Raw genomic sequence first — 71,521 nt, 5'->3', positions numbered from 1 at the left:
GGAAGCTTCGATACTCCTATTAAATAACTGCCTGCTTCATCCTGCTGAGCCAGCTTATGGAAGCATTCATGAAAGCAATGTTGCTCCGTGTGGGTATTTTAAAGATGCTCCTTGTTTACCTTGCCCGGTCATTAGCCATCTGACGCGAGAAACGCGTACTAATAATGCCCCATAAGTCACCAAAATTTAACTGATTTTCTTATCAAGCGCGCACTCTTTAAAAATAACCCCAAATATGTGCGAAGGCTGTTATAAAAACAAAAACCGATCAAACGTGAAAAGCGCCAAGAAGTCAGAATGACGGCGCAGTGCTGAAGAAGCGCGTTCAGACGATGGTCAGGGCTCATTGAACCATAACAAAAGCGGAGTTTTCTCGACGTACTATATCTGTACGAGAGTTAAAATCATTCCTTATGAGCAGGCTGGCAAACAGGGTTTTGTTCGCATCTGGCTATTTCTTTTCCGATGCAATCCGCGCTGAGCGTCTGCTGCGCGAGCTAAAGTATTTCCCTAAAGTTGTATCCTCCTGCACGGTTTTGCAGGAGGATACAACTACAAGGTGCAGTACACGAAAAACACTCCAGCTAGCGCACACGCTAGCCATCGAGAAAGTTCTTTACTATATGTTATATCTGACTCTGATCCCCCGCGATAAAGGAAACTCTCCTTGGCACTACGCCCCATATACAAGGCAAAAACTATAAGTACAAAACACGCACACAGCTTGATCGGCGCCACCAGCAAGGGCACGCCTTTTCTCGCCTGCTTCTAATTCCGGCATCTCATCTTTGGGAAAAGCGTGGCCATGGTGATGCTGGCACCGGTCAAACTATATACCGTTGAAACCTTGTGTGCCTTGACGAAACTGTTAGAAAACACTTATGCAGACAAGCTACTTCTTGCTACTTTTAACCAAAACACAAAACATGCCGCGTTTGTGCCATGTTGTTTGCGACCTGGTTATGTTTATTCCATGCGCGACGTTCGTGCAGCTTTCGTGTCCGTGAGTATTTCGCTCTCAATTTGAAAGCGTCAAGGAATATGCGGTGGTAGCATGTTGCTCACACACTTTATGTAACTATCTCCTCTTCAAAAGAAGTTGCTTGGAAGACATCGACTTAGGTTTAATCAATAAACCTTATTTTGTCATCTCTCTGCGCTTCATTTAGCATTGGCACTCAGAAGTTAGTGCACATCGAGGCGACCTAACCCTCTCTGTCCTGCGGGATGTACTCTGCCTTCATCGAGGGCTGTTTCAATTCTAGATATGTCCCCTCTTCCGCGAAAAACTTCATCGCATTTCCGCCCATATAGTGTCCCGCAAAGAGGACCGGCATCTCGAACAAGACAAAGGGACCAGCGTGGGGACGCTCCGCCTTCTTCCCTTGCTTGCTTTAAGCGGAAGTGTGGAGCGCCGAGATGATTACACCAGGGTTTGAGCCAAGCCCGGGGACCGACAACGCAGCTCATCGTAGAAGTAGAGGATGAGAAGCTCATATATAGACCTCGTCTCCTTTATATTGTTGTCTTCTTCCTTTTGAGAACAAAGACGCGCGTCATCTGAGTTTTGCGCTGTCAACTGCCTGCGAAAAAGGCAGTGAGGCGTATTGGCGACCCGCCAAAACTTTTCAAGGTGACAGGCGGGAAAAGAGTTTTGGTATATTTTTCTTTCTTTCTTAATAATTTATTTATGAGGTTCCATATACCACAGAATAGACTTGCTTCGAACGTAAATGTAGCCTGAATTTGCAGAGCAGGACTTCTTGTTTGGAATGCTGCCCCGCCTATATTCGCTGACACCAATATTCGCTCGTTTAACGGCCATTTAGCTATTACCACGACGGTTTCCATCATATCATCAGCCGTCGGGCAATGTTCTTGCTGCCTCATTTCAACATTCCTGCAGAATTCATTTCTGTTCCCGTACCTATAGAACTGAACTTCAATATAATAATATCGTTATGCACGGTGTCTGACCCCTGCCTTGTCACCCTTAGTTTGACAAGCTTACGCGTTTGTCGAGTACTTATATTTAATTGGCATCGCAGACTTTCCGGACTGTTCCACTTGTGGCATACCCGTGAATGGAGCGTATATTAGGGGTGTTTCCAGTGCAAGCGCACCAAATACTAGCGTTAGTAGTTTCCTTGAAGCGTTTGGACAGAAGCCACTCTCGGAGGACTTACTGCTAGGCGCTTGGCTGTAGACTTGGATAGCAGTCCAAGCAATGCGGGCGTTTTCATGCTTTTTGAGCGACACGGGACTCGACTCGCGGTTGTGATGCCTCCAGTGTGTGTGTAAATATTATCATCTGTGTTCACGTCACATTGCCACCCATTGCGACCCTCTTTCTTTCCCTCTTCTTTTTCTCCAGTGCAGAGTAGCAGAAAAGATAATTATCTTTCCGACCGGCCTCTTTGTTATCTCTCTTATCTTATCTTTCCTTCGAAGTCGAGGAAATATTCTTAGGGCAACTTAATTTTCTAACAACAGCGCATCAGTGTGCAGAACCTTTTTCTGCGTTTCTTACGTGTGTAATTAACTTTGCAAGGCAATGTGACCGGTAGGTAAATGCAATGTTGTTTATGTTGTTAAGACAAGGAAGATATTTTTCCTACATGTTTTTTTGCTCACTTCCCTTGCTTCTCTTTAGATGACTATATGCACCTAATGGTACTTGCGTATTTTGGTCTTTCAAATGATGCGTTAGACATTAGAATACATGGATCACCACGTAGTATTCACCGACGGCCGCTAAATAATTTATAATTGAATTTCTCCTCTCATGCTATTTTGGCTTTCGTTTCATTAACCGAACAAGGGCTTGACGTGTAGTTTACTTTTAGGTCACGGGCGGCACGAAAAGCCTACAACATAAACTCGGATACGTAGTTTTAATTGACTACAACGCGTAAACCAGCTTGCTTCAAGGACTGCAATGAGAACAAACAACATATTGGTAGTTACGTTGGCACTTTTCTCGAGTCTTACAGGACCTGGTTTGGTCAACTACATGTCACAACAATCGTTCCGTGGGTGAAACTCAAACCGAAACGGGGACGAGAATTTCATTTTAAAAATTATTTATTGGTCGTCGGCGAATATAACGCGGTGATCGATGTATGTTTAGCTTCAATGCTGCTTTAAACTTTATTTATATACAGGAGTACCTCGACTGATGGTAGCCACTCGTGTGCAGGTTTTGTTCAACTTCTGCAGTTTGACAAGCCGCGCCAAACTGCTCCTAAATGTGCGCATTCATATTCCACTGACGCATAAGCATGCGAGTCCAGTGTGTGCACGGAAGTTTAAAAGGAATAGGGCGTTGATGATAATTACGATTCTCATTATGCTCGTGGTTAGACGCGCACACGCAACGTCATCTTTTGAGAATTATTTCTGGGGTTCTCTTTTCTCCGCCAGGCGTTCCACTGATGGCTCGAAGATCGCTTTCGCCACGGGCCCGGCAGCACGTTCCTCGTGCGTTCCACTCGTGCCCAGCTGCCTGAGTTCCGTGAGCTACGGTAGCTACAAACCGACCTCCAAAAGGTAAGGACTGCCCATTAACAGCCCTATTACCCGTTTAGGGCATCCTTTCATGCAGCACTTGAGCGCATCCTAACACCGGATGATGCGCTCCGAAGAATTGTCTCGTCGGACAGCCTCAAACCTCATACTGGTAGGCGGTCACGTGCTTACGCGGGTAGGGTCACTCAGCGGTCCGGGAGTTTTTTTCTCAACAATGTGGCGATGGCCAGGGCGTAGCACCTATCTGACTTCTACTGGCATCTTGTTCGACAATAATGGCAGCAATGATATGCTAGAGCGGCGCTTTCTCATCACTTGAAGTTAATGCTCAAGAGAAGCGCGTCAATTCGCTTGAGCCGCTGCTACGCGTGAGATTCAGTTCTTTCTATCTGGCGCACTAAACCGAAGACGCCTTTCAACGGCTGGAGCTCTTCCTCGAGTAGACGGGCTAAACGCCTTTTCTGATTTTGGTGGCTCAGCATAAAGATCGTACGCGCTTTGTAACGATAGCTACGATAGCTTGGCGGTTCCGCCACCTTGTGGATGCGCCGCCACGCTGTCACGTGGTTGGTTACGTGGTGCGGAGCAGCTGCCGGCGGCGCTGCGCCGTGACTGATCACGTGGTTCGTCACGTGGTTGGTCACGTGACCAAGTTCCACTCGGCCAGCTGTAGTTATCGCGTCACTCCAGGTTTAACCAGAGCTAAACCACCGCCAATTTTTTTCCACTTACGCCAAGGGGGGACCTTTCTGGCATCTCTCGATAAGCTGTGGAAGATGAGGAGCTCTTATCATATAAGTGAATTCTTGTCGTTGTGGTGTGCTGTCGTCCCCAAAAGATGGCTATATACGCCCCACCGTTATTGTTGTAAAGTGTTCAATTGCGATCAGAAGTAACGGAAACGTGGTGGTTTCATAAAGATGTGTGCAGGTAGCACCGTCTGCAGTTTAACGATTATGCTTTGCGTGAGTGAACGTTTCACTGCTGCATTAGTGCTGCCGTATAGCAGTAGCCTTGCATTTAGACCTCGATACTCTCTGTTCTGTTTGTGACTCGAGCGATATGAGCGCGATATTCAACGCGCTACCTTATTCAACTCCAAGTAACGACAGCCTCTTTTGACATAATCTGCTTCCACATTTGTCACGACTAGACAGCTGAAGTGGTAAATGTGGCACGCGCATTCTGCAACTAGCTAAATAACGAAGCAAGCTAATGAGAGAGCACGTGGGTAGGCATACGACCAGTCGAGCTGAATTCTTGTGGCTAAGAACTGTCGAAGGTCAACGTTTTTCTGTATGCTAGCAGAGCTATTTTACTCGTCCAAACGGGCGACCATTACATACAACGCATCTGTTATTTCGTAGAAAGGTTCTTGGGCACCCTGCAGCCGCCATCGAGACGCTATAGAAGCTACCTTCTGCCTGACCAAGCATCGGTGCCGCCTAGGCAGCTCCGCGGTGTGTTCAAAATACAACGCACCATCTTTAGTAACCGCTAAACAGATAATAAATACTCAGCGTTGTCACGACCCACCCTTATAAGTTTCACGGGAGATATTCCGTGTCTCGTCTAGTCTCGGTAAATAAGCCCACATTCTATTAAACTGCAAAAGGTTTGGTTGCCGACATAGTAGGTGCGTCATCGAGGAATGGTTCAGCACCGTAAACAAGGACGGAAAAAAAGAAAGAGCAGAAGAAAAGAAGTGCCACCTACCCCCCCCCCCCCCTTATATTTCTCTATTTCATTATAATTTTAAAATAGCTTCACTTATGGCTTACGCGTCTGGACTGCTATACTAAGTCATATTTTAAAGTTTTTGCCAGCTAGCCTCAGCGCACTACAGTTCAAACCTTGCTTGATGTTATTGAACTGTGCATCGGACGTGTATCTCTCTTGGATCCTCTTGTCTGTTTACAATGACGTAGAGCCATGAACTTCCTTCGGGGGGCAGCCGCTTCCTGTGAGCAGCTCATAAGAAAGCTGGTGCCTCGCCCGCTTAATGTTCTCGGCATCCAGGGCGGGGACTATGCCCGCGACGACTTGCATCGGCTGGAATCTAACTCCAGGACGGCCAAGGTGCGGAAGAAACAGGCTCCCACGTCGCTTTCGTCCGTAGCTCCGTGCAGTCACGTCCAGCTCCCGGATGTGCACGCAAGATTATTTCCCTGCTCCCTACACAGCACAGATGACGTCACGCCACAAGTATGTCACACGCGCACTGACGTTATCCCGCTGACTGACTGCTGGGACGCGTACAGTATAAAACTCGTCAAACCCGTCATGAATTCATTGTGAGACATCTAAGAAAATTATTCGACCCGGACAAGCACTGTTAGGACGGAATGTTATGCGAGTGTAGGTACCTAATTTTCTGGCATTTTGTGTAATGCTGTGCCTTGCAACGATGATACTGTGAAACAGAATATATGGAAAGCAGCGCGTACGAAATAGCCAATGACTGCATTTTAAATGTAAGCATGAAAGTTAATATTTTTCATAACCTCCACACTTCGTGCCGTCAGGTAATGGATCAAGCACGGCCTGTCGGCTGCTTTGATGCACAATTACTGCTATGTTTGCGAGAGCGTTCAGGATGCAGCGTGCGGTGCATCGGTTCACTTAGTATTTGTGCTGTGTCGAACGGTATGACCAACCTTATCTGGAATATCGGCCTCTGTATGTCTGAACGAATGATAGGGCTATCTGCACCGCTCCTAACTCAAAACCGCACATTTCTTTTCCCACCGCTTTCACGTAACCACATGATCAGGACATCGGCTAGGCGGTGCTTAAACTGAACCTAAATGCCCCTTACCGCGTCGACCCATGTGTATATCTTTCTCATCAGCGACAGAACTTACAAAAAGTTACAAAAGGTGCCACACGTCTCAACTTGTCCTATGGCGAAAAAATGACAGCAGTTGTTGTGAAGCCCTTGAAAAGTTCCGTTCATCAGAGCTCTGAAATAAATGGCTTGTGTCATAAAAATTTACTACAAAAAAAGAAGCGCCAGGCATTCAAGCATCGTATGCAGTTTACGTCGACTAAGCGCATAATACTAGAATTTCACACGTCGCCCTCATCTGCTTTTTTGGACCGTTTCATTTCGGTAGCCGCCGCTACGTGTTCTGGATTCATTGACGACTTACAGGCCAAAACAATAAGAAAAGCAGTGTTTTTAGTATGTAGCTCTCGCGTTAAATTATCCAATATTGAGAGGAGAACCTGTACTTTTATCTTGCAACTGGTTTGCATTAGAAGATAAAAATGTTTTAGGCTATTGTAAATTGCGAGGTTTAACTTCCTGAAGCGACACGTGGGATGTGAGGGACGCTGTGTAGAGGAGTCCGGATTAGGTTAGTCTGCCTGGGGTTCATTAACGAGCGCTTACAACGCACAGCAAACGGTCTATTTGCTTTTAGCCTCCACCGAAATGCGAGCCCGATGGCTGGGATTCAATTTCGCAACCTTGGGATCTGCCGCCCAAATCCAAAGGCACTGAATGCCGCGACAAGTGTTATATCAGTGAGAACAAAGTTTTCCCGTTAATACTGCCCTCATATGTGATACTTTGCCTCATTTAGACACTAGGAGGAGGAGGTGAGTCCAGATAACGATCTTTGTGGCTTTTACACGGTACCTACGAGCAAGGACCAATGCGATGAGTAATGGACGATTAAAACTTTCGGCAGCTGCAATTAACTTAAAAACTGAGCCTTAGCGCTTATGTATGCAGTACTCAGTTCAAGTACGCGTTTACTATTGCAGCCTGACCAAGCAGCCGCGGTCGTTCAGCCGGACTGCTTGCTAGGAAGTGGAACATTCCCACCAAAATGGCTTCAGGAGATCAACGACCAGGGACAGCATTCCATTCGTTTCACCCAGCCGGCGGCTTGCGCTGCAAGCGCGGCATCCACTAATAGCCGCAAGGACCCCATGGATCCAAGTGGCTGTGAAGACAGCGGTGAGCTATTGTCGAGTAGCGGAGTGGTAAATATAATTCACTGTTTTTTTTCCGGTACTCGTGGAGCAGGTCAACATCGTGGGATGGACACCTACTCGTGAAGAAGGGGCAATTTTTTTAAAATATTGCACATCATATAAGACATTCGAGTTCTGACAACCAGCTTACCCTTCACTCTAAGACACGTTCTAAGACCGCCAAGATGGGGTTACACCTCCCAGCTTTGTCTCTCTCTCCCACATTGCTGTGCTGCCCAAATAATTTGCTTTCCAGGTGGGCTTGAAACACGGGACATACGAACCAGGGAGCGATGGCTCTCGATATTGTGCCACGTGTACCCATACGGTTCAGGGGGGTGGGAGTGCACCCTCGCGCAATTTCGTTCTATGAACGATACAGCAATCCAACTTCCGGTTTTGCCACCCAGCTCGCCTCACAGCTTTTCAAACGGCAATTTCGACTCAAAGGCGTCTCAGAATCTAACCTAAAGAGTAATGCACACCTAGGACAGATGGTAAATTATTTACGCGCTGTTAATACAAGGTGCAACAAAAAAGGCGACAAACATTTATTTTGCTCAAGAGTATCGCGAGTGATACTCGCGATAATCAAAGCCATATTAATCAAATAAAATCGACTAATCAAAGCCCATATTCCCACAATTACCGTAACCGAACGGCCGTCTTTCCCCTGGTTCAAAAACACGTTAAAGCGGCTCAACAATAAAAAGAAACGACTCTATCGCATCGCCAAACAAAGTAGCACTTCACGCCCATGGGAAAAGTACCGCAGCGCTGATAAAACGTTTCAGTCTCTAGCTGCAAAAATCAAGCGATCCTTCTTTTCTACCTCACTTCCTGATATGCTGCGTACTAACCCCCGTCAATTCTGGAAGCTTATAAATCCATGCCCGTAGAAATCTATAACAATACTTCACCAAAACGACATTCCTATTCCTGATACTGAAGTTGCAACCACTCTAAACTCTGCGTTTTGTTCAGTTTTCTCCAAAGAACCCGCAGGCAATCTCCCTTGTTTTCCTAACCTTCAACATCCTGACATGCCAGACATCACTTTTGAACCTCGCGGCATTTGCAAATTAATCGAATCACTGAAGCTAACCTCATCGGCTGGAATTGACGACATCCATGCCAAAGTAGTGAAAAACACCAAAGGAATTACCGGTGTCATCATGTCGTACATTTTTGAACAGTCGCTTTCGTCCGGAGTGGTGCCGCTGGATTCGAAGAGGAAGGAAGGAAGGCCTCAGACATTGCTGGCACATACCCACTACGGGGGAGTGGCCAAGACACAGGCGGTTAATTGCTGGATACAGGAAAGTTTTGACGGGAAAAGGAATGGTAATAGGATGTAGCCCGATAGATTAGAAGACGGAAGGACAGAGGTCCTGTTAACTTGGAGATCGAAGACGGGACAATGGCTTAATGTGCATAATAGTATACAATGCCTGTAATATTTCAATGTCGTACTGACTGAGAGCGGGAAGAAGAAATTAGAATGGGAGGCGCTGCGTTTCTTGAAGAAATTTTTGCACAGCTGCGCGCACACTCCTAAAAATGATCGTCATCATCATGTCTTGACTACTGGCCAATTTTCATTATTAGCGCGTTTTTTCTAAGTTGATGGATCATATAATGTTTAGCCAAATCATGAATTTTCTTATTTGTAACGACTTTTTTCATTCCAGTCAGTATGAATTCCTCAAGATTTTATCTTGCGATACACAACTTGCACTTTTCATCAACGACATCAGCACCCACCTAGACTTCAACATACCTGTAGATTCACTGTTTTTAGACTTCGAGAAAGCTTCTTAAAAGGTTCCTCATAATCGACTTTTCTTGAACCTTTCACACCTAAATCTTCATGTCCTAGTATATACAGACACGCGCTTCGCAAAGTTCTAAGAACATTAAATGTGAGCGATGTTCCCCCTGCGGACCAACGACTGCCCAAGCAGGTTACCGCGACGTCTCCGGCTTCCATCCATTGAGCGCCATGCAGTAATCCAGCCGCCGTGGTGGCGGCGCTCGGCTGCTGGCCCGAAAGACGCGGGTTCGATCCCGGCCGCGGCGGCCGAATATCGATGGAGGCGTAATTCTAGAGGCCCGTGTATTGTGCGACGTCAGTGTACGTTAAAGAACCCCAGGTGGTCGAAATTTCCGGAGACCTTCACTACGGCGTCCTTCATAGCCTAAGTCGCTTTGGGTCGTTAAACTCCCATAAACCAAACCAAAACATGCAGTCCTCTTTCCCACAGGTCACCTGGCTACAGTTGAGAGCTCAGATAATTTCAGACTGTCTCCTGTCCTTATTCTATGTCATGAATTATTTTCCCTTTTTGATTGTCCGAAGTAGTCATTGATTTCTTGCCATTGGCAGCAGTACAATATACAACCATGCATCATGTAGTGTAAACACTTATTTTGCTGCATTTCTAGCCACTTGAAGCACTTGTTGCAATATGGATGTTTCGTACATGTTCCTTTCGTTGTAAATCGTTAAAAAGTTACTGATTATGCAGCAGACAAAAGGTCCTAACGGCATGATAGAACGGCGTGTAGAGCACGCTTTCAAATTTCGATATCGAAACTGAGGATCCTCTCTCAGTATTATGGGGAAGTCAACTCAGACTTCTTAAGCATTTTCTGCACTCTTAGACATTCAAAAACAAGTTTTCTGTCATTAACAAAATAAAAGTTGTAGCTCAAAGCCCGAAAAAAGGATGAAACAGCGCATGATCGGGAGCCGCGTATCACAGTCTCCCAGCCATTGAAACCGAAATTGGATGGATGGATGGATGGATGGATACGGCTGAACCCTTTACATCGGGCGGTGGCTCAAGCCACCTAGCCATGTCTTGTGAAATTTTACTCCTGTCTTGCTTTTAGCCACCAATCAGATAACCTTCGCTTGGTTACTTCTAACCTCTTAAAATCCACTTTCCCTTCACTATCCCTAAACCCCAATGCCTTGGGTAAGTCAGCCCCGCTGCCTTCCACTGTAGGGTGAAGCCCTTTACAGTAAAGTATCAAGTGGTCACCCGTTTCCTCCTCCTCTCCGCACGCAATGCACAAAGTGTCTATCTCCTGGTACCTGACTCTATACTTCTTAGTCCGCAAAACTCCAGTCCTGGCCTCAAACAACAAAGAACTTCCCCTACAATTATCATAGATATTTTCTTTGACAATTTCCTGTTTAAAGGTCCGGTATGTTTCTAGTGCCGATTTCGTCAGCATCCCTGTTTTCCACAAAGCTCTCTCTGTTCCTTTAACCTTTTTCTTAACCGATAATTGCTGATTTGCCCCCTTACTGCTGTCCAGATATTTGCTTGTCAATTTTCTAGTTCGCTTTCTCCATTTCGTGTCAACATTCTTTATATACAGGTATCTGAAAACTTTCCTAGCCCACCGCTTTTCCTCCATCCTTCTCAATCGTTCCTCAAATGCTATCTTACTGCTAGCCTCTCTGCTCTCGAAAGACGCCCATCCCATATCACCCTGTACCCCCTGATTTGGTGTATTGCCATGTGCTCCCAAAGCTAACCTCCCTACTCCCCGTTGCCTAATTTCCAGCCTTGCTTGAACATCTGGCCTCATACACAGGACCGCATTCCCGAAGGTCAGGCTAGGGACCATCACCCCTTTCCAGATCCCTCTTACCACCTCATACCTATTGTAATTCCACAGTGCCCTATTTTTCATGACAGCTGCATTCCTACTAGCTTTATTCATTACATATTTTTCATGCTCTGTCAGATACTCAACACTGTTATTTATCCACACCCCAAGATACTTGTACTCATTCACTACCTTTAGCACGAACTCCTGTATTCTATGCTCGCCGCCCTCTTCATTAAATGTCATGACTGCAGATTTTTCCTTACTATACTTGAAGCCTAATCTATCTCCCTCTGTACTGCATATGTCTAACAACTTCTGCAGGTCTTCCTTGTTGTCAGCAATTATCACTATATCGTCCGCATATATTAGTCCCGGTAATGTCTGTTTAATCAATTCCCCTTGCTTGAAAAAAGATAGGTTGAAACCTAGTCCGCTCCCCTCTAGCTTGGCCTCCAAACCTTGCAGGTACAACATGAACAACAAAGGGGACAGAGGACATCCTTGTCTAAGCCCCCGCTGTATCTCTACAGGCCCTGATACATTTTTTTCCCATTTTATGAGCACTCTGTTACCTCTATATATATCTTTTAAAAGATTAATTACGAGTGGGGGGTCATCTTTTAGCGCCGCCTAGCGGCCAGTCAGCGCAATTAGTGGCGATCTCGGGGCCTATTGAAATCGAGGAGACGCTTTAGGCATGTCCTTCAGGAGGCATGTGTACGGCTGCCCTCTCCAGCCGGTCCTGAGCGTAGACGCCGGTAGGCGAGACGCTGATGCGACGCCGAAGAAGCGCTGCCTTGTGGTTGCAGCTTAGAGGTCAGTATGCTGTACGTGCATTATTGTGTCCGCGCTCGACGTTCCGTATTTGAAGTAATGGCGAATAAGGGTTGCAAGTGCGAACGTTTCGGCGTGCGTCGTCTGTTCGCGCAGAGGTTTAGGACGCTTCATTGACTCGCTAAAAAGTTCTCCCGTTGTAACTCGGCCGCTGCATTGATCTGTAATGTATATTAGGGAACATATTTCCGAGAGGTTTCGCGCTAGCAGGCGCTGAATATACGGACTACCAGCAACTGAGTGGCTGCGATGGCAAAGAACTTGCATCATACAAATGCTCGGAGGACTTCAGGTACTTTTTCTACACCAGCCGCGGTGGTCTAGTGGTTAGAGCACTCGGCTACTGAGTCGGAGGACCCGCGGGCTCAATCCGCGACGCAGCGGCCGCGTTTCGATGGCGGCGGAGCGCGAAAGGGGTGCCCGTACGTGTGCTGTGCGATAGAACCCGTCTAAACTAATCCGAAGCCCTTCACTTCGGCGTCCCTCATTGCCCATGTATCGCCTCTAGACGTGACACCATACAATTTGCAATATTTTATGATTTTCTAGTCTACAAAGCTTTCGTGTGCACTGCATCGGAGCTGTAAGGGTTTCTTGCTACGCGATTAGCACCGGAGCTGTCGTTGCCTGCAAACAAGGTTGGCGGCGTTTTAGTTGCGCTATAATTGGCACATGCGGCAAGTTGAGCTCCTCCCAAAAATTTGTACTTAACAATGCTTCACAACCTCGGCAAAGGTGCACAATCTGTTTTACTGTCTGTTATGTTCTTGTCAGCTCAACTGATTTTGTCGAATATTCAATTGCTATGGCTTATGGAATAATTACTGCACTAGCTCGCATGCATGGCAACTGTCTCAAGCAATTGAATTTCAGTTCATCTGTAATGCAAAAATGCAACTGCATGACAAATTTGTTGCATTTTCAGCCCTACTGTATTCTTTCTGCCAGTACGAATTACACCGATCATGCGCGCCTCGACCTTGTGGCTAAAAACCTCTACTAATGTGTATCAGGGGCATGGATATAGGCAAATGACATAGCAGCTATTCCAGTACTGAGAGAGGTGCACCCATTTACTGAGGCTTTGGTACGTGCGGGACATTGCATGCCATTTACATATAACTTAATCGCAGCTCTGAATGTTAAAATTCCTGTGCTTGATTTCCCAGTGCTGGTTGCTGCTTTATGTACATGAAAAAGAAGTACTAAAATAAATGCATTGTTTTATGGCATCTTTTGAATGGCTTTATGGCTTCCCATCAAGGCAGAAGTGAGCCTGTAGCCATTTTGCTGTCGTGTACTTAGTGCTCGGAGCTGTTGATGCATATGTACAGAAGTGTGGAAATATAAAACTTGTGTATTGTATGCGAAGTGTTCAAGGTAAGGTAGGTAAGTAATATCTTCTATCTGAAGACGAGAACGGAAGTGAAAACTGAACGGTTAGCGCACCTAATTCACATCTCTCTTAACTACGCTAATCGACCATAATTTTTTTTTCTTACCCACTGCAGACCTCAAGATGATGCACGAACTGGGTGACGTGGACCACTTCTGTGGTCTAGAAGACCACATTCTACATCCGGGAGTTTTGCCCCTGGTTGCAACGTCCTCTGCGGGAGACCGCGTTATTGGTGCCGTTTTCGCGGCCTGGGTTGCCTTCGACTCTTCCCCGCCGTCCGTCTCTGCTGCCCATAAGATCCTCGCCGATGCTCACGCAGTGGTGACTGGGCACAAAAGTGACTACGTCGTGAACTTGGTCAACTGGTTCCTTTTGGTAGATGCTCTGGCTCTCAACCATGGTCTGGTGCAGACGTTACTGGAAGGTTGGGAAAGGCTTGGTGTCTCCAGCCAGCCGCAGTTGAAGAGACTCATCGGAAGTGCCCCTGCCACTGGAATAGACAACTTGTTCATAGCCCCAGAGGCCTCGCGTGCGTTGGTCTCCAGTTGTCCTCAAGTAAGCACCTAACCTTTCTGGCATGCTTGGGCGCTGTGCGGGACACTGATGTCGCGGACCAGCCAAAATGTGAACAAAAATGAAATCAGGTTTTGTCAGGATTGAGTTTTGGTTGCTGCTGAGATGGTGGTGCTAGCTGCAGTTCCCTGGTAAGTGACGAGAATACAGAGATATGGGATTAAAGTTCATAGTTCTTCAGCGCAACGGCACGTTTTTAGCCAAGGAAAAGAAGACAGAAGACAGAAAAGAAGAAGGACGAAAAAGGACGAACACAGCGCTGACTTACAACTGTTTATTCAGTCAGACACACAGCTTAAATACTCTCAGACCAGCGCAGGCGCACACAGTAAAAGAACCAAAAAAGGAAAAATAGGAAAACAATCTCATCATATCTTTATCGCAGAAACTTTGACAGGAACGCCTTTTCTGTATTATATAGAATCACTGAGGTATCGCTGACACACTCTGACCCAGCTTTTTTAATATAGTATGCCTCTATCGTTTCACGGGTTGTTTTTAATTTGCTTCTGCTTAGAATCCTCATTGCCGAAAACATCGGTGTGCAATCTTTGCAAGTTGCGCAGTGCTCAACAAGGTTAGCACCTTCCCTATTCCTTAAATCTCTCGTGCTCCCTGAGACGGTCGTTGACGCAGCGCCCCGTTTGCCCTATGTAGGACTTGCCACACGTCAAGGGAATTTCGTACACAACGCCTGTGGCGCATTCCGCAAAGCGGTTCCCGTGCCTCTTTTCACACCCAGGTTTCTTGTCATCACCTGTGATGCGTCAGGCCATCTGGCCTAGCTTCCGAGGGGCTGAAAAGACTAACGGCACATTGTGCCGGTTTGCCACCTTTTTGAGGCCATGGGATGTTTGTGCACGTAGGGCATCACTTCAGGTTTTACTTTAGCCTGCGGGGGTGTTATTGCCTCCTTCCGAGTTCCGGGCTTCAACTTCTTCAATAACGCTTCTGCAACAGCGACAACTAGCGAGTCAGGGAAGCCGGCGGCCTCAAGCCTAGCCAATTGGTTCTCAAAACTATCTTGCATATCATGCACACAGGATTTTAGGAGTGCAGACCCTAAGCAGAGTTTTGCAATCCCTCTCTTCACAATCTTTGAATGGGATGAACTATAAGGCAAAAGTTCTTTTGTGCTCTGGGCAAGTAAGACCAGCACACGTGCTTATTCATAAACCTTAATCTCACATCCAAGAACTGCAGGCTGTTTTCAACCGGGAGCTCATACGTGAAAGTGAGCCCCCTTCCATGCTTTTTGAAGTCATGCAGTACACTCATAAGTGTATCCTCATTGGGAATGGCACAATGCTTGTCTAAAACAATTAAAAAGTCATCCACATAACGAAACACTTTTCGAACACAGTCAATCTTAGATTGCTTAAAATGATAGTTCAAATGGCGATCAATGCATGCTAAAAAAATATCACATAAAACTGGGGCGACGCATGACCCAATGCATATCCCCTTCTTTTGCAGATAAAACTCCTTGTCAAAGGCGATAAACGTACTACACAAATAAAATTCTAAAAGCGCTAAAAAGTTATCTAACGTCATCCCCGATACATTTTGAAATTGAACGGTTCCGTTATCGTCAATACATTCCTTGACAGCAGCAAACAGTTCTTGATGCAGAACAGAATAGAAAAGGTCGTCAACATCAACCGAAAAGGCATATCTTACATCTTGGTTCTCCTTTAGGAAATTAATTACATCCATAGAACTCCTCGCCAAAAATGGATCATTTATCTTGAGGCCATTCAACACTTTTTGAAGGAATTTGCTGACATTATTTTGCCATGTTCCCCTTTCACTTACAATTGTACAAAGCGGGGCATCAGGTTTATGGGTCTTCATACTAAAAAACACCTGTAACCCGTCACTTTCACTACTTGTGATGGCTTTAGCAAGCGGTAATAGCTCTAAACGCTTGCAAAATTCCGCAAATTTGCCTTTAATCTGGGTGTCACATTTTTCACTGCTACGAAATTTTTATTCACTGCTTGCAAAGCTTTTTCATTAAACATGGCTCTGGGCATGGCAACAAAACCTGTGATTTTATCCGCCTGTAAAAGACAAAGCTCATTATCCGTTAAAAAATTCACGATACGAGCCAAAGATTGTTTAGCCTTGTCTTGTCTCTTAAGTTTTACGTTCTTTGACAGACAGTCTATGCCATCTAAAAGGCAACGTCCCTGATTTTCATGAGCTGCCTTCTCGGCTATGCGACGGTTCAGGCCCACAAGCTCATGAGGGGGTACACAAGGTTCCAGACCGAATTTCGGACCTTTGTCAAGCAAGTTCGAGATATTGGCTGGGGCAGAAGCCCCGCCCATCACTACAAGTCCTCCCTTACTGTGCTCTTGTTTCTTAGGCTTCCTCGCGCTAGCAACAATCCATTTCAAGTTCTTGTTCCACCAAACTTCTGTCAGTCTTGCAGCTTCACTTTTGAGGTGATGAAACCATCTTGAAGCAATCCATTCCGGGTAGCGCGCAAAACATGCAGCGCGCAAAACATGCAGCGCGCAAAACATGCAGCGCGCAGCCAGTCAGTGCATAACCTTACTTGACGCCACAGTTCAGACCTTAAGAGTTTGCAAATGCGTTTCACATGCCCCCACGACGGCGGAACAGCACCAAACAAGGCACTCACTTCTGCGGGCATCACTCTCCTCTTTAAGCAGAATGCCAGGAGCCTAGCACGGTACGCCGCTCTTGCAATGCCGGTCTGGAGCACGTTCACATCCTGAAGACCAGGAACACAGAGGAAAGGCGAGCCCAATGTACAAGAAATGTACTTCAGTAGAGTTAGTTCTTGGGCTAGTTGGTATTGTTGATTGAAGTTCATAGTTCTTCAGCGCAATGGCACGTTTTTAGCCAAGGAAAGAACACAGAAGACAGAAAAGAAGAAGGACGAACAAGGACGAACACAGCGCTGACTTACAACTGTTTATTCAGAGTCACACACAGAGCGTAAATACTTTCAGACCAGTGCAGGCGCACACCGTAAAAGAACCAAAAAAGGAAAAATAGGAAAACAATCTCATCATATTTTTATCGCAGAAACTTTGACAGGAACGCCTTTTCTGTATTATACAGAATGACTGAGGCATCGCTGACACACTCTGACCCAGCTTTTTTAATATAGTATGCCTCTATCGTTTCACGGGTTGTTTTTAATTTGCTTCTGCTTAGAATCCTCACTGCCGAAAACATCGGTGTGCAATCTTTGCAAGTTGCGCAGTGCTCAACAAGGTTAGCACCTTCCCTGTTCCTTAAATCGCTGTGTGTGTGACTCTGAATAAACAGTTGTAAGTCAGCGCTGTGTTCGTCCTTGTTCGTCCTTCTTCTTTTCTGTCTTCTGTCTTCTTTTCCTTGGCTAAAAACGTGCCATTGCGCTGAAGAACTATGAACTTCAATCAACAATACCAACTAGCCCAAGAACTAACTCTACTGAAGTACATTTCTTGTACATCGGCCTCGCCTTTCCTCTGTGTTCCTGGTCTTCAGGATGTGAATGTGCTCCAGACCGGCATTGCAAGAGCGGCGTACCGTGCTAGGCTCCTGGCATTCTGCTTAAAGAGGAGAGTGATGCCCGCAGAAGTGAGTGCCTTGTTTGGTGCTGTTCCGCCGTCGTGGGGGCATGTGAAACGCATTTGCAAACTCTTAAGGTCTGAACTGTGGCGTCAAGTAAGGTTATGCACTGACTGGCTGCGCGCTGCATGTTTTGCGCGCTGCATGTTTTGCGCGCTGCATGTTTTGCGCGCTACCCGGAATGGATTGCTTCAAGATGGTTTCATCACCTCAAAAGTGAAGCTGCAAGACTGACAGAAGTTTGGTGGAACAAGAACTTGAAATGGATTGTTGCTAGCGCGAGGAAGCCTAAGAAACAAGAGCACAGTAAGGGAGGACTTGTAGTGATGGGCGGGGCTTCTGCCCCAGCCAATATCTCGAACTTGCTTGACAAAGGTCCGAAATTCGGTCTGGAACCTTGTGTACCCCCTCATGAGCTTGTGGGCCTGAACCGTCGCATAGCCGAGAAGGCAGCTCATGAAAATCAGGGACGTTGCCTTTTCGATGGCATAGACTGTCTGTCAAAGAACGTAAAACTTAAGAGACAAGACAAGGCTAAACAATCTTTGGCTCGTATCGTGAATTTTTTAACAGATAATGAGCTTTGTCTTTTACAGGCGGATAAAATCACAGGTTTTGTTGCCATGCCCAGAGCCATGTTTAATGAAAAAGCTTTGCAAGCAGTGAATAAAAATTTCGTAGCAGTGAAAAAATGTGACACCCAGATTAAAGGCAAATTTGCGGAATTTTGCAAGCGTTTAGAGCTATTACTGCTTGCTAAAGCCATCACAAGTAGTGAAAGTGACGGGTTACAGGTGTTTTTTAGTATGAAGACCCATAAACCTGATGCCCCGCTTCGTACAATTGTAAGTGAAAGGGGAACATGGCAAAATAATGTCAGCAGATTCCTTCAAAAAGTGTTGAATGGCCTCAAGATAAATGATTCATTTTTGGCGAGGAGTTCTATGGATGTAATTAATTTCCTAAAGGAGAACCAAGATGTAAGATATGCCTTTTCGGTTGATGTTGACGACCTTTTCTATTCTGTTCCGCATCAAGAACTGTTTGCTGCTGTCAAGGAATGTATTGACGATAACGGAACAGTTCAATTTCAAAATGTATCGGGGATGACTGTAGATAACTTTTTAGCGCTTTTAGAATTTTATTTGTGTAGTACGTTTATCGCCTTTGACAAGGAGTTTTATCTGCAAAAGAAGGGGATATGCATTGGGTCATGCGTCGCCCCAGTTTTGTGTGATATTTTTTTAGCATGCATTGATCGCCATTTGAACTATCATTTTAGGCAATCTAAGATTGACTGTGTTCGAAAAGTGTTTCGTTATGTGGATGACTTTTTAATTGTTTTAGACAAGCATTGTGCCATTCCCAATGAGGATACACTTATGAGTGTACTGCATGACTTCAAAAAGCATGGAAGGGGGCTCACTTTCATGTATGAGCTCCCGGTTGAAAGCAGCCTGCAGTTCTTGGATGTGAGATTAAGGTTTATGAATAAGCACGTGTGCTGGTCTTACTTGCCCAGAGCACAAAAAGAACTTTTGCCTTATAGTTCATCGCATTCAGAGATTGTGAAGAGAGGGATCGCAAAACTCTGCTTAGGGTCTGCACTCCTAAAATCCTGTGTGCATGATATGCAAGATAGTTTTGAGAACCAATTGGCTAGGCTTGAGGCCGCCGGCTTCCCTGACTCGGTAGTTGTCGCTGTTGCAGAAGCGTTATTGAAGAAGTTGAAGCCCGGAACTCGGAAGGAGGCAATAACACCCCCGCAGGCTAAAGTAAAACCTGAAGTGATGCCCTACGTGCACAAACTATCCAAAGGCCTCAAAAAGGTGGCAAACCGGCACAATGTGCCATTAGTCTTTTCAGCCCCTCGGAAGCTAGGCCAGTTGGCCCGACGCATCACAGGTGATGACAAGAAACCTGGGTGTAAAAAGAGGCACGGGAACCGCTTGCGGAATGCGCCACAGGCGTTGTGTACGAAATTCCCTTGATGTGTGGCAAGTCCTACATAGGGCAAACGGGGCGCTGCGTCAACGACCGTCTCAGGGAGCACGAAAGAGATTTAAGGAATAGGGAAGGTGCTAACCTTGTTGAGCACTGCGCAACTTGCAAAGATTGCACACCGATGTTTTCGGCAGTGAGGATTCTAAGCAGAAGCAAATTAAAAACAACCCGTGAAACGATAGAGGCATACTGTATTAAAAAAGCTGGGTCAGAGTGTGTCAGCGATACCTCAGTGATTCTATATAATACAGAAAAGGCGTTCCTGTCAAAGTTTCTGCGATAAAGATATGAAGAGATTGTTTTCCTATTTTACCTTTTTTGGTTCTTTTACGATGTGCGCCTGCGCTGGTCTGAGAGTATTTAAGCTGTGTGTCTGACTCTGAATAAACAGTTGTAAGTCAGCGCTGTGTTCGTCCTTGTTCGTGCTTCTTCTTTTCTGTCTTCTTTTCCTTGGCTAAAAACGTGCCGTTGCGCTGAAGAACTATGAACTTCAATCAACAATACCAACTAGCCCAAGAACTAACTCTACTGAAGAGATATGGGAGGACGCGAAGAACGAGGGCGTTGCTGCAGGGCGTTTACATAGCAGTTTCCTCGTTACATACTTTTGCAGTGTATTGATTAGCTAGCTTGGTGTACTTCTTAACGTGATATACCAGTTGAAGAACTCCATGTGTGCAGTCTCCATGTCTTGGCAGCCACTATCGGCTGCTGTGTGCGGGCACATTCCAAAACGAAAATATATTAGCCACTGGACTACTCGTTCACACTTGCGCCATCTCCTAGCTAGCGCTGCTGTCGTGATCGCTGCTGTGGTCCCACAGCACATCGTTGTAACATCATCGTGGAGCAAAATACCGCAATTAGCAAACAGCCGCATCACATCACGTGGAACTGCTGAAAATTTTGCCTCGCTGCAGCTGCCACACCTGTATCACCCGTTCTGAATGTCGAACATGCTGCCCGGCGCACAGTTCGTTTCTTCGGCAGATGGAATGACAGCCATCTTGAATGTAGCCGTGAACGAGCGCGGACACTTACCGGACCCAGAGCATGAATGACGAAGCACTACATTAAATTCTTGTGAAACGCGGCTGGCAGCAGTCAAATGCGTCGCAATCAAAGAGAAACTACGCGCAAGTGGCGTCAGCTCTTCCGTCGGCTACCCCACTCTCCGGAGCCACTGCGGTTCCGAGTGGTAATGCCGCCTTGATTGGAACAGCGGCCCTTCCATCAACTATCGACACTCCCTTGAGCGTTGAGCGCGCGGTTGCAAGTAAACAAAAAAAAAACTTGGACGATACGTATTAAGAGTAGAACGTGAATGCGTTATCGGGCTGGTGCTGGTTTTCTACTTATCGACAGCCACCATCGGCCGCTTCGGGCAGGGTGGGGAGGCCGGTTCTTTGCGTTTACATAGTAGCTGCTCAAGGCCAGCACCAACAGCGATGCGATGGAGCCACGCAGCTCGTTTGTCTTGCCTTTATTTATGGTGCAATGCTTTGGTTTTGATTTTAAGTCAACCACTTCACTTAAGCCACTTCAGATTTTCAAATTTTTAAAAATTGCTCAACTTACAGTCATGTAAGTACGGTAGTTTAGTGTAAGCCAGAGCGGTGGTTCAGTGGTCATGGTGCTCTGCTGCTGACTCGGAAGGTACGGGTTTGATCCTGGCCACAACAGTTTCATTTCGATCGAGGTGAAATGCTAGAGGCCAATGTACTGTGCGATGTCCGTGTACGTTATACAACCCCATGGGGTCACAATTACCAGGAACTCTCCTCTACAGTGTCCCTCATAGCCTTAGTCTCTTTGGGACCTTAGCCCATAAATGAAACCAATCCAAATTCTTGTTGCTGCTGTGTTGCTGCTTGTTTATTTTTAGCGGGACCCTCGTTAAATTAATACTAAACCAAATTAGTGTCCTGATTCTGGGACTCTCGCCTGTGTACTGGCAATAATGTGTTCATCCCTCATGTACTCAATAAATTCTTATTTGACATTTGATTTGATTTGCTACTCTTGCATGCATGTCACTTCTCATATATGCTGCCTCCTGCCTTTTCAGACTTTTCAGACCAAAGCTTGAAGAGCTGGAGGAAGAGCTGAGAAGGCTCAAGGAGTTCCACGCCAAAAACAAGCTCATTTTGATGAAAGTGGAGCTTCGGGAAGCTCTCCGGGCTCGGTTCCTTGAGTTTGATAAGCGCGCCGCTGACCCATCCCACCTGAACAAACCGTGGTGGCCGCCTTCTTCTTGCAATGAGGGAGAGAAAGAGGCTTGAGACGGAGCTTCCTTGCGTGAGTTTTGCTTGTGGACCACCTCCTCCTCCTCTTTTATACCTCAGTTTAGGTTTTACCAAATTTATGTTGGCAAACAAAATAAAGGACTGTATGGTTGGTTAAAACTGCACTAGAAAAAGACTTCCACTATATCAAATTGAAGGGACAAGGCAGGCCCGAACTTCAAGGCATAGTTTGTGAAAGGGGGCCACGTGCGTTCATACTCATTGTTAAGAATATCTGTTGCAACAAAGACAAAACATGCTGGAGTGGACAGTACACTGCTAAATATGGAATGCGTGCTGTGTTTCGTGTAAATTTTAGTCTCTGCCTTAAAAGGTGTGACTTCATTAATTTGTCCACTCATAGACTAATGTGCTTCATGCATCTCAAATAGTTTCACTTCAACAGCTCGATTGTAGCATTTCTCATATGGTATGCTATATTGTCACAATTTGGCCACTCTTTCTCCTCTTTGCTTGATTTGTCATGTAATGGGAAATTGCATGCTTCATTTAGCTGATTGGTTGCAAGTATATGCTGTTATCAATGGACGTGAGTGGAGAGATTTGGTGCATTTTTTCAAGCAGCTGCGGAAATGCTTTTATCAGTGGACCCCCTGAGCTGCTCACCAATTATATAGTCAGTTTGGCGGAAGAAGTCGCTCCAATTTTTGCAGGGTTCACAAATGCACAAATGACAAAAGCTACGTTAGTGTGAAAAAGCGTTGTGTGGTGGCAGCCAAGCAAGCTCTTCCCTCCTCCTTCCAGCAATTGCAACGACGATCGCGCTGTGTTCCCAAGGCTGTACGCAAAGCCCCTCATGGATTTTGCAGAGTTTTCATGGCATTCGCTTCAAAATACTTTGTTCTTTTCATTAGACTTTCAGACATTCTATTGGTAAACACCTACCGGATGCCCAGAATCCTATAGCTGTAGGCTTTATTGCGCCAATAATTTTATCGTTATGTATGATTTATTTTTGCATAGCGTCAATGGAAGAAGTGATAAATCTGAAGAATTTGTTCGTTACTAGCGATATATCTTTGTACCAGTTATCGTTTGTCATGAGCTTGAGTAAATGCACTGTTGTTGCTGATGACACTGTCGCTTTCTCGTTTCTTAGACCACTCGAGCAGAAAAGAAGTGCGTAGTAGCGAGCCTCTCTTTTCTTTTCACTTGCACTACTTCCGTACCTTTCAGTGTTGCACCTTATATATGAAACAAAGTATAGTCCCCATACGAACCAGCCCACTTCCATCGAAAAATTCTTGCCCGAGGTCGTGCATCTTCGAAGTCGCCGCTTGTGGAAGATCGCACATGCTTGATCAGTTGTTGAGCTTGTTTCTCGGCTGTTGCATTCAGAGCTGTTATTAGTGTCTTGGGTTTCTTGAGTTTTTTTGTTTTTGTTCCAGCTTGAAGAAGAGATCAAGACGTATATCAGCAGGCACACTGGTTGGGAGGAACAGTTCTTCAGTGAATGGTCATTATACTTCATGGAGCACCTCAGCATGAAGCCTACAATCTCGAGAAGGACAGAGAACGGCAGGAGAGGGTGAGAACCTTTTGAAAGAGTAAAGGGTGCCATGTATTCTAGTGCAGATTAACACTCGGTACCCGCCAAACAATTGCTCCAAAATTCTTTCGCTTTCGCTGTGCATCGCAGGCAAGGAATTCTAGATCTGTGTAGCCACTGTTCACCCTCACATTCACAGCGATGTTAGCATAGGTCTTCGGGGCACTGCCTCAGGTGACCCATGCGCACGTGCCATATGTCGCAACAGGTAGTGTTGCAGTCAATGTTCGACCTGTGATTAGTGTTTTAAAAGCATCATTTACTCCTATAGGGTGTCTGCACTGCTTTTACTTTGGTTTGGCTCGGACAGTGTTGCAACATCGTAGTGGCAGCCAGTCGGATTTGTTAATCTGTCACTCCAGGAAGCTAAAAGAATATCTTGGCAAAAGTGGTCGTGACATGAACAGTCCTTGGCCAGTGAAGAAAGCATCTAGTCTTTGACATAACCAGTACAGTAAATTCTTGTTGAGAAAAACATATTATCCAGGAAAAAGTGTGATGCAAATTTCCTGATTCTGAAAAGTAACGATTGAATGGGGTGTGAAGACTTTTTGTCAATTTGATTTCATAAGAATGTCGATTGGCATTTTTTGGCTTAAGGTATTAACAGCTCCTTCTATTAGTGGTCGCAGAATTTGGTCTGAATTTACGTTATCCTTAAAACAAGTAGGCCGCCGCGGTGGTTCAGTGGTTACGTCGCTCAGCTGCTGACCCAAAAAAACGCGGGTTCGATCCCGGCCGCGGCGGTCGAATTTCGTTGAAGGCGAAATTCTAGAGGCCTGTGTACTGTGCGATGTCAGTGCACGTTGAAGAATCCCAGGTGGTCGAAATTTCCGGAGTCCATCACTAGGGCGTCCCTCATAGCCCGAGTTGCTTTGGGACGTTAAACCCCCATAAACCAATCATATATGCTGCCTCCTGCCTTTTCAGACCAGAGGCTTGAAGAACCGGAGGAAGAACTCGGAAGGCTCAAGGAGTTCCACGCCAAAATCAAGCCCATTTTGATGCAAGTCGAGCGGCGGGAAGCTCTGTGGGCTCGCTTCCTCGAGTTTGAGAAGCGCGCCGCTGACCAATCCCGCCTCAACCACCGTGGTGGGTGCCTTCTTGAAATGAGGGCGCGAAAGAGGCTCGAGACGGAGCTTCCTCGTGGGAGTTTTGCTCGTGGACGACCTCCTCCTCTTTTATCTCTCTGTTTAGGCTTTCCCAAATTTATGTTGGCAAACAAAATAAAGGACTGTATGGTTGGTTAAAGCTGCACTAGAAAAAGACTTCCACTATCTCAAATTAAAGGGGTCGGGCAGGCTTAAACTTCAAGGCATAGTTTGTGAAAGGGGGCATGTGCATTCATACTCATTGTTAAGAATATCTGTTGCAACAAGGACAAAACATGCTGGAGTGAACAGTACACTGCTAAATGTGCTATGCGTGCTGTGTTTAGTGTAAATTTTAGTCTCTGCCTTCAAAGGTGTGCCTTCATTAATTTGACCACTCATAGACTAATATGCTTCATGCATCTCAAATAGTTTCACTTCAACAGCTCGATTGCAGCATTTCTCATATGGTATGCTATATTGTCACAATTTGGCCACTCTTTCTCCTTTTTGCTTGATTTGGCATGTAATGGGAAATTGCATGCTTCATTTAGTTGATTGGTTGCAAATATATGCTGTTATCACTGGACGTGAGTGGAGAGATGTGGTGCGTTTTTTCAAGCAGCTGCGAGAATGTTTTTATCAATGGAGCCCCTGAGCTGCTCAACAATTACATGGTCAGTTTGGCGGGAGAAGTCGCTCCAATTTTCGCAGAGTTCACATATGCACAAATGACGAAAACTACATTTGTGTGAAAAAGCGTTGTGTGGCGGCGCCAAAGCAAGCTCTTCCCTCCTCCTTCCAGCGATTGCACTGACGATAGCGCTGTGTTCCCAAGGCTGTACGCAAAGCCCCTCATGGATTTTGCAGAGTTTACATGGCATTCGCTTCAAAATATTTTTTTTCATCAGATTTCAGACATTCTATTGGTGAACACCTACCAGATCGCCAAAATCCTATAGCTGTAGGCTTTATTGCGGCAATAATTTTATCGTTATGTATGGTTTGTTTTTGCATGGCGGCAATGGAAGAATTGATAAGTCTGAAGAATTTGTTCGTTACTTGCGATATATCTTTATACCAGTTATCGTTTGTCATGAGCTTGAGTAAATGCACTGTTGTTGCTGATGACACTGTCGCTTTCTCGTTTCTTAGACCACTCGAGCAGAAAACAAGTGCGTAGTAGCGAGCCTCTCTTTTCTTTTCACTTGCACTACTCCCGTACCTTTCAGTGTTGCACCTTATATATGAAACAAAGTACAGTTAAAACTCGATTTAACGAAGTTGAGGGGAGCCGTGAATTATTTCGTTAAATCGAGAACTTCGTTAAATTGAGTGAGGCATTTCTTGGGCACATAATTCAGTACATTCGATTACAGTAAAACCTCGTTAAAACGTACCCGCTTAAACAGTACTTTCGTTTTAAAAGTAGTAAAGTCAAGTCCCCGACTGAGCACCCATTGAACATAGTGCATTTTGCATCCGCATAAACCTTACCAGCTTATCGCGGTCGTATCGGTTAGTACGTACCATTTCCACTTTTCGTCGCACTCGCGCGTGACGAATTCACGCCGGTAGCACCGACCCAAAGGACGGTTCGGCTAGCGGCGCAACAATCTTCCCTAAATACCGCCGATGGGACGGCAAGCCACAAAGCTAATGTCAAATTGGCGCCAAAGTTGGTAATCATACAACTAGCGCAATCTTTGGGGGTCCGTATGGTCATCGTCATGACCCCCCGCGCTACTTTCGAGTGGGTGGCGCCAACACCACGACCGGCGCCGCTAGCGTGTATGAAAAGAGACAACAAAAATTCTTACTCGACAAGAAAGGCCCGAGGGGACTACAAATTTATTTTCCGCCAAAGAAGTTGGTGATCTTTGCCTGCGTGCGCTTTGTGAGCAACGGCCGCACCGATTTCTCGTAGGTCTGAAGTGCGTCCAGCGCGTCTTCCGTCCCCTCGTGTGCGCCGGCAAAGTGTCGCAGCAGATCGAGAGCATCCATCACCTGACCTGGTGTCGGCACGGGAGCTTCGGCACCTGCAGGGTCGTCGGCAGCGTCTTCAGCCGCCACTCCCTCCACGCTTCCTACAAGCCGCAACATATCGGCATCAGTCAAAACTTCCGTTGTGACTGCGTTTGCGTCGGCGTTCACGTAGTCTGAGAAACTTATGCCTGTGGGCACTTCGTCCACTGAGCGAAGGTGTTCCCAGGCATCTTCATCCTCGTGCACGGCGCTCGCGCAGTCCGGACCAGCTTCGGCAGTTTCAGGGCCTAGTGTCCCGAAACCGGCAGTCCTGAAGCAGTTGACAATTATCGACGGCTAGACTAATGGAGGCCTGACAAGCTGAGCTTGACAAAGACGTGCGTTCAAAGGCACGGGGAAATCCGCACAAGAGCGAACACAGAGCACAACAAACAAACACACACAAAGAAAAACACACGAACTGCAACAGCGCCATCTATGAAGTGTGGCACGAAACTTTTTTACTGCTGGCGCCATCTTGTGAGCTCGACTCAAAATTAAAACTCGTTTTGCGCCGCGCAGTTTGAAAAAAGCGACTGGATGAAGATGCTCCGCGCTGTTACCGCTGACTCGCAATTAATAAATTTTTGGGTGCTGTCTACAAAATAGACCAAAAATTAACACTTTTTCACCTTTATTTCTCGAAAAAAGGTTCGTTAAATCGGGACAGATCACGGAATCGGTTTCGTTATTTCGGGTTAGTCAAAGCATTGAACCCTATGGGCGTCTGAGGGGGAATTAGGATACCTTCGTTAAATCGAGATTTTCGTTAAATCGGGTTTCGTTAAATCGAGTTTTGACTGTATAGTCCCCATACGAACCAGCCCACTTCCATCGAAAAATTCTTGCCCGAGGTCGGGCATCTTCGAAGTCGCAGCTTGTGGAGGATCGCGCATGCTTGATCAGTTGTTGAGCTTGTTTCTCGGCTGTTGCATTCAGTGCTGTTATTAGTGTCTTGGGTTTCTTGAGTTTTTTTTTCTTTTTGTTCCAGCTTGAAGAAGAGATCAAGACGTATATCAGCAGGCACACTGGTCGGGAGGAACAGTTCCTAAGTGAATCGGCAATAGACTTCCTGGAGCACCTCTGCTCACCGCATGATGCCTACAATCTCGAGAAGGACAGAGAACGGCAGGAGAGGGTGAGAACCTTTTGAAAGAGTAAAGGGTGCCATGTATTCTAGTACAGATTAACACTCGGTGCCCACCAAACAATTGCTCCAAAATTCTTTCGCTTTCGCTTTGCATCGCAGGCAAGGAATTCTAGATATGTGTAGCCACTGTTCGCCCTCACATTCACAACGATGTTAGCATAGGTCTTCGGGGCACTGCCTCAGGTGACCCATGCGCACGTGCCATATGTTGCAACAGGTAGTGTTGCAGTCAATGTTCGACCTGTGATTAGTGTTTTAAAAGCAGCATTTACTCCTATAGGGTCTCTGCACTGCGTTTACTTTGGTTTGGCTCGGACAGTGTTGCAACTTCGTAGTGGCAGCCAGTCGGATTTGTTAATCTGTCACTCCAGGAAGCTAAAAGAATATCTTGGCAAAAGTGGTCGTGACATGCACAGTCCTTGGCCAGTGAAGAAAGCATCTAGTCTTTGACATAACCAGTACAGTAAATTCTTGTTGAGGAAAACATATTATCCAGGAACAAGTGTGATGCAAATTTCCTGATTCTGAAAAGTAACGATTGAATGGGGTGTGAAGACTTTTTTTGTCAATTTGATTTCATAAGAATGTCGATTGGCATTTTTTGGCTTAAGGTATTAACAGCTCCTTCTATTAGTGGTCGCAGAATTTGGTCTGAATTTACCTTGTCCTTAAAACAAGTAGGCCGCCGCGGTGGTTCAGTGGTTACGTCGCTCTGCTGCTGACCCAAAAGACGCGGGTTCGATCCCGGCCGCAGCGGTCGACTTTCGGTGGAGGCGAAATTCTAGAGGCCCGTGTACTGTGCGATGTCAGTGCACGTTGAAGAATCCCAGGTGGTCAAAATTTCCGGAGTCCATCACTAGGGCGTCCCTCATAGCCCGAGTTGCTTTGGGACGTTAAACCCCCATAAACCAATCATATATGCTGCCTCCTGCCTTTTCAGACCAGAGGCTTGAAGAACCGGAGGAAGAACTCTGAAGGCTCAAGAAGTTCCACGCCAAAAACAAGCCCATTTTGATGCAAGTCGAGCGGCGGGAAGCTCTGTGGGCTCGCTTCCTCGAGTTTGAGAGGCGCGCCGCTGACCAATCCCGCCTCAACCACCGTGGTGGGTGCCTCCTTGAAATGAGGGCGTGAAAGAGGCTCGAGACGGAGCTTCCTCGCGTGAGTTTTGCTCGTGGACGACCTCCTCCTCTTTTATCTCTCTGTATAGGCTTTCCCAAATTTATGTTGGCAAACAAAATAAAGGACTGTATGGTTGGTTAAAGCTGCACTAAAAAAAGACTTCCACTATCTCAAATTAAAGGGACAGGGCAAGCTTAAACTTCAAGGCATAGTTTGTGAAAGGGGGCATGTGCATTCATACTCATTGTTAAGAATGTCTGTTGCAACAAGGACAAAACTTGCTGGAGTGAACAGTACACTGCTAAATGTGCTATGCGTGCTGTGTTTAGTGTAAATTTTAGTCTCTGCCTTCAAAGGTGTGCCTTCATTAATTTGACCACTCATAGACTAATATGCTTCATGCATCTCAAATAGTTTCACTTCAACAGCTCGATTGTAGCATTTCTCATATGGTATGCTATATTGTCACAATTTGGCCACTCTTTCTCCTTTTTGCTTGATTTGGCATGTAATGGGAAATTGCATGCTTCATTTAGCTGATTGGTTGCAAATATATGCTGTTATCACTGGACGTGAGTGGAGAGATGTGGTGCGTTTTTTCAAGCAGCTGCGAGAATGTTTTTATCAATGGAGCCCCTGAGCTGCTCAACAATTACATGGTCAGTTTGGCGGGAGAAGTTGCTCCAATTTTTGCAGAGTTCACATATGCACAAATGACGAAAACTACATTTGTGTGAAAAAGCGTTGTGTGGCGGCGCCCAAGCAAGCTCTTCCCTCCTCCTTCCAGCGAATGCACTGACGATAGCGCTGTGTTCCCAAGGCTGTACGCAAAGCCCCTCATGGATTTTGCAGAGTTTTCATGGCATTCGCTTCAGAATATTTTGTTTTTTTCACCAGATTTCAGACATTGTATTGGTGAACACCTATTGGATGGCCAGAATCCTATAGCTGTAGGCTTTATTGCGGCAATAATTTTATCGTTATGTATGGTTGGTTTTTGCATGGCGGCAGTGGAAGAATTGATAAGTCTGAAGAATTTGTTCGTTACTAGCGATATATCTTTATACCAGTTATCGTTTGTCATGAGCTTGAGTAAATGCACTGTTGTTGCTGATGACACTGTCGCTTTCTCATTTCTTAGACCACTCGAGCAGAAAACAAGTGCGTAGTAGCGAGCCTCTCTTTTCTTTTCACTTGCACTACTTCCGTACCTTTCAGTGTTGCACCTTATATATGAAACGAAGTACAGTTAAAACTCGATTTAACGAAGTTGAGGGGAGCCGTGAATTATTTCGTTAAATCGAGAACTTTGTTAAATTGAGTGAGGCATTTCTTGGGCGCATAATTCAGTACATTCGATTACAGTAAAACCTCGTTAAAACGTACCCGCTTAAACAGTACTTTCGTTTTAAAAGTAGTAAAGTCAAGTCCCCGACTGAGCACCCATTGAACATAATGCATTTTGCATCCGCATAAACCTTACCAGCTTATCGCGGTCGTATCGGTTAGCACGTACCATTTCCACTTTTCGTCGCACTCGCGCGTGACGAATTCACGCCGGTAGCACCGACCCAAAGGACGGCTCGGCTAGCGGCGCAACAATCTTCCCTAAATACCGCCGATGGGACGGCAAGCCACAAAGCTAATGACAAATTGGCGCCAAAGTTGGTAATCATACAACTAGCGCACTCTTTGGGGGTCCGTATGGTCATCGTCATGACCCCCCCCGCGCTACTTTCGAGTGGGTGGCGCCAACACCACGACCGGCGCCGCTAGCGTGTATGAAAAGAAACAACAAAAATTCTTACTCGACAAGAAAGGCCCGAGGGGACTACAAATTTATTTTCCGCCAAAGAAGTCGGTGATCTTTGCCTGCGTGCGCTTTGTGAGCAACGGCCGCACCGATTTCTCGTAGGTCTGAAGTGCGTCCAGCGCGTCTTCCGTCCCCTCGTGTGCGCCGGCAAAATGTCGCAGCAGATCGAGAGCATCCATCACCTGACCTGGTGTCGGCACGGGAGCTTCGGCACCTGCAGTGTCGTCGGCAGCGTCTTCAGCCGCCACTCCCTCCACGCTTCCTACAAGCCGCAACATATCGGCATCAGTCAAAACTTCCGTTGTGACTGCGTTTGCGTCGGCGTTCACGTAGTCTCAGAAACTTATGCCTGTGGGCACTTTATCCACTGAGCGAAGGTGTTCCCAGGCATCTTCATCCTCGTGCACGGCGCTCGCGCAGTCCGGACCAGCTTCGGCAGTTTCAGGGCCTAGTGTCCCGAAACCGGCAGTCCTGAAGCAGTTGACAATTATCGACGGCTAGACTGATGGAGGCCTAACAAGCTGAGCTTGACAAAGACGTGCGTTCAAAGGCACGGGGAAATCCGCACAAGAGCGAACACAGAGCGCAACACACAAACACACACAAAGAAAAACACGCGAACTACAACAGCGCCATCTATGAAGTGTGGCACGAAACTTTTTTACTGCTGGCGCCATCTTGTGAGCTCGACTCAAAATTAAAACTCGTTTTGCGCCGCGCAGTTTGAAAAAAGCGACGGGATGAAGATGCTCCGCGCTGTTACCGCTGACTTGCAATCAATAAATTTTTGGGTGCTGTCTACAAAATAGACCAAAAATTAACACTTTTTCACCTTTATTTCTCGAAAAAAGGTTCGTTAAATCGGGACAGATCACGGAATCGGTTTCGTTATTTCGGGTTAGTCAAAGCATTGAACCCTATGGGCGTCTGAGGGGGAATTAGGATACCTTCGTTAAATCGAGATTTTCGTTAAATCGGGTTTCGTTAAATCGAGTTTTGACTGTATAGTCCCCATACGAACCAGCCCACTTCCATCGAAAAATTCTTGCCCGAGGTCGGGCATCTTCGAAGTCGCAGCTTGTGGAGGATCGCGCATGCTTGATCAGTTGTTGAGCTTGTTTCTCGGCTGTTGCATTCAGTGCTGTTATTAGTGTCTTGGGTTTCTTGAGTTTTTTTTCTTTTTGTTCCAGCTTGAAGAAGAGATCAAGACGTATATCAGCAGGCACACTGGTCGGGAGGAACAGTTCCTAAGTGAATCGGCAATAGACTTCCTGGAGCACCTCTGCTCACCGCATGATGCCTACAATCTCGAGAAGGACAGCGAACGGCAGGAGAGGGTGAGAACCTTTTGAAAGAGTAAAGGGTGCCATGTATTCTAGTACAGATTAACACTCGGTGCCCACCAAACAATTGCTCCAAAATTCTTTCGCTTTCGCTTTGCATCGCAGGCAAGGAATTCTAGATATGTGTAGCCACTGTTCGCCCTCACATTCACAACGATGTTAGCATAGGTCTTCGGGGCACTGCCTCAGGTGACCCATGCGCACGTGCCATATGTTGCAACAGGTAGTGTTGCAGTCAATGTTCGACCTGTGATTAGTGTTTTAAAAGCAGCATTTACTCCTATAGGGTCTCTGCACTGCGTTTACTTTGGTTTGGCTCGGACAGTGTTGCAACTTCGTAGTGGCAGCCAGTCGGATTTGTTAATCTGTCACTCCAGGAAGCTAAAAGAATATCTTGGCAAAAGTGGTCGTGACATGCACAGTCCTTGGCCAGTGAAGAAAGCATCTAGTCTTTGACATAACCAGTACAGTAAATTCTTGTTGAGGAAAACATATTATCCAGGAACAAGTGTGATGCAAATTTCCTGATTCTGAAAAGTAACGATTGAATGGGGTGTGAAGACTTTTTTTGTCAATTTGATTTCATAAGAATGTCGATTGGCATTTTTTGGCTTAAGGTATTAACAGCTCCTTCTATTAGTGGTCGCAGAATTTGGTCTGAATTTACCTTGTCCTTAAAACAAGTAGGCCGCCGCGGTGGTTCAGTGGTTACGTCGCTCTGCTGCTGACCCAAAAGACGCGGGTTCGATCCCGGCCGCAGCGGTCGACTTTCGGTGGAGGCGAAATTCTAGAGGCCCGTGTACTGTGCGATGTCAGTGCACGTTGAAGAATCCCAGGTGGTCAAAATTTCCGGAGTCCATCACTAGGGCGTCCCTCATAGCCCGAGTTGCTTTGGGACGTTAAACCCCCATAAACCAATCATATATGCTGCCTCCTGCCTTTTCAGACCAGAGGCTTGAAGAACCGGAGGAAGAACTCTGAAGGCTCAAGAAGTTCCACGCCAAAAACAAGCCCATTTTGATGCAAGTCGAGCGGCGGGAAGCTCTGTGGGCTCGCTTCCTCGAGTTTGAGAGGCGCGCCGCTGACCAATCCCGCCTCAACCACCGTGGTGGGTGCCTCCTTGAAATGAGGGCGTGAAAGAGGCTCGAGACGGAGCTTCCTCGCGTGAGTTTTGCTCGTGGACGACCTCCTCCTCTTTTATCTCTCTGTATAGGCTTTCCCAAATTTATGTTGGCAAACTAAATAAAGGACTGTATGGTTGGTTAAAGCTGCACTAAAAAAGACTTCCACTATCTCAAATTAAAGGGACAGGGCAAGCTTAAACTTCAAGGCATAGTTTGTGAAAGGGGGCATGTGCATTCATACTCATTGTTAAGAATATCTGTTGCAACAAGGACAAAACTTGCTGGAGTGAACAGTACACTGCTAAATGTGCTATGCGTGCTGTGTTTAGTGTAAATTTTAGTCTCTGCCTTCAAAGGTGTGCCTTCATTAATTTGACCACTCATAGACTAATATGCTTCATGCATCTCAAATAGTTTCACTTCAACAGCTCGATTGTAGCATTTCTCATATGGTATGCTATATTGTCACAATTTGGCCACTCTTTCTCCTTTTTGCTTGATTTGGCATGTAATGGGAAATTGCATGCTTCATTTAGTTGATTGGTTGCAAATATATGCTGTTATCACTGGACGTGAGTGGAGAGATGTGGTGCGTTTTTTCAAGCAGCTGCGAGAATGTTTTTATCAATGGAGCCCCTGAGCTGCTCAACAATTACATGGTCAGTTTGGCGGGAGAAGTCGCTCCAATTTTCGCAGAGTTCACATATGCACAAATGACGAAAACTACATTTGTGTGAAAAAGCGTTGTGTGGCGGCGCCCAAGCAAGCTCTTCCCTCCTCCTTCCAGCGATTGCACTGACGATAGCGCTGTGTTCCCAAGGCTGTACGCAAAGCCCCTCATGGATTTTGCAGAGTTTACATGGCATTCGCTTCAAAATATTTTTTTTTCATCAGATTTCAGACATTCTATTGGTGAACACCTACCAGATCGCCAAAATCCTATAGCTGTAGGCTTTATTGCGGCAATAATTTTATCGTTATGTATGGTTTGTTTTTGCATGGCGGCAATGGAAGAATTGATAAGTCTGAAGAATTTGTTCGTTACTTGCGATATATCTTTATACCAGTTATCGTTTGTCATGAGCTTGAGTAAATGCACTGTTGTTGCTGATGACACTGTCGCTTTCTCGTTTCTTAGACCACTCGAGCAGAAAACAAGTGCGTAGTAGCGAGCCTCTCTTTTCTTTTCACTTGCACTACTTCCGTACCTTTCAGTGTTGCACCTTATATATGAAACAAAGTACAGTTAAAACTCGATTTAACGAAGTTGAGGGGAGCCGTGAATTATTTCGTTAAATCGAGAACTTCGTTAAATTGAGTGAGGCATTTCTTGGGCACATAATTCAGTACATTCGATTACAGTAAAACCTCGTTAAAACGTACCCGCTTAAACAGTACTTTCGTTTTAAAAGTAGTAAAGTCAAGTCCCCGACTGAGCACCCATTGAACATAGTGCATTTTGCATCCGCATAAACCTTACCAGCTTATCGCGGTCGTATCGGTTAGTACGTACCATTTCCACTTTTCGTCGCACTCGCGCGTGACGAATTCACGCCGGTAGCACCGACCCAAAGGACGGTTCGGCTAGCGGCGCAACAATCTTCCCTAAATACCGCCGATGGGACGGCAAGCCACAAAGCTAATGACAAATTGGCGCCAAAGTTGGTAATCATACAACTAGCGCAATCTTTGGGGGTCCGTATGGTCATCGTCATGACCCCCCGCGCTACTTTCGAGTGGGTGGCGCCAACACCACGACCGGCGCCGCTAGCGTGTATGAAAAGAGACAACAAAAATTCTTACTCGACAAGAAAGGCCCGAGGGGACTACAAATTTATTTTCCGCCAAAGAAGTCGGTGATCTTTGCCTGCGTGCGCTTTGTGAGCAACGGCCGCACCGATTTCTCGTAGGTCTGAAGTGCGTCCAGCGCGTCTTCCGTCCCCTCGTGTGCGCCGGCAAAGTGTCGCAGCAGATCGAGAGCATCCATCACTTGACCTGGTGTCGGCACGGGAGCTTCGGCACCTGCAGGGTCGTCGGCAGCGTCTTCAGCCGCCACTCCCTCCACGCTTCCTACAAGCCGCAACATATCGGCATCAGTCAAAACTTCCGTTGTGACTGCGTTTGCGTCGGCGTTCACGTAGTCTGAGAAACTTATGCCTGTGGGCACTTCGTCCACTGAGCGAAGGTGTTCCCAGGCATCTTCATCCTCGTGCACGGCGCTCGCGCAGTCCGGACCAGCTTCGGCAGTTTCAGGGCCTAGTGTCCCGAAACCGGCAGTCCTGAAGCAGTTGACAATTATCGACGGCTAGACTAATGGAGGCCTGACAAGCTGAGCTTGACAAAGACGTGCGTTCAAAGGCACGGGGAAATCCGCACAAGAGCGAACACAGAGCACAACAAACAAACACACACAAAGAAAAACACACGAACTGCAACAGCGCCATCTATGAAGTGTGGCACGAAACTTTTTTACTGCTGGCGCCATCTTGTGAGCTCGACTCAAAATTAAAACTCGTTTTGCGCCGCGCAGTTTGAAAAAAGCGACTGGATGAAGATGCTCCGCGCTGTTACCGCTGACTCGCAATTAATAAATTTTTGGGTGCTGTCTACAAAATAGACCAAAAATTAACACTTTTTCACCTTTATTTCTCGAAAAAAGGTTCGTTAAATCGGGACAGATCACGGAATCGGTTTCGTTATTTCGGGTTAGTCAAAGCATTGAACCCTATGGGCGTCTGAGGGGGAATTAGGATACCTTCGTTAAATCGAGATTTTCGTTAAATCGGGTTTCGTTAAATCGAGTTTTGACTGTATAGTCCCCATACGAACCAGCCCACTTCCATCGAAAAATTCTTGCCCGAGGTCGGGCATCTTCGAAGTCGCAGCTTGTGGAGGATCGCGCATGCTTGATCAGTTGTTGAGCTTGTTTCTCGGCTGTTGCATTCAGTGCTGTTATTAGTGTCTTGGGTTTCTTGAGTTTTTTTTTCTTTTTGTTCCAGCTTGAAGAAGAGATCAAGACGTATATCAGCAGGCACACTGGTCGGGAGGAACAGTTCCTAAGTGAATCGGCAATAGACTTCCTGGAGCACCTCTGCTCACCGCATGATGCCTACAATCTCGAGAAGGACAGAGAACGGCAGGAGAGGGTGAGAACCTTTTGAAAGAGTAAAGGGTGCCATGTATTCTAGTACAGATTAACACTCGGTGCCCACCAAACAATTGCTCCAAAATTCTTTCGCTTTCGCTTTGCATCGCAGGCAAGGAATTCTAGATATGTGTAGCCACTGTTCGCCCTCACATTCACAACGATGTTAGCATAGGTCTTCGGGGCACTGCCTCAGGTGACCCATGCGCACGTGCCATATGTCGCAACAGGTAGTGTTGCAGTCAATGTTCGACCTGTGATTAGTGTTTTAAAACAGCATTTACTCCTATAGGGTCTCTGCACTGCGTTTACTTTGGTTTGGCTCGGACAGTGTTGCAACTTCGTAGTGGCAGCCAGTCGGATTTGTTAATCTGTCACTCCAGGAAGCTAAAAGAATATCTTGGCAAAAGTGGTCGTGACATGCACAGTCCTTGGCCAGTGAAGAAAGCATCTAGTCTTTGACATAACCAGTACAGTAAATTCTTGTTGAGGAAAACATATTATCCAGGAACAAGTGTGATGCAAATTTCCTGATTCTGAAAAGTAACGATTGAATGGGGTGTGAAGACTTTTTTTGTCAATTTGATTTCATAAGAATGTCGATTGGCATTTTTTGGCTTAAGGTATTAACAGCTCCTTCTATTAGTGGTCGCAGAATTTGGTCTGATTTTACCTTGTCCTTAAAACAAGTAGGCCGCCGCGGTGGTTCAGTGGTTACGTCGCTCTGCTGCTGACCCAAAAGACGCGGGTTCGATCCCGGCCGCAGCGGTCGACTTTCGATGGAGGCGAAATTCTAGAGGCCCGTGTACTGTGCGATGTCAGTGCACGTTGAAGAATCCCAGGTGGTCAAAATTTCCGGAGTCCATCACTAGGGCGTCCCTCATAGCCCGAGTTGCTTTGGGACGTTAAACCCCCATAAACCAATCATATATGCTGCCTCCTGCCTTTTCAGACCAGAGGCTTGAAGAACCGGAGGAAGAACTCTAAAGGCTCAAGAAGTTCCACGCCAAAAACAAGCCCATTTTGATGCAAGTCGAGCGGCGGGAAGCTCTGTGGGCTCGCTTCCTCGAGTTTGAGAGGCGCGCCGCTGACCAATCCCGCCTCAACCACCGTGGTGGGTGCCTCCTTGAAATGAGGGCGTGAAAGAGGCTCGAGACGGAGCTTCCTCGCGTGAGTTTTGCTCGTGGACGACCTCCTCCTCTTTTATCTCTCTGTTTAGGCTTTCCCAAATTTATGTTGGCAAACAAAATAAAGGACTGTATGGTTGGTTAAAGCTGCACTAAAAAAAGACTTCCACTATCTCAAATTAAAGGGACAGGGCAAGCTTAAACTTCAAGGCATAGTTTGTGAAAGGGGGCATGTGCATTCATACTCATTGTTAAGAATGTCTGTTGCAACAAGGACAAAACTTGCTGGAGTGAACAGTACACTGCTAAATGTGCTATGCGTGCTGTGTTTAGTGTAAATTTTAGTCTCTGCCTTCAAAGGTGTGCCTTCATTAATTTGACCACTCATAGACTAATATGCTTCATGCATCTCAAATAGTTTCACTTCAACAGCTCGATTGTAGCATTTCTCATATGGTATGCTATATTGTCACAATTTGGCCACTCTTTCTCCTTTTTGCTTGATTTGGCATGTAATGGGAAATTGCATGCTTCATTTAGTTGATTGGTTGCAAATATATGCTGTTATCACTGGACGTGAGTGGAGAGATGTGGTGCGTTTTTTCAAGCAGCTGCGAGAATGTTTTTATCAATGGAGCCCCTGAGCTGCTCAACAATTACATGGTCAGTTTGGCGGGAGAAGTCGCTCCAATTTTCGCAGAGTTCACATATGCACAAATGACGAAAACTACATTTGTGTGAAAAAGCGTTGTGTGGCGGCGCCCAAGCAAGCTCTTCCCTCCTCCTTCCAGCGATTGCACTGACGATAGCGCTGTGTTCCCAAGGCTGTACGCAAAGCCCCTCATGGATTTTGCAGAGTTTACATGGCATTCGCTTCAAAATATTTTTTTTTCATCAGATTTCAGACATTCTATTGGTGAACACCTACCAGATCGCCAAAATCCTATAGCTGTAGGCTTTATTGCGGCAATAATTTTATCGTTATGTATGGTTTGTTTTTGCATGGCGGCAATGGAAGAATTGATAAGTCTGAAGAATTTGTTCGTTACTTGCGATATATCTTTATACCAGTTATCGTTTGTCATGAGCTTGAGTAAATGCACTGTTGTTGCTGATGACACTGTCGCTTTCTCGTTTCTTAGACCACTCGAGCAGAAAACAAGTGCGTAGTAGCGAGCCTCTCTTTTCTTTTCACTTGCACTACTTCCGTACCTTTCAGTGTTGCACCTTATATATGAAACAAAGTACAGTTAAAACTCGATTTAACGAAGTTGAGGGGAGCCGTGAATTATTTCGTTAAATCGAGAACTTCGTTAAATTGAGTGAGGCATTTCTTGGGCACATAATTCAGTACATTCGATTACAGTAAAACCTCGTTAAAACGTACCCGCTTAAACAGTACTTTCGTTTTAAAAGTAGTAAAGTCAAGTCCCCGACTGAGCACCCATTGAACATAGTGCATTTTGCATCCGCATAAACCTTACCAGCTTATCGCGGTCGTATCGGTTAGTACGTACCATTTCCACTTTTCGTCGCACTCGCGCGTGACGAATTCACGCCGGTAGCACCGACCCAAAGGACGGTTCGGCTAGCGGCGCAACAATCTTCCCTAAATACCGCCGATGGGACGGCAAGCCACAAAGCTAATGACAAATTGGCGCCAAAGTTGGTAATCATACAACTAGCGCAATCTTTGGGGGTCCGTATGGTCATCGTCATGACCCCCCGCGCTACTTTCGAGTGGGTGGCGCCAACACCACGACCGGCGCCGCTAGCGTGTATGAAAAGAGACAACAAAAATTCTTACTCGACAAGAAAGGCCCGAGGGGACTACAAATTTATTTTCCGCCAAAGAAGTCGGTGATCTTTGCCTGCGTGCGCTTTGTGAGCAACGGCCGCACCGATTTCTCGTAGGTCTGAAGTGCGTCCAGCGCGTCTTCCGTCCCCTCGTGTGCGCCGGCAAAGTGTCGCAGCAGATCGAGAGCATCCATCACTTGACCTGGTGTCGGCACGGGAGCTTCGGCACCTGCAGGGTCGTCGGCAGCGTCTTCAGCCGCCACTCCCTCCACGCTTCCTACAAGCCGCAACATATCGGCATCAGTCAAAACTTCCGTTGTGACTGCGTTTGCGTCGGCGTTCACGTAGTCTGAGAAACTTATGCCTGTGGGCACTTCGTCCACTGAGCGAAGGTGTTCCCAGGCATCTTCATCCTCGTGCACGGCGCTCGCGCAGTCCGGACCAGCTTCGGCAGTTTCAGGGCCTAGTGTCCCGAAACCGGCAGTCCTGAAGCAGTTGACAATTATCGACGGCTAGACTAATGGAGGCCTGACAAGCTGAGCTTGACAAAGACGTGCGTTCAAAGGCACGGGGAAATCCGCACAAGAGCGAACACAGAGCACAACAAACAAACACACACAAAGAAAAACACACGAACTGCAACAGCGCCATCTATGAAGTGTGGCACGAAACTTTTTTACTGCTGGCGCCATCTTGTGAGCTCGACTCAAAATTAAAACTCGTTTTGCGCCGCGCAGTTTGAAAAAAGCGACTGGATGAAGATGCTCCGCGCTGTTACCGCTGACTCGCAATTAATAAATTTTTGGGTGCTGTCTACAAAATAGACCAAAAATTAACACTTTTTCACCTTTATTTCTCGAAAAAAGGTTCGTTAAATCGGGACAGATCACGGAATCGGTTTCGTTATTTCGGGTTAGTCAAAGCATTGAACCCTATGGGCGTCTGAGGGGGAATTAGGATACCTTCGTTAAATCGAGATTTTCGTTAAATCGGGTTTCGTTAAATCGAGTTTTGACTGTATAGTCCCCATACGAACCAGCCCACTTCCATCGAAAAATTCTTGCCCGAGGTCGGGCATCTTCGAAGTCGCAGCTTGTGGAGGATCGCGCATGCTTGATCAGTTGTTGAGCTTGTTTCTCGGCTGTTGCATTCAGTGCTGTTATTAGTGTCTTGGGTTTCTTGAGTTTTTTTTTCTTTTTGTTCCAGCTTGAAGAAGAGATCAAGACGTATATCAGCAGGCACACTGGTCGGGAGGAACAGTTCCTAAGTGAATCGGCAATAGACTTCCTGGAGCACCTCTGCTCACCGCATGATGCCTACAATCTCGAGAAGGACAGAGAACGGCAGGAGAGGGTGAGAACCTTTTGAAAGAGTAAAGGGTGCCATGTATTCTAGTACAGATTAACACTCGGTGCCCACCAAACAATTGCTCCAAAATTCTTTCGCTTTCGCTTTGCATCGCAGGCAAGGAATTCTAGATATGTGTAGCCACTGTTCGCCCTCACATTCACAACGATGTTAGCATAGGTCTTCGGGGCACTGCCTCAGGTGACCCATGCGCACGTGCCATATGTCGCAACAGGTAGTGTTGCAGTCAATGTTCGACCTGTGATTAGTGTTTTAAAACAGCATTTACTCCTATAGGGTCTCTGCACTGCGTTTACTTTGGTTTGGCTCGGACAGTGTTGCAACTTCGTAGTGGCAGCCAGTCGGATTTGTTAATCTGTCACTCCAGGAAGCTAAAAGAATATCTTGGCAAAAGTGGTCGTGACATGCACAGTCCTTGGCCAGTGAAGAAAGCATCTAGTCTTTGACATAACCAGTACAGTAAATTCTTGTTGAGGAAAACATATTATCCAGGAACAAGTGTGATGCAAATTTCCTGATTCTGAAAAGTAACGATTGAATGGGGTGTGAAGACTTTTTTTGTCAATTTGATTTCATAAGAATGTCGATTGGCATTTTTTGGCTTAAGGTATTAACAGCTCCTTCTATTAGTGGTCGCAGAATTTGGTCTGATTTTACCTTGTCCTTAAAACAAGTAGGCCGCCGCGGTGGTTCAGTGGTTACGTCGCTCTGCTGCTGACCCAAAAGACGCGGGTTCGATCCCGGCCGCAGCGGTCGACTTTCGATGGAGGCGAAATTCTAGAGGCCCGTGTACTGTGCGATGTCAGTGCACGTTGAAGAATCCCAGGTGGTCAAAATTTCCGGAGTCCATCACTAGGGCGTCCCTCATAGCCCGAGTTGCTTTGGGACGTTAAACCCCCATAAACCAATCATATATGCTGCCTCCTGCCTTTTCAGACCAGAGGCTTGAAGAACCGGAGGAAGAACTCTAAAGGCTCAAGAAGTTCCACGCCAAAAACAAGCCCATTTTGATGCAAGTCGAGCGGCGGGAAGCTCTGTGGGCTCGCTTCCTCGAGTTTGAGAGGCGCGCCGCTGACCAATCCCGCCTCAACCACCGTGGTGGGTGCCTCCTTGAAATGAGGGCGTGAAAGAGGCTCGAGACGGAGCTTCCTCGCGTGAGTTTTGCTCGTGGACGACCTCCTCCTCTTTTATCTCTCTGTTTAGGCTTTCCCAAATTTATGTTGGCAAACAAAATAAAGGACTGTATGGTTGGTTAAAGCTGCACTAAAAAAAGACTTCCACTATCTCAAATTAAAGGGACAGGGCAAGCTTAAACTTCAAGGCATAGTTTGTGAAAGGGGGCATGTGCATTCATACTCATTGTTAAGAATGTCTGTTGCAACAAGGACAAAACTTGCTGGAGTGAACAGTACACTGCTAAATGTGCTATGCGTGCTGTGTTTAGTGTAAATTTTAGTCTCTGCCTTCAAAGGTGTGCCTTCATTAATTTGACCACTCATAGACTAATATGCTTCATGCATCTCAAATAGTTTCACTTCAACAGCTCGATTGTAGCATTTCTCATATGGTATGCTATATTGTCACAATTTGGCCACTCTTTCTCCTTTTTGCTTGATTTGGCATGTAATGGGAAATTGCATGCTTCATTTAGTTGATTGGTTGCAAATATATGCTGTTATCACTGGACGTGAGTGGAGAGATGTGGTGCGTGAGTGGAGAGATGTGGTGAAAACAAGAACGCCAACGCCGCTAGAACGCGTGCTGTTCGTACGAAAAGAAAGAATGGATGCCAAACCTACGCATAAATTCCAACTGCGTGTACGCCAAGTCTGCAGCCGTAAGGTTACCGCTGATAAATCTGTTCTGTGCCGCATGTGTTACCTCATTATTTTGTAGTGAGCGCTACAAGATTGAAAGGATGAGTTGGCACCGAGTTCTTTTATCTTAGCCTGGCTACTAGAAAATAATTTTTGACGCCATCGGCAGCAGTGCACTTCATGTCTTGCATCAAATTGCTAATAAGAATTCGCCTACAGCACACGGGCGCCTTAGCGTTTTGTCTCCAGTGTACATTAAAGATTCCCCAGCTGGTCGAAATTATTCCGCAGCCTCCACTACGGGAGCTCTTTCTTCACTCAGTGCCTCCTTTATCCCTTTCCTTACGGCGCGGTGCAGGAGTCGGCCGATATGTGAGACAGATATTACTCGATTTCCCTTCACCAAAAACCAATTTTCGACTCGGAACCCGGTTTTTGGTGAAGGGAAATCGAGTAATATCTGTCTCACATATCGGCCGACTCCTGCACCGCGCCGTAAGGAAAGGGATAAACCAATTTTCGACTCGGAACCCGCCCCGCCGCGGTGGCTCAGTGGTTAGGGCGCTCGACTACTGATCCGGAGTTCCCGGGTTCGAACCCGACCGCGGCGGCTGCGTTTTTATGGAGGAAAAACGCTAAAGCGCCCGTGTGCTGTGCGATGTCAGTGCACGTTAAAGATCCCCAGGTGGTCCAAATTATTCCGGAGCCCTCAACTACGGCACCCCTTTCTTCCTTTCTTCTTTCACTCCCTCCTTCACCCCTTCCCTTACGGCGCGGTTCAGGTGTCCAACGATACATGAGACAGATACTGCGCCATTTCCTTTCCCCCAAAAACCAATTATAATTATATAACTCGGAACCCCGCAACGGTGACTCAGTGGGTGGGGCGCTCGGCTACTGATCCGGAGTTCCCGGGTTCGAACCCGACCGCGGCGGCTGCGTTTTTATGGAGGCAAAACGATAAGGCACCCTTGTACTGTGCGATGTCAGTGCACGCTAAAGATCCCCAGGTGGTCGAAATTATTCCGGAGCCCTCCCCCACGGCACCTCTTTCTTCCTTTTTTTTTCTTTCACTCCCTCCTTTATCCCTTCCCTTACGGCGCGGTTCCGGTGTTCAACGATATAAGAGAGATACTGCGCGATTTCCTTTCCCCAAAAAGCAAATATCTATAAACGTTGGCTACCGCCATTGTCAGCAGCAAAAAAAGATGGGCTTCTACCGCACGAGGTGGATTTAGGGTTGCTTGACGGCGGAACTTATCTCTGATCCATCAAGGCAACGGTTTGGTCGAAGACCCTTCTCCCAAGCATCTCACCCTAGATGAGCCGAGCACCATGGCGGGGAAATCTTAAAACCGGTGGGTACCCGGCGGCACTTGGAATCGAACGCAGCACCTCCCGAATGTGAGACGGATGCTCTGCCACAAGGTCGCGCTTCGGTGCTATGATCTTCGCCAAAAGGCTGAGAAATGAAAAGCCGAAAGATGGTCGTTCGGCAGCTTACAAAGTCAAGCTGTCATGTTTTTTCCTGAACACAGTTATGGCTCAGGCTGATTGTACCATTCTACATGTTTTTTCCTCATTCATTGAGACGCTCAATAAGCTTTAGGATGCGATAAATTATGAAGAGGAATGAAATATTTGTGTGAAATGTTTCTTTTCATCACTGCATTTTGTGGAAACATGTTTGTATTGTAATTTTAAATGTTTTATAATTTGAACATGGGAGAGGTCTTTGCCCTGCAGTGGGTGTAGTCAGGCTGATGATGATGATGAATGCAGTAGTTCAGTTGACTTTCAGTAATGCAAGCTCTTAAGGGGGCCAAAAATTTGGTGTGAAATGCGTACTGAAGGGAGCCCTTTTAATACGCTATGTTGACAGAACCAAAGTTGCAGTAGTGGCAGACAGTGCCATTCACTCTGGGCCGCAGGTGTATTGGTGTCCATTGCATTGTGGAAATTTCTGCCATCTGAAGGTTGATGCATATTGCCCCACACCGCATCACATGCATATTGATGCACCACATGCATATTGACGGGCTGAAGTGTTTGTTTTTGTCTTTTTCCCAAAAACCCAGGTGTTTACGCTCTTCCTGGAGGCCTTGGGCGAGCTGATTCATGTCCACAGTGCGTACTTGCATGGCTGGCTTTATATTCTACTGACTCGTCTTTTCATCAAGACGGGAACCGATCTTTTGAGCTCATTGCAGACGAAGATTCAGAAGATCATCTCCATCATTAGGTAATGACTGTCAACCCATCTAAAATTACGTGCTTGCGATTCTTGATAGCTTGTTTGTTTTAAATCAAGGCTGGAGAGGTCTGCACATCAGCAGTTTCGCGTAAGGCCTTTCAGGGAACAGGGCAGTAGAGAAAAACTGTTCTTGAGCTATTTCTCATTTTCTCATCCTCTGTTCAGCATAGACGCAAGTCAAATTATGCAGGTGCAACTGTGCAAGTCAGACTAGGCAAACTATGCGCAGTGCTTGCTGCTTCTCTCTACAGTACAGTCAGTTCCATTTCTGCGTGCCTGGAATGCTGAATACAATTTTTGTAAGCTATAATGGGCCATGGTAGTTAACTTTGGAGTGCCTGTGTTGGAATAGCTAGTGAAGCAACATCTTCAGAGCTAATTAGTAGTGTTGTATATGTTCTCTGTGTGGAAACTACATTTCTTTACATTTACTGTCGTTGGTGTTCTGTAGTTTTTTTTCTAGCTCTACTTCAATTTTTCTTTGTAGTAACAGTAGTGATACAAAAACTAAATTTCATTCTGCTTGCATGGGACTGAATTGTTGAACCAAACAACATTTTCAGCATCTGCTACCACACAAATTGATGTGTTGTGCAGTGTATAGAGCTTATACGGGAGGCAGTATTAGGAGCTCCGTCACTTGTTTAGGGCATTATGTTATGCCATGGAGTCAATATGATCGCCTTCCTCAATGATGCAAGACTGCAGAGCGATAACCACGGGGCAAGACCTAGCAGACTTAAAACAGCCGAACTGATGCGTGAAAGTATGAATTGTTCAGGAGTGCGTTGTGCTGTGTCGTATTGTGCCACCTTATTTGAGCGTTTTGTGATCTTTATACGTTTATCTTCACTGCCTGCAGGGACTGTTTTCCTCATGCTGACCAGTTTCAAGCGGTAGCGAGGTACATTACTGACCCGACACAAACTCCAAACATCAAGGTCGGCTCCATTTGTTCTTCATTGTTCATTATTTCTGCTTGCTGAATTCAAATGAATATGTTCATTTCTAACATTGCTTCCAAATAAGCTTTCTCTTTTACCCGTTCTTTACATTAACGGGGTGCTGCAGAAACTAGGCCATGTTTGCATGAATGTGAACCAACATCTGTCACTTGGACATCTTGGCCGGTACAGCAAAACCTTATTCATACCATCCCAGTTCATACCATTTCTCGGCTCATAATCTCAGTATCATGGGCAATAAAGAGCTCCCATATGGCTGCACTATTTTTCTTCCGATTAATGCGTTCCCAGATAATGCGATTTTTCGGCTACTACGGTTTTAAAAATTTCCACAAATCCAAGTCGTATTATAGGATTATAATCAACTGAACATGTGCAAAAAAAGAAAGTGGTCTGAACCTGGGGCCCACAACTGAGCTGGAATGCAGCGACGGGAACCCGCCATGGTGGTTTCTCTGCAGGGCCTTTGTGCAAAGGGTCAAAACATGAAAATATAAGAGTAGGAATGTACCAACGGGGCTTTACTGTATTTGAAACAGTGCTACAAATGTAACGCAACATCTTTTAATTCCTTGTTCAGTGCATAGTGAGCTCAACTACCATGCACCTGAGCTTTGTGAAAAGCCAGTGTCTCGGATTATTTTTGTGGAGTATGCAGGCGCACATGTATCATTGAAGTTGATGGTGTTATCAGACCACACGTCACAAATGAGATAACTTAGCATTGCCCTTCAATACCTTTGTCAGTCAGTCGAAAATGTGAGCTGGTATAGCACACCTCATAGTTTACGGCATGCACAAATTTTTGTCAAATCTGAGCGTGAAAGTTGCCTATCACGTGACAGGGTGACAGTCATACATATTTATTCATGGTGAATGACCAACTGGGGTTGAGTCACTTATAAGCATGTAGTATATTTTAACTTGCAGTTCTGAGTATGTACTTCAGCATGCCTGATTCTGCTTCTGACCTTTCTGCAGGTTAAGATTACCATTCTGCGATACCTCATGTCTCTGCTTCAAGCAATGGACCCTGGGGATATGCTGGTCAACACTCCAGAAACACAGGCCATGGTTGCAAAAATCTCTTCGTGGATCCGTGACCAGAAGAGCCCTGAACTCAAAAGGGTCAGTCTAGCTGCCGCTAAATGCCACTTTAAGTCACCCATGCAAATATTTGTGGAGGACATTGTTGCTGTTGATGGCGTGTTATTAGTGTGTTAGCATTAGAAGAATCGGTGCAAGCAGGAATGGCAAGCAGTCTGTTAATATCTAGTGGCAGGTGGCCCACCTGCCCCATTGGGCTATGAACGAACTTAGTATACTACCTGTACAAACTTAGTATACAGTAGACTCTCGTTAAGGGGAGACCCTGGTCTTAATGAAGTCAGGTAATGAAGGTGCAGTCTTCTTAGACTATTTTTTGTTGTTGCTCGCTGTCAATGGAAGCCTTTGCACATGTTTCCATATTACTGTATTATGTGCATGTCATAAATGCAGCAGCAAGCAAGAGTAATTCTTTTAACGGGCTAATGGTATTTGAGTGTTAAACTTTGTCTGTGTGAACCTTGCTGTGTTTTCAGATTATCGCAGTGCATTTGCCAAATAATTGTAAAAGTTGTATTCTTGACGTTTGTGTTGCACAGCACTCCCAAGAAGTGATCGTGCCCATTTTCAAACTGAGGCCAGCAGAACTGCACGGGTTACTCAGCACGCTTGACCCAGAGACCCAGGTGAATTGCTTTTCACTTCACTGCAAATGCTCTCTCTCTCTATGAGCAGTAGCTCTGCTGAACATCGCCTCTTTCTTGGTTATTACTTGAACCTTTCTGCTGATGTGGTGTTTGGGGGGAACATTTCTACTGATGTGGTGTTTGGGGGTGAGGGTATGCACAAGCATACTCGTGTGCATTCTGTTGGGGTACTCTGTTTTTTAAATGCTCCCGGCACACTGTTGCAGGCTTGTGGAAATTTTGCCTTTAACGCAAATAACTCTAGATGCTAGGGTGGAGTGGGTGCGTCAATTGTAAGTTTGTGCCACTAGCTGTGCTGAAAGTAATTGCACTCACTAACCTGTATCACTAGGCATGTACTGTGTGTAAGGTGACTTTGTCTGGGGTGAAACTTGGGCCAGGCTTTCTGCTTGTTCCTTTTGCGCATTATCTCTTGTTAACTCCCTTGTCCACAGGCACTCACTATGGGCCTTATTCAGACCTCCATGCGTGGACGCAGTGAAGATGGTGAGCTGCGAACAACCAGTCCCATCACATCGTCTCTCCTTTCGTCTATCAGCTGTACACCAAAGTATGCAGAGCCTAAGAAACTGCCTGCATGAGGCCATCTAGGCAAATGCACTTGCTTGTTTTAGTGATGTTTGAAATGAATTTTTTGTTAGCTCATTGGCAGCAATGGTTGTAGAATACTGTGGTGTTGAGCTGTGACAAAAAAAGTAATGCTTCAAACTTCAGCAGTGGCATAGTGGTTTGAGCATTCTTATCTCATGTGGGAGGTGCAGGGTTTGATCCCTATTGCTGCCAGGTACCCACCAATGATCGTGTATACGAGCTTTCTTGTAGCGTGATGCTTGGCTTACCTGGACTTATCTTGGAAAATGGATCTCTGACGTCACCTCGTGCAAATGAAAATACCTCGTGCTAAAGTGCTCTTTGACCAAGGCTGCCTTTGTGTTATTAAAATTAATCATCACCAAGCTGTGCGCTTCAACAGGAAATTTTGTTATCAAACGACTTTCATTAACTATTAAGGTTCGGCAGTTTCGGTAAAGCTTCAGCAGAAATTCTGGGCATAGTTTAAGAATTGATGCTAGAAAAGTAGTGCCAGAATAAGCAAATGCCCAGGCAAATCTAAAAACTGCACTGCCACCACAGCAGTAGCTTTTAGCCTTGGGGATGTGAGGCCATGGTCTCTCTGTGATCACTGGCCTTCATGTTTGTTATGCAAAGGTTCTGTTAGATTGAGACAAATGTACCTTCTTGCGGTTGATTAGCCGAGGAAGAAGAGGCAGCGGGAGCCGATCGAGCACGCCACTGCAGCGGTCGCTGGAAGAGGAAGAGGACAACACCGAGAACATGAACCCTGACGAGGTGTACAGCTCTCTGCTGCGCTGAACCACAGCCCAGATCCATCGGCTGGCTCTGGACCCTGTTCGGGGTGGGGTTGGCATGGACCTGGACTCCAGCTCCTCAGGCAGCAGTGCAGAGCTGCTGCTCCCACCACTGGGCAGTGGAGGCCTAAGGGAACAGCTGGCTCCTCAGAACTGGGAAGAACCCTGCAGCTATGGGCAGCAGCAGCGCCTGACCGGCAGCCGCGAGGCTTCGCCTGTCAAGCGCATGGGCAGCAGCGAATACGTGAGTGCACCTGTCTTGCCCAGTTGTTAGTGACACATGACATATCTTGTGGCCATAGACACTGCATCATAGAACATGTAGCAGTATTTTTTATTTGTTCATCATTTGCAACATCCATGTGCATCGATACAGCTTCATGCAAGAGTTCTCTTGTCAGCTTCTTGTGGTGACTTTTTTGCTAATCAATCCAAAACACCCTTCCATTTTCTCTGAGTGAGAATTAGGGGTGCACAAATATTCAAAGCTTGACAAGCAAATCTAATATGTTTGTTATTTAATCCGTATTCATATTATTTGCTTCAAACTTGACCTTCTTATAATATGGGCCTTTCTTTAGTCCTTTGATGTCCCAATTTAACCTTAATGTTATGTTTATTTGCCAGTAATTCATCAGTTCATGGATTTCATTTTATTGCTCATTTTGCTTGACCACATTACCGGTTGCACACTGTGTTGCTGTCGGATCAAGCAGTGTACATTTCTGTGCACGTCATGTTTTTTTGTTTACCGTATAGAGCCAGCACAGTTTTGTTTATCTTGGTTGCAAAGACCAGACATTGTTTTGAAAAAAAAACCTTTGCCTATTTATCTTTCTGCGAAATTTGTTTTCATACAGAGCAGATATGCAATGTTCCAATGTTCAGGAGCATTTTTTCCTCATAGTCTTATTTGAATCATACCCGAGAATTAATACTTGCACACCCCTAGTGAGAACACTAGTTTCTCTGCTTAATATGATGCAAGATTGCGTTTTCAATTGGATTCAAAAGACAGGCTTGATGTCACTCATGGTTTTGGAATCGTCATCAGCTAGCTTGAGCCCTTGAAAGGGCACTGCAGGATTTGGTGCTTTCTTTTTTTACATTAAGCTTCTTTCTATTGTGAGAGATTGCATTTCTGCTTTTTTAAGCTTGAAGTGCTGTTGTGTAATTTTTTTTCTAACTGTATTCATGACTCATTTCTTGCTTGTGAGCGGTGAATTTTATTTTTGCAGGATGGAGAGACTGGTCTTCCTAAGATCAGGAGAACGTCTCTAGATGGTGGTGTTGGCAAAAATGGTAAATCTATGCAGGTGTTCATGCACTTTTTTTTTGTCTTGAGATTCATTCTGACTTTGCCAGTACTGCACTGTTGCATTTTCTTGTGTTACTTTTGGCCTGTCCATTCATCTCCATGTGATGCTTGATATGAAAAAACTGTTTCTTATTACCTTGTTTTCAGAACAAGACACCCTCAACAACATTTTTGCCATCCTTCAAAACCCGAACAGCAGGTATGTCTCATCATTAAGCGAAGAAAGGCAGAAAGCTTCTTCATTAAAATACCTTGAGGTTCTCACTGTTAGCATTTATTATGCGGCTAAATTTTATAGCTTTGCTTTTGGTGATCATTGTACCTCGACACCTTTCAGCCATGCAGGGGTATCGAGGTTGGCAGGTTCTGTGCCAGGAAAATCTTGACATCTCAGTTATCTTGACATCTCACTGGCCATTCCAGGACGGAGCATCGCAAACAAGCATTATCGGAGCTCATGCCCCTCACCGAGGATGGCTCACCAGAGCTCTGGGATGAGAACTTCAGAAATGTTCTGCGTTGCCTCGTGGAAAACCTTGAAGAGCAAGTGGTAAGAGCATTGGCTGTGCCCAGTGGTTGTGGCTGCTCGCGTACAGTCGAGCCCACACATAACGGCCCCACTTAAGACGAACTTTCGCTTATAACGAAAAAGACCTGCGCCACCGTCAAAATATACATTATTTCAATGGCACAAAATCACACGTATAACGAACGTCATTAACCCCTGCTGATCGATTACAGCGAACGGACGGCACAAACCTGGCGCCGCGACGCGAGATAACCTTGCCTCCGACCCCTTTGTGCGCCCAGCGCGCGGTATGTTTCCCCGAGCCCAGTCGCAGGCGAACTGCCCACCCCAGGTCTCCTCGATTTGGCTGCACTTTCCGCACTAGTTCACAAAAGTGCCGTGTCAGTGTAGTGCCAGTTCCTGCGGCGCGAGTGTAGCCCGACACTAGTGCTGTAGGTGCAGCGGCCAAATCGAGTGCAAAAGTGCAGAAACTTTCGTCTGCTGCGGCCATGTACGTGTTGGTGTTTGTCGCGTGTTTTCACATATGCGCGAGATTGTGCTAGCTGCATTGCACGCTGTGTATTTGCTCCAAATGGCACATCTCGTGGAGCGGCTATGAACTTTGTTAATTCCAAAAGTGGTGAAGAATTTGACACCGTTCTTTCCGTTGCGTTGTTTAAAGGGGCGCAGGCCGGTCGACCGTCACTGATTCAACGGGTACTTCGAAGAGGCAACAATTAATTAGACAGGTTATTCAGACTACCGCTCGAGACGATCTTTTACATCCATACGCGTGATTCAGGCTGCTTCCGTCCAATCGAAAAGTGACTACAGTTGTCCGCCAAGAGTTGCCTGATCTATATTTGAACTCAATCGCCTTCACTTTCGGCGGACGGTGACGGCGACGTGACTGTCAGAGGCTAAGTGGCAGGCGAAGGTGTGGGCTGACGGCGACCTCAAGCCCAGTCGCTGTCGTAAGTAAGCGGAGGTACTGATGTCGCAGCGAGCCACAAACGTTGCGATCGCCCACGTATTATAAAACATCTCGCAATCTGCCTCTTATGGAAGCGCTCCATCGTGCTGCGTCTATAATATTAATTGCACACAAAAGAGAAATGGTGTAAGCAACTTGCGAGGCTGGACAGAAAGATGCGAACCCATACGCAGTACGTACTTCCGTACGTGCGCCATGCCAGCCAGTCGCTTACGCGCGTACACAGACACGCGCACACGCGCGCGCTTACACACACGTATACGCACAGTCATTTCAGCTGTTTGGTGAGGGCCCGGCGCAGATGCCGCGTCTTACACGGGTACGCGGCCGTCTCAAACATGGTCTCAACGCCGCTCACAAAACAAGCGGCCGCGGAGCCGTCTGCTACGGAGCGCGAAAAGCATCTTGCACTACTTGCACGAGAAGAGAACTCGCCGGGAGGCTAGTGCAGCAGTGCAGAAGAACTCGTGCAGCACGAGGCCAAATCGAGTGTCGAAGTGCAGGTGGCACTAGCTGCACTGTCAAATCGAGTGCGAGAGTGTCGCACTTCCTGAACTGGTGCAGAAAGTGCAGCCAAATCGAGGAGACCTCCCACTTCATGCCGCTCTCAAGCGAGCTACCCTTTCCCCGCCAACGCGCCATTTCAAGATCGCCCTCCTGCCCCTCCGCGCAACTTCACTCCCCTCTCACTCTTTTGCAAATCCATGCGTGGCCTCTGCGATCAAGCGTGCTGCCGCCGGCGCTGATCTCAGAGGTCACGCTTCGTGAAGTAAGCCTTCCGTGGGAGCCAGGAGGTGGCTGCACTGACGCTCACGGACACCCCTCATTGGTCTCTCTGCTGGCGCTGTACGTCTGTATCTTTAGCTTGAGTGCCACTTGTGCACGTTACACGTCTAGCTCGTCGCGTGCTTTTGTCACTTTTGTTGCGGTGCAGACGTTTCGTTGGCTTCGATCAAATCTCGGGGCTCTGGTTATAATTCGGGATGGCGGACGGGAACACCGTGCCCATTTCCATTGTATTCATCGGTCGAGATGATGAAAATGGCCTGGGCGGAGGTGACGGCCACTTGCATGCGGAACTGGTTCCCCCAAGGCCGGTTTCGTTGCCACAGTGTCTGATGCCCAGCCTAATGCTTTGGACAATGACCAGCCGGTCGGCGATTTGTGGCAGCGCGTCGTCAACTCCGACATGGGGGCTCATGACATTGGTTGGAATGATTTTATTTCTATTGATGACAACGCCGACTCCGCGGAACCGTGCACGGACCAGGGCATTTTCTCTGAAGTGTGGGACGAGAGTGACGTGGAGGAATCAGATGAGGATGAAACTTTGGAGCCAGCACCCATAAGCGCGCCTGTAACAAAGGGCTATAGAGAGAGCCTCAGACAACTTGTCTATGCCAAGGGCCTCGGTGAAGAGCACGCTTCTGCTATAAATAAACTGGAAACCTCCCTCGTGGGATCTGCGCTGCAAAAGCAGACGTCCATCACGGACTTCTTCGCAAAGAAAAAATTTTGTTTTGACGCGCAACTCTCTTTAAAGCTGTGGTCCACTTACTACGAACTTCGGGATATAACGAACGGATGCCACATGATGCCCATGTTCGTTATAAGCGGGCTCAACTGTATGATTTGTGTGCAGGATTTATTCATTATGTGAATGTGCTGGATTGTGGAGTCGGAAAAAGGACACAATTTTTTGCATTGCCGTGAGCACTGCTTTAGACTATTGAGTTCTCGTGCCATAATTGATGATCCAATGAAACAGGAAACAAGATGGCTGGGAATTAGCAGTTGGAATGGTAGTAGTCAGTCTTGCACATTGTATGTGCAACGAATAGGTTCGAAGCTCTGTTTCTGAAGAGTCTAATGTGAGGTTCACAAAGGGGAAAATTAAATACGGGACACGCTAGCACACACTTCCAGCTGTTTATTCATACGAGCAAGTCTCGTATTTATACACTTCACAAATAGGGTGACATGACTCCTGAAAGCCAGGAACCTAACTACGCATTATGATATGGTTACTCCCGTGGTGAAGCAAAAAAAAAAGTTAGACGTGCAAATTCTAGTTCTTCAAACTAAGCATGGAAGGTCAGCATCACGTAAGCTAAAGAAAAGAGTGGGGGAGAGGGTGAAGGCATCATAGCAGAAGCAATGTCATGCATTCATATCAAAGGCAGAGTCAAAGTGTAGCTAGAACTGCTATAGCTTAATTGATAGCGCACATTGCTTGAGATGTGGAGACCATGGGTTGGGATCTTTCCAGCGGCATCTGGTTGTTTTTTATGCCACTTTGTGTGCAATTATCTTTCACTTTGAGAAATAATAACTGCCAGTGATCAACAATACAGAAAAAATACCTTTATGCTTTCCTTGGTTTCATATATCTTTAATCTGCACCAAACACTTACTTTCTATGTCAGAATGTACTTTTGGCTGCTCCCAATGCTGCTCCAAAGTAAAACTATTCCTCTGGGTAAAACTTAAGGGGGAAAGGTGGTCTTAGAAAAAAACATTTTTGCTAATGAAGTCACAATAATGAAAGTTTCAAGACAGATGTATTTTTGCGTGCCGATTCTAAATATGTAACTTAATTTGATGCAAAACAAGTCCTTGTGCACTTGTATAATATGTTATGTAACTTTTTGCTGGGATGTTTCAATAAATGTTGCTGCAGGAAGCTTGCTTAGAGCACATGCCATTGGCTTGTCTTGACATCAAATTATGCAGTAAGGTCAAAATTATTATCCTGCGTATCATAGAAGTTGAGTTGTAGGGTTTTGAATTTGCCCCTTCACAAACGGGATGATTCGTGATTTCAAAATTCTATAACTCTTCTATAACAGGCAGGATGATAATTTTTCCCTTATTGCATAACTTGATGTTAAGAGAAACCAATGGCATGCAATTTAACAAGTTCTTTGCGGCAGAATTCCTTTTACACTTTTGGCAAAATGTTACATAACATAATGCATAAGACCACAAGGACTTGTTGTACATAAAATTAAATTATACGTTTGGAATCAGCATGCAAAAATACATGTTCTCTGAAGATTTTATAACTCTGACTTCATTAATCAAAATTTATCTCTAAGGCCCTCTTCCCCCCTTAAGACTGACTGCAGGCTATTGCCGCATCTTGTTGTCACGCCAGGCTTTCTGCAAATTTGGTACAGCAATGAAGCATATAATAATTAGTAATGTCGAAATTACTGAAGATATTTCGAATAAATTTTGTGTTTATGCATTTAGTGGACTAATTAGCATGCCAAATTTCAAAATTGACAATCTTCTCTATTCGCCCCATGTGTTCAAATGTTCACATAATCCTACTTCACCCCCCCCCCCCTCTTTTTTTATATAGCTACAACATGCATTTCTAGCGGATGCACAGCCTCCTTGCTTTGAAAAACTAGCTTTTCGACGTGTCCTCTTGTGCTTTGTTTGAGGAACTTTGGGGTGATGTTCTTTCTGAAGCCTGTAAATATGTGACTTGCTGGTTCGAATTTACAGCTGGCAGTGTGAACTGTGCGTCTTATACCTTGTGATGTTTGTTTCCTTCACTCCCTTCACATTGGGAACGTGCACCAACTTGCCCAGCAGCCTGTCATTCGAATTATGTGACTACATCGCCTCTGGACGTGCTGCTGTATGCTGCGTCCATTGTGCTCTTTGCAGGTCCCTGTAAAAGTGGCTGCTCTGCGAGCATTGGCAGAGTTGCTGAAAAGGCAGCCTCAGCACTTCCACAACTATGCTGAGCTCACCTTGATCAAGATCTTTGGAACACTGAAGCAACCAGAGAAAGAGGTTTGTTTGGACAACGACTACAATTCTTGAACACAGTGGTGCATGAGACCACCACTTCAGTACAAGCGCAACTTCAGTGCTTGAGTACAGTTCAGAGCATGACCTTGCGGCCGTGCAAGCCACAGGCCAAGTTTAAAACAATCGAGTTTTGTTACAAAGTCTCCCAATGAGTTCATTGGGCAGCAAGAAAACTTGTCATAACTGATATTCCAGGGTACACAAGCTCGAGTTAACGAGGCCTCACTATGTGTCATGTGAAGAGTTTATGTAACATCCAGTGTAAAGTTAAAGTAGCTGCGTGCATCTTAGCTGATGGATGGAAAAAGCTTGCCTTTTTATTTGTGGCAAGTCTCCAGTGCTGCTTACTGGCTACTCTCACAATGTGATGCTCAAGGCCAGGTCTTTGAGACATAAAAAGATCTGCACAAATTACGCGTGCTCGAGGCAGGACTTGAGAGAGTCTGCATGTCCCATCAGTGCCAAATGAAATGCAAACAGGATAAAAAATTACTTTCTGGAGAAAAAAAATAATCCTGTTAACACTTGCGCAGTAGCCTTCATGCCATCGAAGTGACAAACTACTGTGCTAATGTTCAGATTTGCTCATTTAAATCCTTCTTGTTTTGCTATTGCCGTTTAAGTTGTCTTGTTTATATTTTATTTGATGCCAACAGTACATACAGTTCGCATGAACTTTTCTATAGCTCAAAGAATGCACTAACTAGCCCGGCAACACATTGCAGTCAGTGTGTTGCAGTTTTATTGTGCACTTACTGTGCCTGTGCACAGGTGTGTCGTGCTGCTGAGATGTGCTACATGGAGGCTGCTGCCGCACTGCCTCCCGAGCAGACAATGCGCTTGCTGCACTCGCTCATTGGGGAGTCGGATGACCGAGATGTAGTCATTGCTGCCATCAAGGTCATGTCCAGGGTGAGTTCTGCACTTCCAGTTCCGTGGGTGACCACACAGTTGCTGTCATTGTAATGGCCCCTGTCACGTAGCAAATTCAGTGTCGTGTTCAACTAATGCCGTTTCTGTTCCAGGTTCAGTGACGTTTTCTAAAATTGAGTCATGATAGGATGTTGTTTGCGGAACTCATTTGCTATATAGTTTCTGTAGGGCATGTGTTTGCTGGCATAACAACCAAGCTCAGGCGTACACAAGCGTGTGGCATTAGGTCAAAAATCGGATGAAACGTCAGCTTTTAGCAATGTTTTTAATCAAAAATGGTTCAGACTAAAAATAAATAGCTTGGAATGTTATCAGCTCTTAAACTTGTCCTCATTCTTGCCCCTTACTCGGTGTTTCCACGGCCGCTATACATGCCGCAGTTTACCAATGTAGTTTGGTACAAGTCCGCACACTTACGTTTTCTTCAGCATGAAAAGCCCACTTTCTGTTTGGCATTAAGGGAGGAGGCTACCCTTGAACACCAACTTTTTTGATTCTTGATATATCTGAATGAAATTTTCAGGGTAGGCTCACAGCATAACCATTTGAAGAAATACCAAGTTTCATGAAGCGGTGCACACTGGTTCTAAAGTTACGAGAGAATATCAAAAAGGTTCACATAGGTCCCTTATTCCAGGCCTGGAGAATTTGAAAACAGCGCTGTCACTGTGAAATTCATTATGGTTATTGCTAGATAGGTACTGCAGGGCAAGACAAGGCCCTTTTGCTGAATTTCCTTGCTGAAAAATTTTAGCACAGCACTGAATTTAGTGTCACTAATTAGACCTTCATTAGGTAAATTTTAATTGCTTATGACAAATTTCAGATAAAATAACTAGAAAAAGTGGGCTTGTCTTGCCCTCAGAAATTTATTCAGGCACGAAATAAAAAAAAACATGGAAATATGATAAGTGGTTCCCGAAATGCAGTCAGAATGAGCAGCCACACCAGGAAAAAAGTCATTTCTAAACATGGCCCCCGAGAAAGTTTCGTCATCGCTTCAAACTTCCGTTGTGTCGCTGGCATGGCGCCAAGTCTTTCTTGAACAACAGCACGTTGTGCATCCGCCGCCTCGATCTCCTCGCGCGTCAGGAAATGCGTTTCCAAGTGAACGGCGCGCGACGCGTTGTCACGCTTCGGGGTAGATTCCAGACCGGAGCTGGAGGCCGCAATCGCCGAGGTTGAAGAGTTCGGTACACAAGGCGTGCCCGAAGCAACGCTTTCTTGCACCGAAGAAGCTGCTGGTACGTCGCTGAAAGCGGCGACGCAATCACTGTCTGGTAGCGATGTAGCAGAAGCTACGCGGCTGGAAGCATCGACACAGTGGCTGTTGGTGGCACGCTTCGCCGCACGAACCAACTTCATAGCACGCTTCCGCGCACCGAACGCGTGTAGCGTGTTTCGCTTTGTTGGATGCATCGTGACTGACCGCGCAACAGTCTGCAGGAAAATGTTCGGACGGCACGGCGAGATATCGTAAAGACGGTGACAACAGCGAACACAAACCTGGCGAAACGTGAAGAGAGCGCACAAATCACAAAGACCGCCAACAACAAGAAAAGGAAAGAGCCATGGCGGCCAGTGCAGACGATGCGCCGGCCGCCGCCGAAAGGGGACCGGCTCGTCAGCGCGTGCAGCAGCCAATAGCGGCCGCGCGACCCCATACGTTCTCGAGGAGTGCGCCCTTCGCCGAATCGCAGCCTCGCATTTCAAACGCGGGAAGCTTGAAAGGCGCTTTGAGGGCCCCAATCACAAGCGTGCCACGCTTCCACCATGCTGACGCAGCGGTCGTCAGAGGAGACAAAAAAAAGAGCAAGAGTTCACAAACAAAACAAGACCAAGATGACGGCGCTCGGTTCGCTGGCTGAGAAACGGCATGCGCTCGAAGTTGGGGTATTTTCGGCGCTTTCTCGCAGCTCAGCGGCTGCCGCGGCTTCTTCGATATTTAATTTGAAATACTTTCACGACGAATTAGGCGTTTATATTTGCAGAACAGGTTATGACACAAACTGTCAGAATATTCACTTTTCCAAAAATCGACTTTTTCGCGATTTTTCGGTTTTCAAGGGCCGCGTCCCCCCCTTAAAGGGATTATGCAATGAATAAAAAGTCGCTTGTAAATGTTTTCAGTGCTTAGAAATGATGCTAACAAGCATCATGAATTCACACCAAGAATGAGTCTTCGGAACTGAGCCGGCAATTTATTATGAATTTTTAAAAACCGTGTTTTTTAAAATTCGCGGGCCGATTGGTGTGCCCGTAGTGACCGATTTTGAGACTAAAATCGTGAAAAAAGACGTCACTGTACCCCAGGCCATCACATGCTCTCATTCGCTGGAGCCACGGCAACCACGACGTCACGGGCACACTTCCGGTAGCCGTGAAAATCGTCTGCTCGTGCCGTCGCGCGACCCTCTCGGGCAAGCGCGAGCCAGGGCATTGCCTTCGCGCATATGGTTTCAATTTTCCTCTGCCGCCTCCTTCTGTCGGGTGTTCCGGAGCCACTCGCTGTGGCTCGCCGAGTCGCTACTGTCATCGCTGGCGTTCAGCCGGTACGGCGTGAACGCATAGGGCTCGATGCCCATCGCGGCCATAAGAGCGAGCAGTCGCGCCTCGAGGTCCGGGTCCATTATTGCGAACTACAACAGACGACAAGCAAAGAAACCCGACGCGCGCCGCAATCGCGCCGCCGACGCTGCTGCTGGGGTGCTAGGAGCGACAACCGGAAGTTGCAAAAGGAACGTCAGCGGATGTCGTATTCATGGGCGGGGCCCAGTCCCGGAGCTCCTTTCTTTATATTTGTCTGGTGCCCCGCATGTACAAGTTGAGGGGGGGAGAGGAGGAGCGTAATTTTTAATCGTCTATATCTTCGGTGTTATTGATGCTAGCTTAAAAATTCTTCCGTTGGGATGACGAGTGATGAAATGCCTATCTGTCGTCTGCTTTACGTAATCTCAATTAATTTATTGCATAGTCCCTTTAAGTGCCACTTTTAGTGCTGACAGCCTCCTTCCTCTCTGCTTGCCACCCTGTCAAGCCTCCTCTTATCATACACATAGCACTGTTCCAGTCACTGTCATTGTCAGCCTTTTTTCTTTTTTTGTCATGTTACTGCATGCAGAAAAATGGCGTGAACCTTTTGTGGTCCGAAACGATTACCCACTTTGCAGCCCTTCCGGTACGGTTCACCAATTTTCTGCGCTGCGGAAGAAAACAACTGTGCAAAAACACGAACTATTTTTTTTAGGTTTCTGTACTTGTCCAAGCCTCAATGATATTTTGGCAGCATGAGGAACAGTTTGAGGTCATTTCAATGTTTAAAGTTCCTCAACCATCCATGACTAAACAAAATTCTCAGTGTCCATTTGAACCGCGAGAGTTTCCGCTTTTTCTTTCAAGGTGCAGCCCGAGACTGGCAACCACTTTGCAATCATAGAATTAAGCACACGACGAGAGCTTCCTCAAGCTTTGGATGAACACCTTGGCTTGCATTCTTTTTTGGGGCACCAGATGGTTTTTTCGGCCGCTTCCAAGATCTTGCCCTTGTTCTTGAGGAAATCTGAAACTGTTTGCTTAGAAATGCCAAACTCCTTGCCGATGTCAGCGTGCGATCAGCCGCTCGTGACTCGCTTAATAATGGCGGCTTTCTTCTCCATCATTAACCTACGGTACTGTTTTCCGCGCTTCGATGCCATCAGCGAGGACGACGAAGACGAAGTTGGGGCCATGCAGGCAAGCAAAATCCTCACGTTGCGAACAGTGGAGTTTTCTGACGAGCGTCGAACCACCTGGCCTAGCGTCGCAGAGCAGACTTGACATAATAGCACAACCACACACCAGGCTAGCCAAATATACCATGTGGACTGCACAAACGAAACGGCGCCGCGGTGCCTCCGGAAACTACAGAGGACGCGCTGGTGAACATAGCCAGCGTGGCCAGACCAAATGGGTGTTTGACGGCTAGATTCGGCTAGTTGTTCAAAGCAGTGATACGCTTCGGCTGCAGGTCAATTTCCTTCGCAAGAGCGCTGCGCGAGAAGGCAAAGGACCTTCCGAGGATTTTCCATCGCATCAAAAAGTCCGGAAAATTGGATGGCGGGGGGTTCGAGCGTCCGAAACTTCAGATGTCCTTATAATACATTGATTCTATGGGGCTCGTGGCAGTGCCGTGAAGACGTCCGAAATATCGGGCATGTCCGGAAGTTTGGGCGTCCGAAAATTTGGTCGTTGACTGTATATGAAGTGAGGCGTGCTATCCAGCCTTTCATCGCCCCTCAGATGTGCAGATAGGTCCCACATTTTAGTGTGAGCCCTGACATAACCTTTCATTTACTTGCTTCTCTTAAAATTAAGGCTTCAGAAAAGGGGCTGCGCAAATTATGCAAAGATTTTGCGAACTTGTCCTAAAAACTCTTCAAAGGTCATAATGCATAGTATATACTGTGTATTGCTGCCAACATGTCTACCTCCCCCAACTCGCGCTCCTTGCTGGCCAAAGAAAGTTTATGCCTAATATAAGACTGATACCCTCTCCCTTCTGCGTTGTTCCAGAATGTTCTAGTAACTTTGCACTCTTTATCTATAAAGTTCGCTATCAGCTTTAAATTTAGCACGGCCGACAGCAGCGGGCATTCTGTTCGACGACCGCCAAGCACGCTTGTTGCTGCGCTGCCGCCGAGTGATTCATTCCATTGTGAGTGCAAGTCAGCCCCACATAAAGTTCTGTTTAGACGTCATCTTCGCTGTCGTTCAGCTCCTCGGATTGCAGTAACCACTTCATGACACTATGCGAGGTCACAAATTACGCGTGTAGATATGGTAGTAATTGACTGGGCCGATCCGATAGTAGCCATACTCTTATCATGTACTGTGCTGGGTGCTAGGAGAAAGGCCAGGAAAGTGGGGGACATTCTTGTTTGTATTTGTGCAGCCTTTTAGCGGCATGTTGCTTTTTTGATTTAAGTTAAGAAAGGGAAGTGAGCAAGAGCAGTTTACCTATGTGCTAAGAATTTGTGTGCAAAGCCTCCGCCACAGCTGTGGCAGGTGCCTTCTGTGCACGAGTCTTTACATTGACGTTTGTTTATGCCTGCCAACATCTCTTTAGCAGTTGAACTGAAAATGCCATATGTTTGGTTTGTTGTGTCGCTTGTGCTAAGAGCAGACAACTGCTAGTCAATTTTTCTCAAAACCTTATGTGTTCTGCGTCTCTCATTTCAGCTTGGGGAGGTACATCCAAAGAGGATAATTGTGGATCTTCTGCCTCAGATGACGCCAGTTTTGCTGAAGGTAATTGTTGAAAACATTCATCTGTTTTTGTGGCTCTGTATGCTGTCTGATCGTTATGAGCTGTACCCTCTGTCAGACACGGTTAACTAGACCAGGGGTTCTCAAACCGGGTGTTGCAGAACCAAGCGGTTCCTTGGAGCGCTCTGTGGGATTCACCAAGCACCCAAGTCCATACTTGCCTCAACCCAACCTTTCCTTTACCCACTTTTTGGGACTAATCACACTGCAATTGTTGATAGCATAGTCATCATTAATGGGGGACAGGAGTTTTGGAACTTTTCCTTTATTTTTGGACTTAATGCAATGAAAATGCATTGTCTTAATCAGTTTTTATGCTGGTTTCAAATATGTAACTACTTTTATGATATGTCAATTATTTTCAACATATTAGGCATGTTCACTCCTTTGTTTGCAGAAACAATATAAAAAAACTGATCAGTAAACCATTTTATTAACATGTGGCTAGATAGCATACAGTACAAGGAAAATAACGTAGGAAGTGCTTTTTTTTATTAAAGTAAGGGAATACGTCTACGTAGTGTAGGTAGGAGCCACTGATCCGAATCATGAGAGGGAAATAACTAGAAGAATAAGAATGGAACGGAGTGCGTATGGCACTGTCTCTCAGATCATGAATGGCAATTTACCAGTATCCCTCAAGAGAAAAGTATACAACAGCTGTAGTATCTTACCGCTACTCATCTATGGGCAGAAACGTGGAGGCTAACAAAAGGATTTCAGCTTGTATTGAGGACGAGTGAGCTATGGAACGAAAAATGATACATGTAACGTTAAGAGACGGGAAGAGGGCAGATTGGATCAGGGAACAAACGTTGGTTACTGACATCCTAGTCAAAATCAAAAGGAAAAAGTGGGCTTGGGCAGGGCATGTTATGCAAAGGCAAGATAACCGCTGGAGTGGATTCCAAGAGATGGCAAGCGTAGCAGGGGGCGGCAGAAAGTTAGATAGGCGGATGAGATTAAAAAGTTTGCGGGGTTATAGTATGTGCAGGCGGCAAAGGACAGTGTTAATTAGAGAGGGACATGGGAGAGGCCTTCACCCTGCAGTGGGCGCAGTCAGGCTGATGGTGATGATGCGGCCTTGGTCATTCTCTGCTTAATGTTTATATAGATCTTGCGGAGCCCTCACACCACTCCTGGCACCGTGGTGCAGCGGTTAAGCGATGCACCACTGCACTGCAATGGCAGGCGCTGTCACCGGTGGGGCTTGTGCGACCCAGATTGCTCTTGCCAAGTATCCTCTAGCGACTATTCATTAATTTAACTGCCACCCCCCATGGTTTGCTCACAATCCGGTAGGTAGGTTGTGATAACATTCGCTCACGGTCAGTGACACTGACGACACTGGATTTCCTGCGACACAAGCTCCTTAACGCTCTCGCGTTAAAAGTGCAGCCCTTACATGCATGCATACGGTAATTACTTATGTGCTCGTACTTCGATGTTATCACCCAGTGACTAAGACAATCACAAGAGAAGGCCACAAGCATTCTGCAGTGGTTTATTATCTGCAGAAGTAGCTGTTTTGTCTACGTGACACATTATGGTGTCCCTGAAAACAGTGCATGCTTTCTACTGGAGGCGCGTGTTTTCTCGCATTTGTGCTCGCATTGCATTGGGAAATGAACTTGCCTCATATCCCGCCATAAATTCGCCTAGCAACTAAGTTGGAGGCAGAGGCGGCATTCGTCTGCAGTCAGCACTGCACCAAAAACGTATGACACAGTGTAGTAGCAAGGATTGAAGCCTTGTGGCACACTAGGAGAGGCTTTCTTATTAGTTGCATTGCAACATGCAGGTTATGCAAACTGCTGGCTGACTGCCCTTTTCCAAAGTTTTGAGTTTCTTGGTTGGAGCGGCACGAGCAGGAAAGCCCACCGCACGCAGCGCAACATGCAAGATTCATACGTTGTGCGGCCCGCCATACTCAGTGCAGGCAAATGTCCACACGCTCACGCCCTTGCCCTGGCCAATAGGTTGGAGGCCCTTTACGCAATACTTGCATTTGAGGAGACCTTCACTGATCTCTTGCAGTTAGCCGGCCCACTAAGTATTAGTTGAAGTTGTAATGCCCTGATTGTGCCTTTGTCTCCTTCGAGCACGCACACACACACAGTTTGCGAGCGATGGTATTGTATCTGCGGAGTTGCAGATAACTGCCACTATTTGTTAATATGTTAATTACGAGCGAAAGTGGTGGTCAAAATTTTTAGATAACGTCATTTATTACTGAATGTTCTATACCTGATGTCTGTTACAAGAGGGGTGTGCTTAATGGGAGAGAGGGCAGCCAACCTAGTATGTGAAACGTTTTATTTCCCGATTGTTCATTACAGCTGTGCCTATTAGCGGGGTTCAGCTGTATTATTATTCAATTTGTTCTGTCGAATCTTTGCCCTTTTTCTTCATTTTCATTCCTCTCTCATCTCAATTACAGGCGTACGATCACAATGAAAGTTCTGTTCGGAAGGCGGCAGTATTCTGCATGGTGGCGCTGCATGGCGTGGTTGGCTCTGAATTGATGAGGCCACACTTGGCTTCCCTTACGGGAGGCAAGGTAGGCTCGGAGCTCTTCTGTTCCTGGATTTTTTCAAGATCAGCTAAATTAACGTTACACAGCTTTAGGCTCTCTTGATGTGATAGTGTTGTTTCTGTTTTAAGAATGGACTGTGTCTCTGCCTTTGGAGCATCTACTGTGTTTACCTGAATGTCGCTGACAATGAATGTAGTAACATGACAGATAAGACTGCAATATACTGAAAGTCAATACACTAGAAGTTTTATGAACGTTTGTGAATAGAAGTAGCTCGGAAATTGGAATTTCTATCTCCAGTCTTCATAGAACGGTAGCCAAGGTATTCTTCAGCCACCTTCGAGCTTTAACGAAATTTGTTACCACCGTTACTGTGCAAAGGTTTCACGCGTCCCTTTATCAAGAGAACCACAGAAAAGATTCTCAGAGAAGGCCAGTGCAAAGATAAGTGCGGAGTCTCGCCATGCTATCACTACGTCAACCATGTGCCTTGTAGGACTTGTAAACGCTCTCAGTTGCCCAACCGAGCAATGGGGCATGCCTCCCAAATGTTGCTAGTGATTGTCCTTGGCAGCATTTATGGAACCTGTCAAAAAATTGTGCGGCTTCTTGCAGAGTTTCATGCGGCTGAAAAATGTGTCAAATACTGAGGAAAGCACAAAGAAAGCCTTAACATGTGTAGTAGCAGCAGCAAGCTTTCCATGCACCTGCAGAGTATTACTGCTGTTAACATACAATATCGACAAAAATGCAGGCGTTGAGTGTCTGTAAAACTTGAATAGAACATAGTGAAGGCTTTTAGATCTCACATGTTCTAATGAGCATTCCTCAGAACATTGGTGCCGTAAGGTTTCTTCGATTTGGCTGCACTCGCTGCACTAGTTCTGTGGAGTTACGCGGCAGTGCCGACAGTGTGCAGCGTCAGTTCAAGTGCAGCTTCGGAGTGGCTGCTTCCAAAACGAATGGTCGAGTGCAGGCCTGGTCATCTGCTAGCCTTGGTGTCGCTACCAAATTACAGCCATCTGTGTGCGAGCGACATCAAAGCGTGCCAGAATCCCAAACCACGTTTAGTATTTCTCAAGCAGGAAATCTCAAGGAAGGGTCGCCATTAACCAGCCCCAGGAAATAGTCATTTCATAAAAAAAAGAGTGTCATTGCATGTATACACGCAGACGATTTACGAATATGCGCTGAAATGCCGCCCATGAGGCTCGACTTGACTGCTTAGGTTTACGATTATGACGCCATGAACAGTTCTTCACCTCGTTTGAAGAAAGAACTGCCACCGTTTCATTTAGAGACTACTGTCATATCTTCGCTTCTCCTACCTACACATGGGCGCCGCCATATTGCTGCACTGCAGCTGCACTTCCACTTCGGAGAGTGCAAGCCAGCCAAGAACCCGTGCTGCACTAGTCTGGCACTTTTGCAAAACAAAGACTGAAGTGCAGCAGGCACACACTGCACTGGCAAAATGAATGCGGCACTCCTTCAACTGCTGCAGGAAGTGCAGCCAAATCAGAGAGACCTCTAGTGTGCTATTTCCAGTGACAAGTTTCTCGCCATGCTGCTGCTGCTTTGATATATGTGATGCGCTATGCCAGTCACTTTACTTGAGTGTTAATGGCTTGGAGCTTCCATTGTGTGACCAACAGAACTTTTCTTTTTTGCTTCCTTTTCTTTTTCGCTTCCCAAAGTTAGAGGTTGAACTTTAGAATGGCATAACCTTCACAGCTGTCTGTACACAAGATTCAGTTATGGTAGGGAGTGACTTTTTACTTCTACTATCAGTAGAAAGAAAATTGTTACGTTTGGATAAAAAGGCTAAATGTTAATTTTTCTAGTAGCATTGCATACTGTTATGATGGTGCATACTAAGCTCCTTAGGTGTGCAAGAACATCTGTGCAGGCCTGGCTGTTAGCTAAGATATTCATAGGCAGAGGGTTTTTTTTGGGGGGGTGGGGGGTGGGGGGGCAGACAAGTGTCATTTTGGAAGCAATTTGGGCATCGACATGCATTACAACCTTCGATAAAATAAGCAGACCATTCCATCACCACCTCCTTGAAATCTTCACTGCATCTATTCGTCTCCTGCGCAAAATTCAGTTTAACATCCTTTATACATTGGCTAGAGCGTATCTGTACTGTTGGCGGTTCACACCTTGATGTTCCAATTGCCCAGAGCACTGTCAGTCTTTCTTACTGTCGCCTTGAATGCCCATTAGCCATAGTCGCCACATTACCCGTACCAGCCACTCCTTCTTGGAGTGTGTTTTGCTTGCCTCAAACCAGTTGTGAAACCAGCTGGCCCTCGTGAGGCAAGCCCGCTTCCATCATAATAGCTAACACACTAGCTGCCTCCGGACTTGGCGTATTACACAGAGAAAATTGATGGCACTAGGAAATAAAGCAGCCACAAACATAATGCGACGGAGGAGTTTTGAGGACTCACAAAAAAGAAAAAAATTCTATTATACCAAAGTAGAAGCTTAGAACAGCGCGAACAGGACACCGACAAAGAAGGAAACGAAGAAGACGAAGAATTTACTATTAGTATAACTAAATCACAGGCTGTTCAAACAAACTTCAGCTGAGGCCCCGAGGACTTGAAAAAAAAATCTGCAACGGATATGTCTATATTATTTGAGAGGCAACACTTCAGAAATAAGCACAACATCATCAGCCACAGCAAAGGCTCCGACGTGGTAACGCACACAGTTTTTGACGCAGTAGCGGCCACAGTCATCGCCGTGCCACTGCTGCTATGCCAGTCTTATGTCCTATACCCGTTCACCCTTCTTTCCATTCCCTGTTCCACTCCACTCTTTCAGTGACTAGTCTTTCTTTTAACAGCCTATGCCGGCTTCTTTCAGTGTTCACAGCCAGCCTCTACTTTTCTTGTGCATGCTGTGTGGCCTTAGGGTCAACCAAAAGCTTGCTTCCCCTTGCAGCTCTCGAGTGCAGTGGTGAAGGATACTGTAGCTATCTTAAGGAGCAGCAAGGAAAAAGTTTGCGTTATATTCGTACCTTGGTTCTGAATATAACGCAAGATGCATTCTGAAAGCGACAAATTTGTAAAAAAAAATCTTGCCTTGTATTCGTGTAAATTCAGTATGTTTTTTTTTCAAATTAAGGGGGATAAGTGCTAACTTTTGGGCAGCGTTTGAATGGTAGGAGCCCAGACCCTGGTTTATTTGACCTGTCCTGTTAATCTGTTCTTTATCAGTAGTAAAGGCCTGCTTTCTTTTCCTTCTCTCTTGCCGCAGTTGAAGCTTCTCAACTTTTATATCCAGAGAGCACAGGGCAACAGGAGCGGAAGCACCCCAGGCTCCCCTTCGAACACGGCGTCTTCCTCAAGCAATCCCTGATGACATGAAACATCGCCTAACAAATCCACGCTCCCCGCTTTACTGGTTAACTACCACGGCTGTGACCCTGTGCTGAGCATCACTTGCTCTTTCGGTGGAAATGTCCATGGCCTCAGGCACCTACTTTTTTTTTTCTTCTTTATTAGACTCCAGCATGTGTTCTGTCTTTGCTGCAGTGCGCGTCTTCATGGCATGCCTGCGAGAGAGCAGTGCTCCACCTCCACGTGAACACATTGACTGCTTTCAGGGATTTCATTGTTGCCCTTTGTGTGTGCATGCATGCTTGTACCTTCATCACGCTCCCAGCGCCTGTGAAAGCTCGCTGGCCGGTAACAGGAGTATTGATTTGCACAAGTGGGACGACGATCCAGACTGGCGACGACCACTCGCAACAAAAGTACATGCTTGTATGTGAGATGTGTTCCAGCTGATTATGCTTGCACTCTTGCTTTCCCTTATTGACTGAGGTGTTAAAAAGAGCAAGATATTGTCATTTCTTCAAAAGAGATATCTGCTCCTTTCCTGGTTAACAAGTTTTGCAATCTTGGACAGTGAGTCACATGGGTCTGCTGCATGGCAAAGACAGGTCTGATAACATTGTGTTCATGCTGACTATGTGACAAGTAGCCTTGTATGCTGGGCTCAGTTCTCTTTTTAGCACTTTTCACGTAACAAGCAACATTGTTAGCAGAGCTGCTACAGTGCTGATTTTTTTTATTGTTGCCTTTTCAAGGTAGCTAGCTGTACAGGGAGACCTGTGGCTGCTGCTGCTTAGTGTCCTAGTGCTAGTTTTGTGCCAGTAACCTAGGTGCCTAGTGCCTGTGGCTGAGTGCTAATGCTGGTACCATACATTCAGTCTGCAGGGTGGCCTGTGTAACATTGAACATGCTTTAGAACTACGGCTGTTTATTGTACTTAAAGGGAAGGCATAAGATTTCCTGCTGATGACACACCACACTTTGTTTTGACATCTGTTCATCCCTTCTCAGCATGTTGCAAGCTTCGAAGTAAATTGTGCGAGTTCTGTAATCGGTTTTATCCTCATTATTTAATCACTTGAAAATCATTCTCAGGCCTGACAATGCGTCGTTAACAAGAAATCTTACATTCCTCCACGTAAAATGAGGTTGTTTTTTGAAGCTTGCTTTGTGTTCCTTGGGACATCCTGTATATATATATACATATGTACGCAGTTGGAGTAAGTGTGATGTGATTGATTAGAAATGCTGAGCCATCTAACATGCTGCTATTCATGTTGAAATAGAAACATTGCCAAACCTTTTGTGGCTTTTAAGCTGTTGCTTCTGTCATTGTATGTTGTTTTTCTTTTCCTTGTTGCTGCCTGCTGCCAATGGAATGTGAAAAAGGTGAAAGAGTGATGCCATTTTTGTGGCGTGCGTGTGTGATTGTGCAGTGTTTTCTGCAAGGTGACTTAGTTTCTGGCATCTTGCGAGGCTGCCATGAGGTGTAGTGCTGTAATAGTCCTTTCACTTTTTTTTAATGTGTTGAGCGCTTGACAACACTGGCAAAGAAAAGTGGAGAAAAAAAATTATGGCTGTCACTGCAGAGCAAGGGTGTTGCTTTCGCCTACATTTAGTAAAGTTACATCTGCACAAAAGAAATTAACATTTGTAATTGAGAGTAATTGCTGCTGGCAGTTGAAGGCATTCATCTTATGTAACATGCAGACTACTGCTTAATTGACTCGAGATGCTTGAGTGAGCAATTTATATTGTAGTGCCAGAACTTTCTTCACTTGCATGCTTTGTCATTTTTTGTTTAGAAAGGATCAAAAACGAAACAAAGCCTTTCATTTGCAAAGGTATTACTTGTATAGTGTACATTCCCATGCAAGTCCATGCTTTTTTTTCTATACAGTGATACTCTTCACTGTTCCTGGTGACACTTTGAAAGCCGAGTCCTCACATCTGTTTTATCATTAGGCCTTTGCCCTTTAAGATTTTATTCGGAGAAGACAAGTCAGGAATAAACATTTTTACTCACTTGATTTTTTGAGATGGCTGTTTGATTGTTGCTTACTCGTGTTGTCACCACCCAGTGATGTTTAATTAGCAAAACAGACATACTTATGAAATACGATTTACTAAAGAATGCACTGCAAAAAGTAAAGGACGAATTAATATAATTTAGTTAGCAGATGCCCTGTTTTGGTACTTCATTGCATACATTCAAAGACAAAAGCTGACACTGCATTGTGCGGTGTGACAAGGCAGCTGGGTTATTTTTTGTGAAAACCTGCAGCTATATTACCACATGCACTCATGTATGGGCCACATCCCCAACTTGCTTCATGTGTGCATAGCTTTTCCTACATGGTTTGTTACGCTGGGAGCTGATAGACGATAACTGCCTGCAACACCCTGTACGAACATGTACCGGTCGCTCCATTCACCAGACTACCAAGAACCGCAAACTTGCGGTGCCTCAGCGCTGCTAACTCTCCTTGTGCACTCGGCGTCACACCAGAATGGAAATGCTACCTCTGTGCGAAATTTGAGCCCGAACAAGCGAATGGTTAAGCAGAATGTTTTCTTCAGATTTTTTTCAGAACAACGCACTGTCAGTATAGAAAAACCTTGCATATCGTTGCGTATCTATCAAATTATAATTTTGAAAGTGGGCCTCCTGCTGTGAAACGGGCAACGTTTGTGCCCCTAGAGGCAAGCAGTGGCGAGAGGCGAGAAGCCACAGACAAATGTAGGTAGGACAGGTAGCTGAACGAGGAAGTAGTTCCTATAATTGAAGAATACATGGAAAGACAAGGACAAGACATGTTTATCTTCTTCCTTCTGTGTTCGTCGTTTTGTTTTCACAAGTTAGGAGTAGATGTTCGTTGTAGTTTCACTTTTTGAGGAAAATGGGGAGGGGGTTGTTCATCTTGAGACATGTAGCCCAAAAGACAGAGCACAGGAGTGACTCACACAACATTAGTGTTTGCGTTTTGTTCCTACTGTTCTGTGTGCTTGCACCCCTTGTCCCCAAATGAGGCATTGACATGATCTTACGTGGTGCTATGCTGGTAAAAGGATGTGTGCTGCATGCACATGGGTGTGTGGCATTCAGATTCAAGCACCAACACACGGGTTCTATTGCAGTAGGAATTACGGGAGGAAAAAAGCCTCAAGGATGTAGATAAATAGTTTAGTCCTTCAGTTTGCCTTTTCTGAAAAATTCGGTGGCAGGAGGTTTTAATACATGTCAGCCCACCCCTCATGTAATACTCCCTTGTGGGCCTTTGAGGTACAAATAAATAAAAAAAGTAATGCCCTTTCAAACAGTGTAATTTGCAGTTTTGGTGCAAGATTTTCGGTGGCCACTTCAGGGAGTGTTTGTCCAGAGCTTGTAGCGATTGCTAAATGGCGCTTGGCCCCAAGAACCGTACAGTTAACCAATTGCCCTTGTGCCTCTTGGTGAGAAAATCTGAGAGGTCAAAATGGCAATTTACAATAGCTGTGAACAATAATGAGCTGGATGTATTGCCGAAGAGAACCGAGGTCATCTGCTTGACAGGGGTAAGAATTTTGGGTTGGTTAGAGCACAGATGGCTTAACACCTCCTTCCGTATCTTAATAGATGTGGCATTGTTGGCATGTGTAATTAAAAATTTGTTTCGATGTGTGTGGCTGCTGAGCTGTCAGCTCGGGCATGACGAAGTTCAAAGCTCAACCAGAAGTACCTATGCTGTTTGAGCTCAGGGCAAGGGCTTTGAGCGAGGCCACTGCACTACCTCATTGTTGCACATTTGGCTTTCATGGTGCTCCAACTTCCTCCATCCCCCACCTCTGTTAGGAATGTCGCCATGGGGCCGAGCGAAAGTGGTGGGGTGTAATTAGAGCAGTGGCGTGGCCATAAGGTCCATCCGAACAGCACTGCGTAAGACTTGTTTGCTGGATTGGCCGCGCAGTCGGAACTAAGGTGAGTTATCAGTGGGCTACTGTGGAGAAAGACAGTAGAGCAGCGGAAAACATGCCACGAATGGTGGAGAGCTATAGTTTGGAGGCAACCTTTGATGCCTTTGTTGCCATTGTGGTCAAAGTTATCTGTGAGACCATC

General features: G+C 46.0%; 2 protein-coding genes, 1 long non-coding RNA gene and 1 pseudogene across 3 annotated transcripts in view; all 4 read left to right on the top strand.

Moving 5' to 3' along the window:
* Positions 1 to 7,596, top strand: part of LOC144113634 (uncharacterized) — an 11,754-nt gene extending 4,158 nt beyond the window's left edge. Inside the window, exons 3-6 of the mRNA XM_077646819.1 lie at positions 3,424 to 3,549; positions 5,457 to 5,733; positions 7,300 to 7,495; positions 7,565 to 7,596. Of these exons, the coding sequence (XP_077502945.1) occupies positions 3,424 to 3,549; positions 5,457 to 5,733; positions 7,300 to 7,495; positions 7,565 to 7,596 (631 nt within the window). The remainder of the gene's footprint in view (positions 1 to 3,423; positions 3,550 to 5,456; positions 5,734 to 7,299; positions 7,496 to 7,564) is intronic.
* A 4,228-nt stretch (positions 7,597 to 11,824) lies between these two features.
* Positions 11,825 to 21,781, top strand: LOC144135913 (uncharacterized). Its single transcript, XM_077668213.1, has 3 exons — positions 11,825 to 11,955; positions 13,485 to 13,927; positions 21,609 to 21,781. The coding sequence occupies exons 1-3, from the start codon at positions 11,913 to 11,915 to the stop codon at positions 21,627 to 21,629; spliced, it is 507 nt and encodes a 168-aa protein (XP_077524339.1). The 5' UTR covers positions 11,825 to 11,912; the 3' UTR covers positions 21,630 to 21,781.
* Positions 21,782 to 27,508: 5,727 nt separating this feature from the next.
* Positions 27,509 to 31,913, top strand: LOC144135902 (uncharacterized). The gene is made up of 3 exons (XR_013315561.1): positions 27,509 to 27,649; positions 28,602 to 28,819; positions 31,784 to 31,913. It is a non-coding gene; the product is annotated as an uncharacterized LOC144135902 (long non-coding RNA).
* Positions 31,914 to 42,196: 10,283 nt separating this feature from the next.
* On the top strand, positions 42,197 to 68,070 carry LOC144113629 (CLIP-associating protein 1-like; annotated as a pseudogene).
* The last annotated feature ends 3,451 nt before the right edge of the window (positions 68,071 to 71,521 follow it).

Source organism: Amblyomma americanum, chromosome 1 (assembly GCF_052857255.1).
Source record: "Amblyomma americanum isolate KBUSLIRL-KWMA chromosome 1, ASM5285725v1, whole genome shotgun sequence".
Lineage (NCBI taxonomy): Eukaryota > Metazoa > Arthropoda > Arachnida > Ixodida > Ixodidae > Amblyomma > Amblyomma americanum.
The sequence above is the reverse complement of the archived record's forward strand: the minus strand, read 5'-3'. Positions and strand labels throughout refer to the sequence as shown.

Bases quoted from the DNA above. Each gene is read 5' to 3' on its own strand.
- LOC144135913 (XM_077668213.1), top strand. From the start codon at position 11,913: ATGCGACGCCGAAGAAGCGCTGCCTTGTGGTTGCAGCTTAGAG. The intron at 11,956-13,484 runs GTCAGTATGCTG...TACCCACTGCAG, and splicing joins CTTGTGGTTGCAGCTTAGAG to ACCTCAAGATGATGCACGAA. The intron at 13,928-21,608 runs GTAAGCACCTAA...CTGCCTTTTCAG, and splicing joins TGGTCTCCAGTTGTCCTCAA to ACTTTTCAGACCAAAGCTTG.